The sequence below is a fragment of the Arvicanthis niloticus genome, chromosome X, assembly GCF_011762505.2.
Source record: "Arvicanthis niloticus isolate mArvNil1 chromosome X, mArvNil1.pat.X, whole genome shotgun sequence".
In the NCBI taxonomy this organism is placed as follows: domain Eukaryota; kingdom Metazoa; phylum Chordata; class Mammalia; order Rodentia; family Muridae; genus Arvicanthis; species Arvicanthis niloticus.
The window spans coordinates 45,140,672-45,212,760 of record NC_047679.1 but is presented as its reverse complement, the minus strand read 5'-3'; the positions used below and the strand labels follow the sequence as shown (position 1 = coordinate 45,212,760).

Genomic DNA, 72,089 nt, shown 5'->3' with positions numbered 1-72,089 from the left:
ATCAGTGCAATTTAGAAAGCATTTTATTTTGTGAAGGTGTGCTTTTCTGGCAGTCAACATCACATTAACAGAAAGTGCTGCAAACTACAGAGATTGCAAAAGTAATAGCAGGGAAGATACAGATATTTGAGAAACTCCTGTTTTCTGAGCAATTGAATATATTGACAAGTGCTTTCTAGCCTGTCTATCTTCTCTACTTCTCTGAATTTTGAAGTAATTGTAAATGTCAGAGTCCTAGACTCTGCTGGATTTGAGACCATATTATCTGTCTTGTGAGTAAGAAGCATGAAGCCACATTATAAAACAAGTTTAAAGTAGAAACAGAATAGATGGATTTTAAAATTTTAAAAGCAAGTGTATCAGAGTTCAGAGAGAATATCCTAAAAATAGCATCTTATCCTGCATGCTGGGAACTTAAAGTGCATTTATATAGCATTAATTTTCCCCTCGACATAGCAAGATGTTCCATGTTTTTTGGTAAAACATAAAATACCACATTTGAGGAGAAAGGAGAGTAAAACATGACTGATGTTAGATTTATTATCGATAATGAGAACATAATTTGGACTATACTAAAATATCAGGGCATTTTAAGTTACAGTCCAAACACAGTTTTAAGATCCAGACCCCATAAATTAGGGATGCAGTGCTGAAGATTTTGTTTTTTACTCATAATAAAAATGTCAGTATCATCATCCACTTCAACAAGTTGGTAAGAGTCCTGTGTCTTTATTTGTGGAAAGCTTAGGGCAGTAAGTGATACATACATGTGCGGGTAGGGTGGCTGAAAGTTCCTTCAGGCAGGAAATTAGGCATGAGGGCTGCAGCTACAGCTGCTCATTAAAGGCCTTCTCCATGGTTCCTCAAGGTGCAGCCCCAAGGCCATGAGAAAGTCCTTGGGTTTCCAAAACAGCTTTATTGGCATGAAGGATGATGGTTGAATCTGGATGTGCACCCCTGTGAAACTCAAGGCAGACCTGAGTTAAATAGGGAGGGAGAGAAGGGGGAGGGGCTGGGGAAGAATGCTTAATTGGCTCTGCCCTCTGGCCTTCAGGCATCTCATTAGTATGTAAATCTCTCTAGGGTCAGAGGATTGTAGTCATGCTCTCTGCTTGTGCTCTTTGGGTGAGGCTGCACTGCCCTGAATGTGACTGAACTGTGCAGGTCAATGGAGTTCCACATCACCTGTTAGGAGCCTGGATTTTGGGAGAGCGGCTGAATAGATACCCATCCTTTACAGGCAATGAACACCTATTGGGTCTTCTGGCTTTCCAGCCAGTGCTTCCACCAAAACCAAGACCCTGTTCATGACCCTACATACATGTGCCAATTACATAAAAATAATAATGTGAGAAAAACTTATTAATAAAGAATAAACTGACAAAATAAGAGAATTTATGTTGTATAATGCTAGTTACTGACATGCGATTCTACACAATGAATAAAAATAGTTTTATTTTTCTATCTCAGAGATTATACCACCTTATTGTACACCTTTGAACAATACATTGAAATGACAGTGACTAAGCTATGTTATCTTTATTAAGAATTATCATGATGTACTCCATAAATTTGTATAGTTCCAATATTAATTGAATAAGAAATTTGAAAGAAATTATGATTAAACTTCCTCTAAAATAATGATTTGATCCTGGTAGGTACACTATTAGAGAGGTCCACTAATTCTTTAATGTTACTGCAGAAATTGGTGGGGAAATCTCTAATTGCTATTGGCACAGGTGAGTGCTATTAGTACCAAATTATGCATGGCAGCAGCAATTTCCTAAAAGACCAGTGATTTCTTAGTGGCTAAAAAGCTTTAGCATGACTTCAGTGACTAAGTCATTAACAGAGAAATGATTTAGACACAGGGATAATCTAACAGAATGGTTAACTATGAAATAATAATGTTGCTAAGAAAGGTTCTTGAAATTTATTTTAAAACACACGAAAAGAATTCTTGTTGGAAAAAGAGACAGCAATGACCAGAAATAAAGCTAACTATACATTTCCTTATGTTTCCATCATCTTCATATTAAATTAAGTGTTAATAGTTTAAAAAGCATAGCATACCTAGATGCTATAATATTAATTTTTCAAGTCTTATCATCATCTTTTGTCAGTGTCACTCAGTTTTCAAAATAGACCAACACCAGATGTATTTTAGGAGGCTATGGAAGGGATAATAGTGAACAGTTTTATTCTGATTAGGACTGTATTTATTGATCAAACAATTTAAATGAATTAAAAATATATGGTCACTGTCTTAAAGAGCCTTTTAAAAGTATTTTTGTTTTTTATTGTTTTAGTAGCCAGTGACATGGTTTAGTAGGTAAAAGTATCTGCCACTCAATGCTAGCAGCCTGAGTTTCATCCCTGGAATCCATGTTAAAAGCTGGTATAATGGCATATATTTGCACTTTTATTACTCCTGCCGTGAGATGGAAGTTTAGAAACAAGAACCATCCCAAAGCTTCCAGACTACTTAGCCTAAGTAACCAGCAGAAATAACAAGAAAGAACCTGTTTCAAAAAAATAACAAAGTCAGAAAAAGACTGCTAAATATTTTCAATTGACTTTTCCATTGCTACCTTGGAATATAGATTTGTGCATGAACAGACACAAACACACAAATAAAATAAATGCATATATTGTTAAATAATTATAAATATAATATACTGACCACATTTGGTTTACAATAACATTTTCAATTCAACCACTTTCAATTGAAATGTCACAATTTATCTATTTTCTATGATAGAAAACATCTATTTACTATCAGAAGTAATGTGATAACATTATGTTGACATCTTTTAAGAAATACTAACACATCCTAAAAGCATTAAGTATATGGTGTAGTGTGTTTGCACAATTATGTGTATTTGTATGCATTTCCACCAACATGACATAAGTCTCTTAAATTAATCCCCAGTGTTCCCTAGGTATTGTCTTATTTTTTACCACAGGCAACCACTATCTGTCATAAGACATTAGTATTCTACAGAACTGTGTGTGAATGAAATCATATACTATACAGTCTTTTGTGCTTCACCTTTACATTTACCATCATATTGTTTTAGATTCACACATGCTATTGTATGTTATTAATATGCCATCCCTTTTTAATTACTACTAAGCAATGGTCAACTATATGGTCAGCCAATCTCTTTGTTTACTCACCGCATGCTGGATTTTTTCTTCTATTTTAAAATGAATAATGCTACGTTTAAAAAGTTTCAATAACAGATTATATACCCATATACTGGTCAACCACTTTATCTTCAGTATGTCTGAAGATGTTCAGATTATCAATTGAACAGGTAGGCTAAATAAAGATACTGCCCTCAATAATGTAGGAGGTAATGATTCAATTATTTAAAGGCCCACATGGAACAAAAAGCCTCCTGAGTATGAGAGGGTACTCTGGTTATCTTACTGTTTGAAACAGGCCTTGTCTGGAATTCATTCTAGGACTGAAGTATCTGCTAGCCTTTCAAACTTCTGGCTTTCCAGGGGAAAAGTATTACACTAGTAGACTTCCTAGTTTTCAAGCCATTCAGTTCAATTTGAAACTATTCTGGTTCCTCTATACCTCTAGTTTACCATTTACAGATCTCGGTACTTCTTGGTCTCAGTAATCTCATGAGCTAATGTCTCGTTTATATGTGCATATAAACACAAACACAACTTACACACATAATACGTACATGCATTGCTTTTGTTTATATGGAGAATTATCAGTAATGCAAGGTCTATGAACTTAAAAAAATCATTTAGGTAGATAGTTAAGAGTAGAATTCTGAGTCCTAAATGCTTATTTAGTACTGTACTTAAGTGTAAACAACTTCAGGAAAGGTAGGTGCTTATATTCAAATTAATCTGTTTTCTTTACTGTAGAGACATGAAGGGATGATTTGTTCTCCCCGGTAGAGCCCTGGGTTTGAGATAGCTGGAGACCCAACAGGTGACCATGGCCTGTGAGGGACATGGCCTATGAGGGACAGCACTTATCTCCCCACGCCCCTGGATTTCAGACTCCTCCATCTGGCCCACATCCCCATTAACCTGCGCCTTGCAGACATGTTTGGCTCAGTAGCTCCTCCCAGAGAAGTTTTGAGTCACCATCTACAGCTACAGGTAGAGAGCATGACTAACATGCCTCTGCTTTGAGATACCTAAAGGGGGGTTAAGCTAAATTAAGTTATTCCTTCCCAGTCCCTCCTCTTTTTCCCTTCCCTATTTAAGCCAGATCCCCTCTGGCTTGGATGGGGTGGGGGTGATGGTGCACACACCATCTACATTCGCCATGGGCAATAAACTTCTGAAACCCATGAACTCTCTCGTGTCTATTGTGGACCACCATAGAGTGACCAGCATGAAAGACTTCCCCGTGACCCAGCCTCCTGTCCACAGCTGTGATGGAGGACTTCCCTGCGCTCCAGCCCCTGGAGCGCTGACCCTCCTCCTGTTTTGGGACCTGTGGGTGCCAGCATGGAAACACCCTGGGACTCCACAGACACCCAGCTGGTCCTTGTGCGAGCCTGGGGACCCAGCCACAGGCCCACTGCCACTGCAGTTTGACCAACACTTTAGTGGATGTGAATTTGTACCAGTATTTTATTCCTTTGAAATTTCATACATGTATAAAATGTATCATGATTATACTTTCCCCACACTAACCCCTCCAACTCCCCCCAGAACCACTAATATACATGTTCATCCAAGCTAATATCTTCCTTTTAGAATGTATTTGTCTGCATGCATGTATGTATTTTTTAATGCACTGAGTACAATTGGTACAGCATATATGCACATGGACATGATGGACCATCCATTGGAGGCACACCCCTAAAGAAAAGTGATTACCCTTCTTCCAGAAGATATCAAGTGCCAAGAGTTTCTCTGCTGGAAGAAAATGGCCCTGGAGCCAATCCTAAAAGTCATAGTCATATACTTATTAAAATCTGTTCAGGCAGCCATAGTTGCTTTGAGCTCACATTTTCAAGAGCCATGTCATGTCCAGAAGGCAGCATGTGTCAGCAGTCCTCTCCCACCCTTATCCTCTATTTCTTACATTAATTCTCCCTTGTAGTACTATTTTAACTTGAATTGCTCTTATGGATAGCAGTTTTGAGCACAATTTCAGGTAACACCTTGTTACACAAAGTTTTATTTTAAAGAAAACACATGTTAATAAATACAAAATATATAAATGAAATAGATACTGAAATAATTTTGTTAAGGATAACCTCAAATTTTCCTCTCATTTAAGCTTTTTGTGTAATATGTTTCCCTAATAACAGGCTTTTGTCAAATCACATGATTTGCAAAGGTTTTCTACCAGTTTATGCCTGGATATTTCATTTTTAGCCAGGTTTATCAAAGAATAAAAGTGTAGTTTGTTAAAAAAAAAAAAAGAGTTTAGTGTGTGCTTTTTAATTTAATAGTCTGTTTTTCATTCTGTTTCAAAAACTTTATCCTGTCTAACATGACAATAATTTTTTTTATCATTTTTCTTATATTTTACAGTATTATGTTGCATTTACGTCTACAGTTAATTTATAAACTCTCTCTCTCTCTCTCTCTCTCTCTCTCTCTCTCTCTCTCTCTGTGTGTGTGTGTGTGTACATAGAAAAGCAGGAGAAATTAAAAGCCAGCTATTTTTTTTTTTATTTTTCAGCATGAGGTACTCATGCTTTAGCATGTCTAAAGAAAAAATATCTAAGTATGTAATATCAATATATGATCTTAACGATAAACCTCAGAATGAAAATGTTTTAACTCTTAAGTTTAGAAATAAATGGAAATCTAAGCATTTAATATGTACACATAAGTATATCCAGGATACTTTTTTAAATATAATAATTTAAATAAAACTAAAACATAAATTTAATCATAGAAACATGCACACATGAGTATAAACTTATGTTTAAGACAAGTAACTTATGGACAAAATGAATTCAACAAAATGAATTCAACTGGACACTTAAAGTCCAGTGGGAGAGGGCCAAAACAATGAATACAATAGTATTTTAGGGGATTTATTTTGTTAGCTTTGTTTGGGCATTTTTAACCTTACTGATCTTGTTCTTGATGGTTTCTGAGTTTATGCTTCTATGGTCTGTTTGTGTATGTGTGTATGTGTGTGTGTGTGTGTGTGTGTGTGCACACGCACATGTGTGTGTCTGTGTCTGGGTGTTGTATGGGGCATGTGTTTCTTATCCTGTTTATTATTAATTTTGGTCTGGTTTGTTTGTGTGTTTGCTTGTTTTCTAAGGAAAGAGTTGACTGAGTCAGGAAGTAGAAAGGATCTTGGAAGAGATGAAGTAGAGGCAAGTGATCAAAATACACTGTCAATAAAAATAATCATTTTCAATAAAAACTTCAATGAAAATCATTAGATTATATAGGAGAGAAAAAGGACTGGACACAAAATAAAGATCAATCAAAATCACTGAGATAATTTGAAAAAATAATTAAAGACTTGTTTTATGCAGACCAATAAAAATGAAAATAAATGGATAATTTTCAAGAAAAGAAAAAAAACCTATGGAAAGAATTTCAAAAAGAGAAATTTGAAGTACCTCTTTTTATTTCTAAATAATTGAAAAGATTTGCAGATAAATAGTATCTTTCCTCTGAATAACACCATTTTCTTTGTTCGACATTTTATGTCTTATTGGGATTTTATTTTCATATTTGTTGCTTTTCTTGTTTCTTTTTCAAGAGAGAACAAATATAAAGTTGTTTGAGTATGGAGGTGTGGAAGATCGTGATGAAATTGTGGGAATCACAGAATATGATTAACATGTATTGTATAAAAATTTTAAGTAAGAATTAATAAACCAACACCAATAATTTAGAAATAAAGAGATAACTAAATGGTTAAGAGCACTTGTTGGTCTTCTAGATGATCTAAATTCAGTTCTCAACACTCAAGTCTGGCAGCTTACAATTACTTGCAACTCCAATTCCAAGAAATTTAATGCTCCTTTCTGACCTAATCTCATATACATATATACAGACACAGGCAGACATACAAGTACATATATATATATATATACACACATTTTATTTTAAAAAAACAAGCAATGATATTGTTCTGCTAAAGGAATGTAGCAATAAAATAATTCATAATGTCATTCTGCTATATTCACAAATCAGTTTTCTGCTCAGAGAAACTTTCTAAATGCAGTAGATGGGAACAAATACAGAATATCACAACTGGAAAATGTTCAAAGAGTGAAAGAGCATGGAATACTCAGTCTAAATGAGATGCTTCCATCAAATCCCTCAGCACTCATAACTCTGTGGCAGAAGAGGCAGAAAGATAGTAAGAGACAGTGGGGATGCAGGACACTAAGGAAACAAATCCTTCTAGATACAGCAAAGGCTGACAGCTCAGGGTCCCAGTGCTGAGAGGGGACATAAACAAAACCCCTATCCTTAACCTAGGAGCTATCTTCAATTTATAAATATGTACAAAGGATACTTTCATTTCTTTACAGAATCTCACTCAGAATACAAACCACAAAGTATAGTCCCTATGCCCAGCAGTAGATGGCCAATACACAGTCAAATCATACTATTTTTGTAGGTTTTCTTGTGTCATAGTGCTTGGTTTGTGCAGAGTTTTTTAGACTTACAGATGTTTTGCTTATATATTATTGACTCTGGTTTTGTGTTTATATGAAATTAGTTTGTGTGTGAATGTGTATTTGCCATATTTATGTGTTTCTTGTGTTTTTTCTTTGGCTTTTGTTCATATGCTTGTTTTCTCTTGCAGTTTGCTTTTATTTTATCTTTATTATTTTTCTTTAGATTTTGCTTGTTTTCTAATGCAGGAAGAGAGTGCTTCTGGTAGGGGCCCAGGAACTGAGCAGACCCCGGATGGTAGCTCTGCCCCCAATCATACAGAACCCAGAGGAAGCAGAGCTCCCAGATGTTCTAACTTAGGCAGTATCTTAGGTAAGTAGACTGCAACATCCACCCCAAACAGGGAGTAACTGGGACCCACAAGGACCCAGGAAGTCACTCCAGGCCTGGAACACTGGTTCCTTCCAGTCTGGGCAAGAGCACTTAGCAGATCTTAGGTGGCGGGTCTGTTCCCAATCTTTAAGAACCCAGAGGAAGCAGGGCTTCCAGAGCTCTAACCTGGGCAATATCCTGTGTGCACCTGAGCACTGAGCAGATTTTGGGCCCCAGCTCTTACCCCAGTAGTTACACCCATCCCACACACATCTGATACAACCAAGATAATAGGAAACACAGGCTCCAGTCAGAGACAGGGCAGGTAGCACTAAGGAGATAGAGATGGCAAAGGCAAGTGCAAGAACATAAGCATCAGCAACCCAGGGTACCTAGCATCATTAGAACCTAGTTCTCCCACAAAAGAAAGTCCTGAATTCCCCATATTACTAGGAAAGCAAGATTCAGATTTAAAATCCCTTCTAATGATGATGATAGAGGACTTTAAGAAGGACATAAATAACACTCTCAAAGAATTTGAGGAGAACACAGGTAAACAGGTAGAAGACCTTAAAAAGGAAGCACAAAAATCCCTTAAAGTATTATAAGAGAACACAACCAAACAGGTGAAGGAATTGAACAAAAACATCCAGGACATAAAAATAGAAGTAGAAACAATCAAGGAATCACAAAGGGAGATTACCCTGGAGATAGAAAACCTAGGAAAGAAATTATGAGTCATAGACACAAACATCACCAACAGAATACAAGAGATAGAAGAGAGAATCTCAGGTGCAGAAGATACCATAGAAAATATTGACACAACTGTAAAAGAAAATGCAAAATGTAAAAGTTCTTAACACAAAATATCCAGGAAATCCAGGACACAATGAGGAGACCAAACCTAAAAATAATAGGTATAGATGAGAGTGAAGATTCTCAACTTAAAGGGCCAATAAATATCTTCAACAAAATTATAGAAGAAAACTTCCCCCATCTAAAGAAAGAGATGCCCATAAACATACAAGAAGCCTATAGAACACCAAGTAGAATAGACCAGAAAAGAAATACCTCCTGTCACATAATAATCAAAACACCAAGTGCACAAAACAAAAAAGATTTTTAAATGCTGCAGTAAGGGAGAAAGGCCAAGAAACATATAAAGGCAGACCTATCAGAATTACACCAGGCTTCTCACCAGATACTATAGAAGCAAGAAGATGCTGGACAGATGTCATACAGACCCTAAGAGAACACAAATGCCAGCCCAGGCTACTATACCCAGCAAAAGTCTCAATTACCATAGATGGAGAAACCAAGATATTCCACAACAAAACCAAATTTACACAATATCTTTCCACAAATCCAGCATTACAGAGGATAATAGGAGGAAAGCTCCGATACAAGGAGGGAAATTATACCCTAGAAAGAGCAAGAAAGTAACCCTCTTCCAACAAATCCAAAAGAAGATAGCCACACAAAGATAACTTCACCTCTAATAACAAAAATAACAAGAAGAAACAATCACTGTTCCTTAATATCTCTTAACATCAATGGACTCAATTCCCAAATTAAAAGACATAGGCTAATGGACTGGATACATAAACAGGACCCAGCATTTTGCTGCATACAGGAAACCTACCTCAGTGCAAAGACAGACTCTACCTTAGAGTAAAAGGTTGAAAAACAATTTTTTATGCAAATGGTCCTGAGAAACAAGCTGGGGTAGCCATTCTAAAATCTCCAGCCTGAGAACAAAAAGTCCGGGACTCATGGCTCCATCTGTATAGGTAGTTGAAGGTGGCCTTGCCAGGCATCAGTGGAAGTGGACAGCCTTGGTACCTGAAAGTTTGGATTTCCCCTAGTGTTGGGGAATTGCAAGAGCAGGGAGCCAGTAATGAGAAAACATTGAGAAAACACCCTCATAGTAATTGGAGGAGTGAGGATGGGGCAAGGGGTTAGGCATCAGTGGAAGTAGAGGGCCTTGGTGCCTGAAAGTTTGGATTTCCTAATGTTGGTAAATTTAAGAGCAGGAAGGTGAAAATGGGAGTATGGTGGGAGCACACCCTCATAGAAACTCCCAGAATTATATGGATTAGACATGATACTGGCAGGCCGCCAGAAGACTAGATTCCAGGATTCAAACAAACAATTATCTTGATACTAAAATCTGTTTTGAGAATTGTATATTGTAGAATACACAGCCTTGGTGTATCTACACATCAGGCAATCTGAGCAGACCTGCTCAAACCTCTGATGTCCTGAAATTCCAGCTGGATGCAGTAAAGACACAGTGTCAGAGGCTTATCAATTTACTCTTCACCCAACCCCTCTTCTAATATTTCAACACCCATAGTCAGCTTGAACAAGTTAATGAAGTGTCAGTGTCCCTATTCCCTGGGCTTGGGGACTGAGGTGATTAATATTGGGCTGTCTTTCTAGGTAAAAGTAGTGGGTTTGGTGGAACAGGGAGGATTATCTAGGATTTATTGTATAGCCATAACCTACTGGTAGAAATATTTATAATTGTTATTAAGAAGAATTTATAATTTCTTCAATGGTACAAAATTTACTTTGATTTCAAATTTATGGTTTTCATTGGTACAAGCTTCTTATTAAAATAAAAGTGAGATTTATATTGTTACTATCATAGGGATTGTGCCTGTATAACACATTTAGGAATACAAGGCTTAGACCCAGTCCTTCTTTAACTTTTTTTTCCTTATTTGAGATGGTTAGACTGTGAGTTAAGAGCCTATAGCAAATTCATGGCTTTGAGTTTATTGTTAGGGTGTTTTCTATATTTTCATTAGAAATAGCTGAGAGGAGTGAACAGACAACAGTCTAAATTGTCTTACATGGATAGTTGGTTTTCAAAACATTAGAAATCCACAGAATTGATGTTACAAACATTTCTGTATTAATGTTCATTTTGATTAGAGACCTGTCTGCTCCTGACAGCTTCCTGTCTTGGATTCTAAGAAGAAATTGAGCATCTTTGGAGTTATTCCAATTGTGGTGAGACAGCCACTAGGCAAGAATTGCCTCTTTCCATCTACAGACAAATTACTGTCCAGAAAAAGACAAACTTGCAGAATAGTCGACTGATTATATCTGCCAATCAGAGTAATCAGCCCTTAATAATTCTGCATCACTAGGTCTGTCAGATGATCCTAGACCAGAAGGCTGAAGATCAGATGCTCCAATGTTCTGTAATATAGGGACTGTCCAGGTGTTCAGCGGTCTCTATAAATTTGTTATGTTTTAGAAGCTATGCTTTGTGCTTCCCATAATTTCAGTTAACTCAGTCATTCTGGATTTCTGATGGGGTTGAAGACCTATAGTCTCATAGCCAATCCTTGCTATTTACTTTGAGAGAAAAGATCTGAGTGGATGGTTTTCAGCTGACATTCATTCTAAAGCCAAGAAAAAAGACAGGTTCAGAACTATGTCTTCTAGTTAGGAGAGATGATAGAGGTTCTGCTTAGTCAACAAAATGATGGACTGGGTATTAGGTCTATCATGCACCTTACTGACATAAATTGGTATAGTTATTCTCTAACTGTATTTTGAGAGAAAAGTTTTATTTTAATAGAAAGTGTGATATGTAGGAGGAGCTAAGGTGGGAGGAGTACAGAGAGGAAGAGGGGGAGTAAGGAGAGGAGGAGGAGAATGTGAGGAGGAGGAGAATGAGAGGAGGAGCTAGGTGATGAGAGAGAAAAGAGAGAGGGAGGCCAGACATGGAAGCAGATGTTCACATGTCTCTGCCAGTCAAAGATAGTTGATATATCTAGTTTGGGTATTAGGTTACACTTCTGATTGATACTGAGCATTACCAAACTTATAAAGCCTTTGGTTAACATTAAAGAGATTGTATAAAAGCAAAAAGGTAAAGGGAGGATGGGATAGGGGTTTTCTAGGGAGGGGAAATGGGGATAGGGGATTGCATCTGAAATGTAAATAAAATATCCAATAAAAAATAAATTTAAAAAATAAAATAAAAAAATATTCTCAGTAACTGTATCTGGAGGATTTTATAGAAGAAGGAACTGGAGCAAAGATGCTTCTCTTTGAAATCTCTCTCTCTCTGTCTCTCTCTCTCTCTCTCTCTCTCTCTCTATATATATATATATATATATATATATATATATATATATATTATATTATTTTTTAATATATATATATCTTAAAAAAGCTAACATTATGTCAGGGGTACATTTTTAGGTAAAATATACTATAAAAGTCAGACAATTTGCTGCTTAGTAAACAACTCTTAATTTGTCAATAGGGGAGAGAACTTAGTCACATCTTGTCAAATATACAGATACAGACTTTGGGAGGTACCTTGAGTCTGAGTAAAATCTTTGTGTTTTATTTTTTTAAGAAGGGAAAGGAAAAGGGAAAGGAAAGGAAAGGAAAGGAAAGGAAAGGAAAGGAAAGGAAAGGAAAGGAAAGGAAAGGAAAGGAAAGGAAAGGAGATGTCCCTGCTGGATCATATTATCTTTAAAAAAAAAACTCTCAGTTGATTTCTCAAAATCCTATTTGGAGACAACAGAACAGGATTGTAATCCCTATGTCAACCCACATTTAGTGCTTGCTTTTTCTGGATGACAGAAGCCATGTATCAAGAGTTTCAGTATGTTAGTGAACTTCTGGTAGAGACAATTCACTGTTTTTCTTTGGCTGCAATTGTGCCTTGGGGAGCCACAACCCAAGATGCTTCAATCCAGGCTTGCTTCACGATACATAGTGCCTTCTCACATTCTCATATTCCTCCTATATACTCTATTCCTCATTTATCTAGCTTGATATGAGTGGGCATTGAGAGACCCTCAATACCTATAGCTTGAGATTATTACTTTCTTGGGGATAGTTCACTCTTGGAAAACTTTCCTGCAGATCAACGAGAAAATGAATGTTCTTGAGATAAAGATGTTTAGGTGAATTATGGGATTCCTGATTTAATTTTGGTAATTTCAGGAAGTTAGTTTGATTTAAATAATTTTTGGAAGTTAGGGTAGTTAATAGAGACTTTAAAACTAGGATCAAGGATAGAATGTGTCAGTTCCTTATAGAATACCAAGAGGTGCAACAAAGAGAAAAGGAGTATAGTGAGCTTTCATGAGTGTCAAGCACATAATTGTAGTAGCAAGAAAAATAGGCTTGAGACAAGTTAATGATTAAAAAAGAAGTCAATCTAGGTTAAGCTTGACTACTTGGAACTTGTGATCTAGGAATGTGGCCATAAGTTTTGGTGTGCACCATGAAAAGGCAGGTTTATGAATAAAGAGTAAATAAGAACAACCAACAGATCAATTACCCAATTTAGGTGAATAACACTTCAAAACAAGAATATATCATATTCAAAATAAGATATAAAAAGATGATCTGTTTTTTAGGAAATAAAAATTGTTGTCATCCAGGGTCAGGAGAAACTTATTACTGCAGAGTTGGCTTGTTTAAATATTGTTAATCAATGACAAAAGTATCATTGCATTGGGGTTACATGAGTTTGTGGAGAGGAAGACAGATAGGAGATAGTTATAAGTGTCAACATAATAATTCTGTTGTAATTTCCTATTATATAATGATTTTAATCTGTTTCTGAAGGATATATTTTGTGGTGATTTTTTTTAGAGGATACATAACATGGTTATGAGGTCATTTTCTTCTTAGAAAACTTTGACTTAGAGTGTATAGAAGGGATAATGGAAAAACTAAATTTGTTAGAACCAGCAAAAAAATAAAATAAATTTAAGACATAGAATATCAGGTACAATTTAGAATTAACCAAAACAATTAGAGAGGGTATATGATAAAAGAAGTATTTAAGGGCCTGGGGAAATGGCCCTTAAATAGTCTGGGCATTGTTTAGTGTTCCAGAGGAACTGGGTTTAGTTCTCAGTACCTCTATGAGGCAACTGAAAATGGTGTGTAGGTCTTTTTCTGAGGAATCTGATATCATCTTCTGTCTTCCACATGTATGTCCACATACATGGCACACTTGCACATAAACATGCATAAAACTTAAAAACTGGTGAGGATAGGGAAAAAGGGAATACTCATTGCAAATGAATAGAACTAGAAAATATCATCCTAAGTGAGGTAACTCAGACTCAAAAGAATATGCATGGCATGTACTCACTAATAAGTGGATATTAGCCAAAAATACAGAATACCCAAGATACAATCCACAGAACTCAAGAAGGTTAACAAGCCTAAGGGGCCAAGTGAGGATGCCTCAATCCCACTTGAGAGGGAGAACAAGGCAATCATGGGGGTCAGAGGGAGGGAGGGACCTGGATGGAACAGGGGACAGGGAAAGGAAAAGGGGGAAATGATCAGGTATTGAGGGAGAGAGCAGGACTGATTCCCCAAGGGCCTCCTACCTCAGGAGGTAGGAGATGGGGGCACCCTCTAGAATGTACCAAAAACCTGGGAAGGGAGAGTCTCTCAGGACTCAAAGAAAGGGACCTTAGATGAAACGTCCTATAGTTGGGAGAGGGAACTTGTAGAGTACACCTCCAGTGATTAAAACAGGGCACTAAGTGAGGGATGGAGCTGCTTTCCCACAATTAAACACTCTATATTGTTCTTGTCTAAAAGAAGTGTAGGGACAAAAATGAAGAAGACCCTAAGGGAAAGGAGGTCTAGTGACAGGTCCAAATTGGGATTCAGCTCAAGGAAAGGCTCCAACCTTGACATTAGTACTAATGCTGTGGTGTGCTTACAGACAGGAGCCTGGCATGGCTGCCCTCAAAGAAGCCCAACAAGCATCTGAAAGAGTCAGATGTAGACACTTATACCTAACCAATAGACAGAAGCTGGGGATCCCTGTGGTTGAATTAGGGAAAGGCTGGAAAAAGCTGAGGAGGTGGGTGACCCCACAGGAAGACAAGCAGTCTCAACTAACCTGGATCCCCAAGATCTCTTAGACACTGAACCACCAACCAGGAAGCATGGACCAGCTGATATGAGGCCCCAACTCATACAGCAGAGGACCACCTTGTCTGGGTTCAGTCAGAGAAGATACACCTAATTCTCAAGAGACTTGAGGCCCCAGTGAGTGGAGAGGTCTGGTGAGGTGGGGATTGGGGGTGGGCACATCCTCTTGGAGACAGAGGAAAAAGCTATGGGATGAGGAACAGTCAGAGGATAGACCTGGAGTGGGACAATGACTGGATTGCAAAAAAAATATTATAGAATAATAATAAAAAATTTTAAAAAGAGAAATGGTTCCACTGTATATAGTCACTACTGGTTTCAAACTCTTAATCCTGCCTTAGCCTATTGCATGATAGGATGTCCTGTATGCACTACCATTCTTGTTTAAAGTCCTTTTAAAATTTCATTGTGATTGGATAGTTGGAAGTTACTTAGAGGGAGGAAAATATATTTTTTGGATTCCTAATAGTATACTCCAGGGTAAATTCAAGTTGCTTTATACTATTTTTTTTCCAATGGCTATGGATGTTTTGTCTGTATGTATATCTGGTACACACAGAGAAGATGGTGTCAGGTCCCCCATGAAATGGAGTTACAAATGTTTGTAAGCTACAATGTGCATGCCAGGAAAAAAAACCCAGTCATCTGCAAGAGAAGCCATAATTTTAGCTGCTAAGTCATCTGCCCAGAAGCTTTTAAAAGAACAAAATTGCTTATGTTCAGAAGTAAAGCTGAGTGTGTTTATTAAGTTGTTAGCCAGTAGTATTTTCCAACAAAATTTTGAAGTTGAGAAGCCTCAAAGAAAAGACCAATGGATGTTTCTAATTTTTTTAACCACATGAAATCATAAGATTGATGAGAGCTAATGAAATTACTTTATAGTTTAGTACATTACTCTTAATGGATGAAAAGACAATAGAAGTTAAGAGTAGAATCATTGCTACCAGATGCTATGTAGAGAATTGAGGTAGAAAAGTTAGAGAAAGACCAATGACAGGGAACTAACTGACAGAAATAGCAAGTTCTTTTGGTATGCTACTCCACAGTAGTATGGAAATACCCTGTAATAATATACTATATATTGCAAAAAGCTGAAAGAAAGAAATTTGAAAGTTTTCTCTATGAAGAAGTGAAAATATTTATGGAGATAGTTATGTTTATCCTGATACAGACATCAGTATTGTGTGTGGAGACAACACATGGTATCCCATTAATATATTCACTTTTCTGTGTCAGTTAAATTATTATACTAAAAAATAAACTATAAGACTAGTAGAAATATGTATATATATATATACATATATATGTATATATATGTATATATATACATATATATACATATATTTGTTTGCCTACTTATTGAGTATACTTAATTCTCTAGTCCTGACATTGAATGAATATATAATATAATATAATATAATATAATATAATAATAAATGATTTTCATATTTTTCACTTATAATTTTAATAAGGGTTGGTCCACTTTAAAATTTTAGTGAAAGTGTGTAAATGGAAGTAGGAGAGATATAAGAGAGGTAAAAGTAATAAGAATGTATTATATACATGTATAAAATTGTCAAATAAGAAATTTAATAAAAAGCATATAAGTACACAATAGAGATTTGTCTTAGTTAGGGTTACTATTGCTGTGATGAAACACCATGACCAAGAAGCAATTTAGAAAGAAAAGGGTTTATTTGGCTTACACTTCCACATTATTGTTGATCAGTGAAGAAATTAGCCCAATAACCCAAACATGGCAGGAACCTGGAAGCAACTGCTGATGCAGAGACCCTGGAGAGGTGCTTGCTCCTCCTGGCTAGTTCAGTCTTCTTTCTTATAGAACTGAAGACTACCAGCCTAGGGATGGCATTATCCCCTAATGGGATAGGCCCTCTCACATTTATCACTAATTAAGAGAATGTCTTAAGGCCAGAGGCATTTTCTGTTGAGTCTCCCATCTCTCTGGTAACTCTAGCTTATGTCAAGTTGACATAATTCTAGCCAATACAAGATTTATTTTTCATATTCATAAGACAAAGATTTTAAGAAAATGTAATTGGCAACCATTATAGAGTTTCTATTGCTTAAATAAAACACACTATTACCAAAAGGAACTTGGAGCAGAACAGATCCTACACATCCCAGGTCACACTCAACTGAGGAAAGCCAACACCAGAACCTGGAGGCAGAAATTTAAGCAGAGTCCATGAAGCAATATTGCTTAAAGGCTTGCTCACCTCCTGGCTTGCTGAACCTGCTTTATTACACACCTAGAATCACCTGCTCAGAATGGGCACTGCTAACAGGGAACTGAGCCCTCTAATATCAATCATTAATATTTAAATTCCCCACAATCTTTCTCAAGGGCAAATTTCATGAGGACATATTCTTAATTGAGCTTCCCTCTTTCAAGACAACTCTATTTTTTATCAACTTGTCAAAAATCTAACCATGATATTAAGCTATTACCAAAAAAAAAAAAAAAAACAAAACATTTTCATACATTGCTAGTAAAACATAATGCAGTTTTAATGAAGGAAAAGGTGATTTTATATGCTCTTATACATATGCAGTTGCCTTTTGATCCTATTTTCCTGCTTTGACAGAAATTCACAAGCATTCTGAATGAAATATGAACTGGTATACTACTCATTGAAACAATGTAATAATAAACAATCAAAACCAAACTAAGTGAATGTCAAGAGGAAATTGATTAACTCAGGCTACATCTATACAGTGGAATGCTATGCATTTATAAGGAAAATGTGGCCTTTGTGTGCCAAGAAAAAATTTTTTCAATAACACTTTAAAATAAATAAATATGACAAGACATCATATTATATGTTATCATTTTTCTAAAAACATAAAGTAAATTGCAGCAAATATATTTTTGAGTTTATATGTATTTGCATAAATATGGAAGGTTAAAATATATAATATAATTTTTTATCAAAACATTGTTGAGTGTAGTGGATAGGGATGAGAAGGTAACAAAAATGTAGTTGACATGTTTTTAAATGGTCTATATATATATATATATTCAAAAAGACAATGCTAGAAAGTATGACATTATGTTCCTGGTTTCCATGTTTCAAATATTATTTAAGTAATAATTTAAATTTATCTGTTCATTTTTTTGTAATATAGTTATCTATACAGTTAAAAAAGGTTTTTTGGATGAATTTGGCACAAAACCATTAGATATTTTTCAAATATAATACAAAAATTTAAGTAAAAATTCTAACTATATTTTTAAGAATGAATATCCATTGCTTACTTCCCCTACTATTAAAAACTATGGTAAACTACTTGCAAAATGTTTTTGAACCATTTCTGCTATGAAGAACAAAGAAAAACATTATTGGTACTCTAGCAGTAATTACAATGTAATTTCGTCAGCTAGCTATTTGCTAATTTTAATGGAACATATTAAATTTGTAAGGCAAAAGAAAAGCAAATGAGATGGGATCTCACTATGTAGCTCATGGCTATCCTGGAACTCTTTGCATAGGTTAAACTGGCTTCTAATTCAGAGATTTACCTGCCTCTGATGGTATTACAAGTGTGCACCACCCAACACAGAAGGAATAAAAAGCTAATAAGATTCATTTTGTCAGCTGTTTAAACACAAAAGATAGTTTTTCATTTATACTGAAATAATTTTTAAAATAAAGAAAATATATTCATGTTTATTGACAACTTAATAGATTGTTGTCTGATTTTTAATTAAATGTAGTCAACTGACTTTCTTCTTCTAGGTATATTTTAAAGACCATCTACATATACTTTAAAATGACATTGGAATAAAATGGGGCTGAACATATTGCTCAGTAGTTAAGTCCTCTTACTACACTTGCATGGACCAGAGTTTAGTTTTAAGCACCATTATGATGATGCAGCCACTTTTAACTCCAGTTCCTGGAATCCCACAGCTTTTCATATCTTGACAGGCACCAGCAGGAACATGGCACACAAACCTAAACTCAGTTGCAAACATATTCACATAAAACTAATATAAATAAATATTATAAACAAACAAACAAATAAATAATAGAATAAGAGGTAAACAAATAAAACAAGTAAAAAAACTCCTTGAGTGACTTCACCCATGTTATCTTGTTTTTTTGAGAAAAAATAACAGTAACTTCCTCATTTAAACATGCACTTCTAAGTAATTATTAAGGGAAAGAAAATATTAATATGTTTCATGTTTCATATCAAATATTGCATTCTGATCCATACTTACATATCTTATATGTAAATTTATTTATAAATGAATATATGTAAGTAAATAAAAGCCAGAACCTGTGTTAAGTGTGAAATATTTGAAATATAATATTCTTTCAATGTGTCATCTATCTTTAAAAATAATAAACAGAATTAATTCATATTATATTAATATTTTTATTATATTATGTATCTTATATTTACATTCTTTGATTACATACCCTCTTCAATATGACACCAGCTTGGTAATATATTCCAATAAAGGCAATGGTCAGCATTTATTTTTCTATGCCCTATGGGGAATCCATCTGTTCTGCCTGGCCCCACAAGACAATTTCTCAAGAACATCAAAATATTCATTTTCCTGTATCCTTTAACTTCTTACTCCTAATTGAGATTTGGAAGGCAACTTTAACAATTCTTTCTTCAGATGAATTCATAGCCCTATGATTACTCCAAAAGGTATGTAGACTCTTTACATGACCCTAGCTGACATGAATTATGTATCTAGTATGTGCCAGTCATTATATATGCATTATTTTATATATTTTAAGGGCATATAAATTCATCTGGTGGTTGTGGTACATGCTTTTTATTTCTCGCACTCAGGAGGCAAAAGCAGAAGCAGGAATATCTCTGTGATTTTGAAGTCAGAATGGTCCCAGAATGTGAGGTGCAGGATAGAAGAGTTACATATAGAAACCCTGTCTAAAATAATAATGATACGAGTACTACTATTACTGATTAATAATAATAATAATAATAATAATAATGATAATAATAAACACTTCAATGTAGCTATAACATTTTAATAAGGCTTTAAATTTTATCAATTTTTGTATACAAAACTAAATATTCTTCATGTGGTCAGGTGAGATGGTGCAATGAGTGACTGCTGCCAAGTCTGATGACATGAGTTTAATCCTATGGTCTTAGGTGATGAAAGGAGAGAATGAGTCTTACAAATTTTCCTATGACTTCCACACATGTGCAATGACACATACACGTATTGTTTATACTCCTTAATCTTCATACCACTTAGTAAATTCTCTATGATATCATTTTTGCCAGGATTTACAAGAACGAAACTAGGTCTCTGTTTTTCACCATGTTTAAAATTCTCACTCAGAACAAAAATAAGTTAAATATCAATCAAAGACTTTAATGTAAAACCTGAAACTTGAATTTTTAGAGAAACAGTTTAAATGTATATATATATATATATATAAGCAAGACATTAATAACTTCAAGAAATAATAGTGAGAACTGACAAATATAAAAAGAAAATATTGTGTTAACAGCAAAGAAAAGAAGAGAACACCTACAATGTTGAAAAAAATTTTGCCATCTATACATTTGATGTACGACTACTATGAAAATATATCAAAATTTCAAAAGAATACCAACCTAACAACCCAATCCATAAACAGAAATTTCTCAAACATGAAATATAAATACTTAAATAAAGTATGAACTATATTGAATATTTTTATACAGTAAATAAATACAAATTAAATCTACATTGAGATTTCATCTGACTCAAATTAGACTGGTTATCCTAAAGAAAATAAATAGCAACAAGTGAGAATGAAGAGAAAGATATTCCATGAAGAGTGTTGATATGAAAGTAAATTATACCATCCATTGTGAAAATAAATCTAGAGGACTCCCAATATCTAAAAGTAGAACTACTATATGAAGTGTCAGTAATATTTCTGGGTATATACCAGAAGAAATTTGAGCCAACAAATTAATACAGTATTCAAGATATGCAACCAATGGTGATTTTTACAAACAGAGAAACAGATACAAAAAATATGGTATTTATTTATTTATAGACAATGGAGTATTATACACTCATGTAAAAGTAACTTTTATTTTTCAGATATAATTATGGTCTCAGAGGCTTGCTGCAAAATAAGCTCACCATTTCTAGCTCTTTCTGAACTCTGACTCGCTAGTTCCACATAGCTGTTCTGACCTAAGCACTTCTCCAAGCTGACTGATTCAAACTTGCATCTCTCAGCTTCTGACGGAATTACTCTGCTTGGAAAAACTGCCTCTGAATTCCAGGAACTGAATTGTACTGACTGCATGAACTGAATGGAACTGAATGGAAGTGCATGAACTCACCTAAACAGAATCGTACTCAACTGAACTGCACTGAACTCAACTGAACTTCACTGCATTTCCTGAACTCAACTGACTAACCTCATTTGACTTTCCTCCACTTAGATGTCATTGTTTGGGATTAAAGATGTATACTAAAAGTGTGTCTCTATTCTAGACAGAAGGATTAAAGATATGTATTTAGAGTGTGTCTGTGTTCCAGTCTAATCACACAGAAGGTCTTTGGATGTGATCCCTTGCCAGAGCAGCCATGTTGCTGGATTAAAATTCCTCTACATATTCATAAAGAAGGATGAAATCATGTCATCTGCATTGGTGTGTACTCAAATTATGCATGCTTCTCTTATTTGTATATCCTAAAATTTAAATAAATCAATCAATCATATATGGCTTTATATGTGTATGATATACATATATATGTGTATGTTATGATACACACATCTACTCACACACACATATATAAATAAATTATATATATATATGTGTGTGTATATATATACATATATATACACACACATATATATATATTGTGTATGTGGCAAAAGAAAGGCTGGAGAACTTGTGAGAAAGAACAGAAGAGGAAGAAAGGGGAGGGCATAAAGGCATGATATACAATGCATGACATACTTGAAATAAGTTATCTTTATGAAATCTAGCATTGTGTATAGTGAAAATATACCAACAAAAACCTGAAAATAAATTGCAATATAACTCAAACACCATATTCCTTATCCATATTCACTGCTTTATAATTTGACTTTGTATATTTTCTCCCTTCAGTGTATTAGGACCTAAGTAATTTTTTGGTAGGTGATTTATTTTCTTTTATGTATGTGAGTGTTTCACCTATGTATCTGTAAGTACACTACTTGTGTGCTTGATGCCCACAGAAGCCAGAAGAGTTCTGATGTCACAGATGAATACAAGTCACCATGTGGATGCTGGGAACCAACCACCATCCACTTCAAAAGCAAATGCTCCTAACTGCTGTGCTCCAATACCAGGATATATGTTGTGTTTTCCAAACTATTGTTTCCAAGGCATTTTTAAAATACTGCCTGGTGTTTAGCAAACATTTGATAAAAACTCTGTTTTGTAAAGTTTTAAAATATGAAGAATATTTCTACTTATGTTTAAAAGGTAAAATAATTTTTGGAAGTAGATATTGAAGAAATAGTTTGTAAAATGAAAACTTAAATATAAAATAGGTCTAATATAAAGCTCTGTGCTGATAGATAACCATAATATGCTTCAGGTTTAGCAAGATTAAAATGAAGAATGTACAGATTTTTAAGACTTTGTACTGGAGACATGAAAGATATACCTTTATAAGTTATAATTTATAATTTATATTCAAAGCAATTCAGCTACTTATAGGGTTTTATTAGTATTAACAAACATATTAAGGTCTTTTAATTATGTCTAATCATGAAATAGAATAGTTTTATAACCTCAGAAGAATTCCCTTAAACACATTTATATTTAATCATCTTCAAAGATTCTACACCTAGGACAACTAATGACTTGAGTTTCAAAGAAAATTTCCCATAACTATCTTGTGGAATCCTTAGCCCTAAATGAGACATCTTTGTCACACCTCTTTTTTCCAAGTCTCTGGAATCATTGCAGAAGAGGGAAGAGAAATAATGTCAAATGCAACACATGACTATAAGAGAACAGTGTTTTCTGATCATAGCAGGGTATTTACAAATGTGAAAATATATGTAGTTTTTGTTTAGGTGAATATATTGTTGAGATTTCATGGTATAGCTTCCTTATCATATATAGAGATACTATTTCACAGCAGATTTCCTGATGATCTGGCTCTTTGTAATGGAGCTACCTTAAAAGTTACAAAATATTATTCATGGTGATTTTCATTTTAGTGAATGATATTTGTTGGTGATACTGGGTTATTTTAGGCATAACTGGTGGCCATCCAAATGTTGTTCTTGGTGAAAAAGTAAAGTTTGACACCATAAACAATAAGAGCTTCATAAAAACAAACAAGACATGAAAATGGAACAATGCCTTATGTTCAGAGACTGGAATAATTAATATTGTTTAAATATCCATTTCAATGTGTGCATTCAGCAGGGTTCATTTTTAAATCCTCATACTGTTTTGTATACAAAAAGAAAATGTAGTTCCTAAATATGTATGGAAGCACAGACACACAAACAGCCAAAGAATTTAAAACTAAAACCAAACCAAAATTTGAATAAGGTACTTAGTATTTGGTATATGTGCTATGCTATGTGGTATCGAATTTTATAATACTCATGGTACAACATTTTGATTGTTATTTTGAGTTAACATAATATTTTACAAATGTTATGAAATGTAAGCCTGAAATTAATATACAGGAAGAGCCCTGTTTTGGCTTATTTCTGCTGTAGTAGATTGCTACAAATTTAGTGACCTTGAACAACAAATTTATCTCACAATTAAACTTACAGGGCCAAACACAAATGGCTGATAAGAACTTAAATAAATGTTCAATATCCTTAGTCATTAAGGAAATGGATTCCATAATTACTTTGAGATTTCTTCTTATACCAGTCAGAAGAGCTAAGATAAATAAAGCAAATGACAGCTCATGTGGGATAGGGAAGACTCATTCATTAAGGAAGGAATTGGGATCTTATACAACCACTATGGAAATCAGTGTGATGGGGATTTGGAAGCTGGAAATAAACCTACTTGAAGATCAATCTATATTATTCTTGAGTATCTAGCCAGATGACACTACATTCTGCTACATAGGCACTTGTTCACCCATATTTATAGGTGTTCTATTCATAATAGCCAGAAATCAAAAGCAGCCAAAATGCTCATTCAGGGATTGAATGATAAAGAAAGTGTATATTTACAGCATGGAAGATAATTTATCTGGGACAAAAACACATCATGGCATTTGCAGGTAAATGGATGGAGTTATCTAGAAAGAGTCATTGTGAATGAGATAAACTATAGTGATAATTCTGGAAGTTTGGTTTCTTTAAAATAAGAGAGAGAAATATAAGAATATGTTTTTATTTTAGTTTCAGGTATGGGGATATGGGGCACCTGTGCTTGCCTCGTGCTCTAGCAGAGGTGTAGTTTGCCAGCTACAGATAGATTCTGCAATTGTGTGACATTTGGAATTCTTGGAACTTTATAGAATGTATATAAATTTTAGAGCCCCAATAGGGGTTTGGTGGTAGTTGATCATTCAGGGATGGGGGGTTGCAGTTTGTTAGTAGTCAGGCTCAAAGAATAAACAAGTAGAAGGAAATTAGATTCACAGGTCTCTATTTGTTTCTCTCCCTTCTAGCTTTTCTCTAGTGATAGGAGTGAAACTGGGGTGATAAATAGTGGGAAAAAGAAGAACCTGACAAAGTAACTAAGTTGAGCTACAGTAACTCAGATCCCAAAGAAAAATATGGTATGTATCTGCTTGTATGTAGATGTTAGTTAGCTCTTACTTCTTTAATAAGCAAGCTACAATTCATATAGCCATGGAAATTAGGTATAGAGTAACAGACTGAAGGATCCCTCTAGGAAGGAGAAATGTAAAGTTATATAGATAATTATGGAGAGATGGAAGGGCAGAAACTAGAATGGGAGGATTAAGTAAAAATGAGGAAGGAAGAAGGAGATGAGGGAAAAATATGGGGAGAGACAACTAAAACTAAGGGCCATTTGAGGGGCCATATGGAAATCTAGCACAGTAGGAACATCATATATATATATATATATATATATATATATATATATATATGTGTGTGTGTGTGTGTGTGTGTGTGTGTGTGTGTGTGTGTAAATTTTGAATGCAATCACCTAATAATTGGGGAGACAAACTCACAACAAGGTAACTCTCTCCATGAAATGAAACCCTCCTGTGTCAGGGATAGTTTACATTTCATAGAATTTTTGGCTGAGAGAGCCAGGTGGAAACTCCCAAACAACCCAGTCTATTGTAGCTGCTATAGGTTATTCTCCACAAACTGATGGTAAGGCCCTATTGCTGAAAGAGCACTGACACGACTCTCATTGAGCTGGTGCCTACTTAGAGCCTTTACTCCTACTAACTAATTTTCACAGTAGTGGAAGTTACTCTGAAGGCTACAAGAGGAGAAAGGTAAACATCAACCCAGCTACAAATGCTTTGATCTTCAATTGTGACCTGTCTGCAAAAATTGCAAGTACAATAGAAAAGCAAAAGTGGGAGTAATCCACCACTATCTGATTGGAATTAATGCCCATTCCATGAGATGTAACTCATACCCAACACTACCTGGTTCTACAAAAACTGGAGCCTAGGTAGGCCATGGCCCTAGGGGAAAGCAAATACTATTTTTCAGTTAAATTTAGTTCAGGGAGGGAAATGGTTTTCAATCTGTGGGCCAAGACCCTTTGGATTTGCATATAAGGTTTATATTACAATTCACAATAGTATCAAAATTGAAGTATTAAGTAGTAACAAAATAATTTTATGGCTGGGGTGTCACCACAACATGAATAACAACAGGATTAAAGGGTCATAGCATTAGGAAAGTTAGGAACCACTGCACTAAAGAACATAGCAATAAAACAGCTCTTAATGACATTTTTTGCTAGGTTAGGTGTCTTGTTCAGATCAACAGATGGACAAAGTGCAGAGTGTAAGAGTCCTTGGAACACTCAGAACTAACTAAAGTGTCTTCATCAAATCCCTCTCTGTAGGGATCAGAGAACTCTGCCAAAGAGGTGACAAAAAGGGTATAAAAGCTGGCGGAAATAAAAGGCACCAAAGTAAACAGTGTTTTCTAGACAAAACAGAACTGGCACATAAATGATCTCATAGAGACTGTAGTAAGAGGCATCCCACCTAACCAAGTATAAGCCAAGCAGTGTGCCAGCACTGAGAAAGGAAGTAGACACAAACATACATGGCTATCCTAGAAGCTGTGTCCAACCTTTTGATGAGAAAGTATCAGCTTTTTTCCAAAGAAGGCTCAGTGGGTATGTAAATCATACTTAAGGGCCTGTCTGTGCAACAGGAGATGGCCAACATAAGATAAACACAACAGTTATTTATTGTTATTGTTACAATTAATATTAATAATATTATTATAAATTATTGTCTCCTAATGCTTTTTCTGGACCTGCCTTCCTTCTTTCTTTCCTTTCTTCTTTCCTTTCTTTCCTTTTCTTCCTTCATTCCTTTCTTTTCCCTGCTACAGGTCTTTTGCTTATACATTATGCTTTCCAATTTTGTGTCTTTATGGGATTTCTATGTGTTCAAATATGAATGTTTTTGCATTTATATGTTTCTTGTGATTTCTCTTTTGCTCCTTCTTTCTCTTCATTTGTTTTGTGCTATTCAGTTGTGATTTTATTTTATTTATATTTGTTATTTTACATAATTTTTGTTTGATGGTGAAACAGAACAAAGGCTGTGGATTTGGGTTGAGAGGTGGGACCTAGGAGTTTGAGGAGGAAAAAACATAATCAGAATGTATTGTATTAAAAAAAAATGAACTGTTGATGTACCCAACTGAACATGGACTTGTCACAAATTGAGACAATATGGAGAAGATCTGAAATTACACCTTCTACAATGAGCTGCATTTGGCAACTTAGGAGCACATTGTGTGGCTCACTGAGTCCCTATGAATCCCAAGGCCAACTGTGAAAAGATAACTCAGATTAAGTTTGCATGTTCAGCACTCCAGCCACATACATAGGCTGTATTGTCTCTGTATGCCTCCAGTCATACCACTGGCATTATGATGAACTCTGGAGATGGAGTCACCTACACTGTACCCATCTATGAGGCATCCCTTCCTCATGGCATCTTGCACCTGGCACTGGATGGCTGGGAACTGACAAATTATCTCCTGAGGATCCTGACCACATGGCTTCAGCTTTACCATTACAGCAGAGAGGAAAATCATGTGTGACTTCAAAGAGAATCTGTGATATATATATTTGAGCAAGAGATAGCCATTGTTGCTTCTTCTTTCTCCTTGGAGGAAAGCTATGGGCTGACCTGATCGTCAGGTTATCCCTACTGGTAATTAGCTGTTTCACTGTCCCCAAGTCTCTTTTTCAGGCCTGCATCCTGTGTATATAATCCTGTGTGTCTATGAAGCTACTTTGAATACCATCATGAAATGGGGCAGTAACATCTGCAAAGACCCTATGCCAACATAGTGCTTTTCTTAGCAACATCATATACCCAGGCATTGCTGACTGGATGCAGAAGAACATCACTGCTCTGGCTCCCAGCACAACAAAGATCACTCTTCCTGACTGCAAGTACTCTGTGTGGATTGGTGGCTCCATTTTGGTGTCACTGTGCACCTTCTATAAGATGTGGATCGGTAAACAGGAGTGTGAGTCTAACCCTTCCATGGTGTACTGCAAATGCTTCTAGACAGAATGTTACTCAATTGTGTTTACACCCTTTCACTGACAAATTGTAACTTGTAAAGAAAATCAGAAAATCAGAAAATAAGGAAAACAAAAACTGAGACAACATTGGTATGGCTTTATGTGTTTTTGTTTGTTTTGGATTTTGTTTTTGTTTTGTTGCTTTTGACTCAGGATCTAACAACTGGAAAGGTGAAGGTGACAGGAGTTGATTGGAGCAAACACTGCCCAAAGTTCAGCAATGTGGTTTGAGACTTTGATTGTACATTTTTTAAAATAGTCATTCCAAGTGCCCATGAAATACATGGCTACAGGAAGTCCCCCACACTCTCAAAAGTATCCCAGACTTCAGATACACACCTCATCACCTAAGTCCAAGTTTGAAGGAGACAGCATTGCTTTTGTGTAAATGACGCATATTATGCTCATATCTAAAGGTCCCCACAGACCACCAGAGACCACCAAGAATCCAACCATAATGCAAAGGAATGAGTCTTTAGCTTGAACCATCCAATTTCTCTAGCATACTGAAAAGTATTAGTACTTTACTAATAGAACTAGAAATATAGGCCAGGAACCATCTAAGAATTCTTATTAAATATTTAAAACATTAAGACATTAAAAGCTAGCCTTGCCTGTTTTATCATGGTTGCAGGGCTGCATGCATGCCCCACCAACTTGATGTAAGAAGCCTTTGGACTCCCTGTGAGTGGGCTGAAGATACTGAGATGGTAAGGACTTGCCTGCACACACTGTCTTGAAACCAGTTTAAGTGCATGCCTTACAAACAAAGAAAATCTTTTTTCAGTGAAAAGAAAACAAAAAAGAAAAACAGCTTTTCCTTTCTAGACTCCATTATTCTTTCATGCCTTCCACTGTCACATTTCTTTGACTCTGCCTTTCCCATTTTCTTTGCTGCTGGCTTGTAATGATTACATCCAGGCCTATCTTGATAACTCAATGATATTCTACTATGAAGAACTTTAATGACATTTACAATATCCATTCTTCTATTAAACTCTATACTCTTATTTTCCATAGATTAAGACAGGGACATTTTAGGGTTTGAGGTGGTGCTTCTTTAGTTTATTTTATTTTGGGTTGGTGTGAAAATGAGTTTTATGGTTATACATTTTAACTTCTATGTTGGATAGTAGTACATGGAAATTTTATGGGTATTTAACAGATATTTATAAGTTTCAGGTGATTTCTAACTATGTTCTTTAACATGAATGAACAGTCTAATGAAAATGTCTCTATCTGTGTTTCAAAAGAATCAAATTTGCCCTTACAGAATTCTCTGGATTTTCAGATATTTCCAGGTAAATGTTTTCTTTTCAGTTTACTAGCTACATAAATAATTTCTTTTAGGATTTCTCAGTAGTTTCCTCAGTTTTTCATAATTTTTCAAACCTTTTTGGTGTGTGTGTGTGTGTGTGTGTGTATGTGTGTGTACTATATGTAGAGGCCCAAGTACACATTCAGTTTTTCTGATGCTGTCCATCTTACTTTTAAGACAGGACTTCTCAATTTCTTGGAATTCATTGATTAGGCTAGATGCCTAGCAAGCCACATTTTACTTATTACCTTATACAGCCTTAGAAGTGATATTATTATTCATTTAATTTTTAAAAACTCTAATGAATGCATAAAATCCAAAACCTCCCTTTATTGTAAGATTAATTGAATGAATAATTAATAATCTGTGAAGGGCCAAGAAAAATATAATTTTCAAAAGTTTTACTTTCATAAGTGTCCAAATATGTATCTCACAAAATTGTGCAGGAAAGAAAAAAAATGCAGTATGTATCAAAAGCTGAAACAAAAAAAAAACTTTTTTAAAAATTTGAAGTAAAAAAAGTAGAGTTAAGGGGCTCCCTTTATCCTTTATGTCAGGTGGTAGTCAGTTTTTGGGTACATATTGATACATTTTGGCATAATTAAAACCAAAACAAATAGAGCAATTCTAATGAAATGACTGCTATTTTCTATCTATGCAGATGGTTCTCTTTTTAACTTTAAAATGATTCACATCCCCTTGGGAGGGGACAGTAATTAATCCTGTTGAGTACAGTGAAAACAAAATATAAAGGCATTATGCTAAATAGACAAGTATTTGATAAAATAACAACTTTAACCAGATGGAAAAATCTACAGCAATAAAGGACATGAAAACTAATTTCTATTTAGTGTTTAAAGTATTCTTTCCTGTCTGTTGGGAGAACTTTCTTGAAAATGGGAAGGCAGATTGTTTTGTTACCTTTTGAACTCATTTAAAGATGTTCACAACATCTTTGAGTCAAATGATATCTATGTAATGAACTGTGAATTATTAAAATCTCTGCTTGCTGATATTCACTAACTGTAACAGCAGCTTGTAAGAAGATAGTGATAGAAAATTCTATAACCAGCTTCAAAACTCATGTTTTTTCTTTTAAATAAGCTGTCAAGTCTAGTTAGTGCTGTATACATGTGCATGGGTGAGGGGGCACTAACTGGAGCATGGGAGTCTTAAAGTTGGCCATATTTTAAATAAAGCAAGATTCTCTTTCCATCAGCAGCTATAAGCTGCTAACAGCTTCTTAGTAAGTGGAAGGGACATGAGAACATTTACCATCTTTGTTGAAATTCTAGTTGGCTTGAATATATGCAGGTCTTGCTAAGGTAACCATGTTTCCTATAAATTTATGAGTACAAAAGGAATGCTATACCAAGAAGATAATGCTTCACAATGCCCACCCTTTATATTTTCTATTATGTGTACATGTGAATAATTAGATCAAAAGATTCCTTCATCCAACTTTAATAAAAGTATTGCAGTTTCTACATTTTGGATGAAATCTATGAGTATATAAAAGTGAATCTGAATACAAAATAGCATCCACTGAACTGCAGCCAAATTAATCCCAATTGGTTGGCGTAAAGCTGCACTTACTAATAGAACCAGAAATATAGGCCAGGAACCATCTAAGAATTCTTATTAAATATTTAAAACACTAAGACATTAAAAATAAACACTAAGACATCAAAAGTACTAAAAACAAACACTAAAATATTAAACATTAAAAACAAATATTAGAATATAGTATGATCTTGGCTTAATTAGGAAAGACATATATAATAACTTTAAAGCCTAAAGTGCCAAGAAAGGCTCAATTTTCACAAGCAACAGAAATTCATCATAATCTAAATGAACACAGAAACCTCCTCCTTCAACTTTCACAACATTTTCTCCTTTCCATAAACTAAGATCACATACTATAGATATATAGTAAACAAGGTGTTGTCCACCCTTTCCTCAAAGAACCCTTTCTAATATCCAGATAACACTACTTTCAGTTCATCAAAAATATTTCATGACTACAGTTTTTATTTAATTCTCTGTGTTATCACTGCCATCAGATACATGATTAAACCATCATTTACATGTTCTACTCTAATATCTATCTGGCTCATTTCTTCCTCCTCCTCCTCCTCCTCCTCCTCCTCCTCCTCCTCCTCCTCCTCCTCCTCCTTCTTCTTCTTCTTCTTCTTCTTCAACAAATCTTGGTGCCAAAAGCTATAGTTGAAGGAAGTGAATCAAATGGGTACCTGAGGGGACTAGAGAAATATCTTAGTGGGTAAGAGTTCCTGTTGGGCAAACATGATGACCTGAATTTGGATCCCAGGACCTATGTAAATGATGCATCTACATATGAATTAAAACCAGGGTAGTAGAAGGCAGAGACAGCAGATGTTTATTGATCACCATCCATGTTTCAGATTTAGTAAAAGACTCTGTTTCAAAGGAGTAAGGGAGAACATGATAAGAAGGGCACTGTAAATCCTCTTCTGATCTTCGTGTACATATAAGCATGCCCAAACATCTATAGGCATATATGCCACACACATAAAACACACACACATACACACACAAACACACATATACACAAAGTTTAAAATTAATACTCAAATATGTATAATAGCTCAATGATAGCACACTTGCATAACATAAATAACGCTCTGAGTTAAAACCCTACATTGAAGAAAACCACTAGTAATTGCTTTAAAACAACTTACTTTTGAATGGGGGAGAAAGACACACACATACACATACACACACACACACACACACACACACACACACACAGATACCACAAGCATGCACTTGTACACACACAAATAAACAACAAATACCCTCACCAGGATTTTAAATGCTTCTGTATGGCAAACTTTCCACATTGATGTGTTAAATTGTTCATATTTAACTAGTTTCCAAACATCTAGTCTTGCATTTTTTCAAGTTATTTTCTACCTCACAAGCACAATTTTTAAAATAATAATGTGACCAGATAATTCTTTACCGGAATTATTTATGCATCATTTACTGCTTCTATATTCATTTTAATTGTCAATGTATGCTTGAGAACATTGTGGTAGTAGTCTGTGAAACATGTTTCATAGATCTCAGAGCCAAAATTATTTCTCTGATATTTGCAAAATGTTATTTTTTTAAAATTTCTACTCTGTAACAATTTTGTAGTCAAATTTTCCAGCTACCAAATAACTTGTTACATAGAAACAGATTACATAAAGATGTGATTATGAGAATCTAGATGTTTTCTAATAAACCAGATAATAACACACAAAATAGTAAAAACAACTTTGATTTTTCTTATGCTGTGTACTTACTGTTTGTTCCACTCAAGCCAAAACATTCTTTTTTATATAATCTGTCCTGTGCTTTCCTGGTCATCTCTAGCTATTTTCCACATTACTGGATTTTATCTAGAAAATGAAGTAAAACAAAATAAAGATGATCTAGAAATATAAGAGTATAAAAAAAAGGCCCAGAAGAAAATCCAGATTAGGGGGCTTTCAACTGTATTCTTACACATTCCTCACCTTTATATGAAAATGTATTTGGTGGAAAATAGTATACATACTATCACTAAGCCAATACAATTATTAATAATAATTCCTGTAAACCTGTTTTAACAAGATCTCTAGTAAATAATTCACATAATTTGATTATGATCACATTTGTTTTATAATTTCTTACCTCCTTTAATTCCAAGTACAGTCTGATCTTCTTGACTTTTGGAAACATGAAATATCAATTTCCAAAGTATAAAAAACATGTTTAAATATAAGTTTTGAAAACACTTTATGAAAAATATTTATACCAATTTTAGTATGCATTCAAGCATAAATATTTTTTATTTACAAATGTGACTTATTTACATAAAATATGAGTAGATTATCCTATTGCATACGAAGTATAATAGTACTCTTCTGAAATGACTATCTCTTGGGAGGCTAAATACTTTTGGACAGATGAGTTACTCATTTTTTTCATTGATTGATAGTTTCAGAATCAAGCTGCCATATTTTATTATTATAATAATCACATAAAATATATACATTTAAACTTCCACCCTATAACTATTATTTTCTACTAGAAAAATAATTTTTAACTTATTTGAAATTTATCTAGTTATTTACTTACAATATTCTTGTACTTGAGAAGTCTGCCAAATATTTAAAATAATTCAAAGCTTGCCTAGTTTGCTATTATACAACTGGATTTTTCTTATTCCCTGTTATGACACTGTTAGAAGCCTATGTAGCAGAGGAGAATGAAGAAAATGAATGTGGTAAGTTTATTTTTCTGGTTTCATATCCTTGAGTTCATGAAGAGCTGGCCCCAGATCTGAGGTGTTTGGGAACCCCCTACTCTGCCCCACAACAGAACATTTAAGGATGGAATATCTTCCTTTTAAAAAATACTTCAAGTTGTCCAACTGCTGTATGGCAGAAATTTCCCTGTCCAATCTATTTGCAGCAGGAGGCCTGGGATTGGACAGAGAAAAGGGAGACGGTGGAGCTAAGAGTTAATGAGAGGGGGAAGCAAGAAGAGAGAAAGGAGGTGAAAATGGAGGCAAGTGTGGAGCAGCCTGGCTTCAACTAGCGACAGGTAGTTATCAAAAGGTTAGGATAATTGGGATAACTTGTCTAATCTGTGTGGGCATCTTGTGATTTGAATATTTGCTGATAAATAAATCTGACCAGTTAACTATAAGCCCAAGCTGGTGTTGGGCATAGTGCAGGAACTTTATGGTTCTGTTTTGTTGCTAGAATGTGGGACTGCCTGGGCTGAGCAAGTTGGTGGCAGAGCTGGAAGTCACTGGTCCAATTTTTTAAAACCTCCCACTACACTGATATGTGTTTCTTATCACTATCTTATATAATTTACCATACAATTACCTTAAACTCATCAACAAATGCTATAATTTTTTCTTTAAATTTCAATTCTAATCTATTTTTTTTGCCACCTGCACCATCCTCACTATAATTTAAATTCACTAATTTCTCATATGGATTAAAACAAGAATTTAATACATCTTCCCACCCTGCATTATTTTTATACCAAACAGCTACTGGAATTCATTTAAAACAACAAGGAAGATACTTTATTATGCTGCACAAAAATATTCTAAATGTTTCCCATAACACTTAGAGTAAAATAAAATTTAAAGTTCCCATGATTGTTCAACATAGATTGCTTAATTGTAACTTCTTCTAAATTACAATGGCCAAAGCAAACATCACCTCAAATGTGTACGTTTATCATTTTTTATTCTGACTATATATAATTCTTCACAATTCCATTTTGAAGTTCTAGAAACATATTATTCAACTCTTTCAGAAAATACATGTTCAGAACATCCTACTAGAAATATCCTATATACATACCCTAGATACACGGCAGTCTATTTTTCTTAATAGTCATCTGTGTTACTTAAGTGGTATACCAATTCTAGTCTATATAATGATTTGTCTTTTGTCTTTTTTTTCTTCATGGTATGAACAATCTCTGAATGACTGGCATTCCAGATTTTCTGTTTTCATGTTCATATAAGAATCAGAACTTTGTTAGTGGAACAGTTTCTCTATTTTAATTAATTTTTAGGTTTAAAGGATAATGAATTTTGTGTACATGAATATGCTCTATGCTTGTATTTATGTTTTTTATGTGTATTCCTAGTGCCCAACAAGATGAGCAAGGCTGTTGGATGCCCTGGAACTGGAATTAGTTATGAGGTGCCCTATAGGTACTGTAAGACTCTAGCGAGCACAGTGTTAGTTTACTGGAGACCCCCTGAGAGAATCATGCAGAGATGAGAGATCACTGCAAAATGCAAGAGGAATTTTTAACGTTCCAGCATGCTGGGGCCATCTTGTAACCCAAAAGGAGAGGTGACCTTGCGCAGGTTGTTCAGCGAACATTTATATAGTCTTTAGAGGTAGAGGTAGAGGCCATTAGGCACAATGTGATTGGCAAAACAGTGATCTTTTAAACTGATTTGTCTTTAAGGATTGAGGCCGCAAGGACCTCCCTTGTCTCTGTGTGGCCAGTGGTCCATAGTCCATGTGCTCTGGACCCTCTACCTGCCTCAGGTCAGTCTCCACACCATGTGGTCAGATGAATGTTATTTAGCCTCTGCCTTCTAGAGGGGAGGAGTGCCTAAGTATTCTATGACCTTTTTTCCCCAGGGGAGGATGGATCTGGTGGAATTTTCCTCTTCAGTACTAAGTACTGAATCCAAGTCCTCTACACAAACAAGAAGTGCTCTTAACTGCCAACCCATCTCTATAGCCTCCAGTTTCTCTTTTAAAACCTACTAGGCAGTCTAATCATGGTGACAAATACTTTTAATGCCAGCACTCACAAAGACAGAACCAGATGGATCTATTAAGTTCAAGGCCAAACTGGTTTATATAGTGTACCCTAGGCCAGCCATAATGATACAGTGATATCCTATCTCCAAAAACACAAACAAACAAACAACCATGTTATATACCTATAGAATTGGCAATAAGGCAGGCAAGATGGATCAATAGGTAATGGCATTTGTCCAATAAGCACAATGACCCAAGTTTGATATCCAGGACCCACATGGTAATAGGAGATAATTGACTCTTTCAAGTTGTCTTCTGATTGCCACATGTGCACTTTTATACAAATATGTACATGTGCTTATGTGAAAACACCTAAGTAACTGAAATTTTGTAAAGGAATAAATAAATGCACGCCTAGCCTAAAGAAAAAATAATAAAAAGTAATAAAACTTATCTATAGCAATAACAAGCTACAAATATGTAAAGAATTTCCTTAAATACCCTTTTTCCTAGTGTGATGGTTTGAATAAGAATGTCCCCTATAGGATCATATATTTGAATGCCTAGATACTTGGGAGTAGTGCTGTTGTAAAGGATTAAAAGGATTAGGAAGTAAGGCTTTGTTGGAGGAATTGTGTCACTGGGGGTGGGCTTTGAGGTTTCAATTGCCCATGCCAAACTCAGAGTATCATTCTCAGTCTATGAATCAGGATATAGCTCTCAGGTACTACTCCAGCACCTGCTTGCAAGTTGCCATGCTCCCTTCAGTGATGATAATAGACTAGACCTCTGAAAAGAGAGCAGTCCCCAGTAAAATGCTTTCTTTGTTAATACTTGCCTTGTTCCTTGTCTTAGTTAGGGTTTTACTGCTGTTAACAGACACCATGACCAAGGCAAATTTTATAAAGGACAACATTTAATTGGGGCTGGCTTACAGGTTCAGAGGTTCAGTCCAGTATCATCAAGGAAGGAACATGGCAGAATGTAGGCAAGCATGATACAGGAGATACTGAAAGTTCTACATCTTCATCCGAAGGCTGCTAGAGGAAGACTGACTAACTTCCAGGTAGCTAGAGTAATGCCATACCCACAGTGACACACTTACTTTAACAAGGCAACACTTTCACATATTGCCACTCCATGGACCAAGCATATACAAACCATCACAGTCCTGGTGTCTCTCCATAGCCACAGTACAATGGCTAAGATAGAAATTGATACCAGGGATTGGGGTATCACTGTGACAAGCCTGACCATCCTATTTGTTGGAAGAATATGGAACACTTTGGACTTTGGAATATAAAAACAGTTGCATATTTTAAGTAGGGCTTCCTGAGCTGAGCCATCCTAGTAGAAGCATGAAAAAGAGTGTTGAGGGTGTTTTGAACAGTAGGGGCCCAGCTTAAGAAATTTCAAACAGGAAGAATGTTAGTAAATAGCCAAAAGACCATGCTTGTGATATATTGGCAAAGAATGTCGCTGATATATGCCTTTGTCCTAAAATTTTGTCTCAAGCTAAACTGAAGCGTTTAGCATTAATGGTATTGCCTGAGGAGATTTAAAAACTGTCTGGTGATGGCTATGTTGCGTGGTTATTAGTGGTCACTCATATACAAATCTATAAAGAAATGGAGAAAGCAAGGAAAAATATGAAATGTATAGTTTTATGAGGAAAAGAACACTGAGAAGCATTATGTCAGAAATAAGTCCAGTGCTCAAGAAAATAAAAAAAGTCTGAAGAAAAACTGATGTTAAACATAATAAAGGGAGTGGTGACCTCAAGATAATACTCCACCCAGCTAAGCTTCCAATTTGTGAAAAGAAATTAAAGGAAGCTTAAGCAGTAAAGGAAACATCGACAATAGAAAACTTAGGCAAATGTATTTGAAGGAGGGGGACAAAGTCTAGCTTCAGGAAGCAGCAGAACTTAGCAGTTTCAGCCTAGAGCTGTTGTTGGCTTAGGGTCAAGAATACAAGAAAGGGTTGTACAATCTCTCTTTGTGGCTGAGGAAAGCTGCTGAAGCCAGACCTGTGTTAGGGGTGTCTCTGCATGGAGGCCCAGAGAGGCCAATGAGTGAAGTTGTGGAAGACTGCAAGATGGAGGAGATTCCAGCGTCCTCTGATACCTGCCAAGGAGAGCTGCTAACAGGGAGTCATAGAACGAGCTCATGAGAGAGAACTATGTTTTAGACAATGAATCCAGAAGTCAGAGAAATGAAGATCACTTTGACATCAGAAATGCAGAGTTTGGAGGGTTTTGTTCTTGTTTTGGTCCAATATTTCCGTACAATGTTGCTTTTTCTATCTTTTGGAATGGTAATGTATATCCTGTGGCACTGTAAGTTGGAAGTATGCAATGTATTTTCTATTTTTATGTTACTGAGTTAAAAAACTGCCTTGACTCTCAGAAGAGACATTAAAGTATGAACTTTTAGTAGCATTGAGACTGTGAATGACTATGGGAACTTTTAAAGTTGTATTAAATGCATTTTGTATTATAATATGGATCTACACCTTTGGAGGCCAGGGAGTGGAATGTGGAAGTTTTAATAAGAATGATCTCTATAGCCTCATATATTTGAATGCTTTGTCACCAGAAAGTGGCATTATTTGAAAGGATTAATGGGATTTCAGAAGATGTGGCATTGTCAGAGGAAGTGTGTCACTGAAAGTAAGCTTTGATGTCTCAAAAGTCCATGCCTAGCTCAGAGTCTTTCTCTCAGTCTAGGTAAAAACATAAATAAGTAGCTCATATCTACTGCTCCAGTACTACTCAGCATGCCACCATATTTCCTGACATTATGATAACATAGTAAACCTCTGAAACTGTGAGCAAGCCCCTAACTAAATGCTTTCTTTGTTAAGAATTGCCTTGGTCATGGTGTCATTTCACAGCAATAAAACTGTGACTAAGATATCCAATTTTCAAAAATCTATAAAATAATTTTTGTTCTGACTTATGAGACACCTGTTTCCTTGTCTTTCAAAACAGTTATATTAGAGATAAAAACTATATAGACATGCATAAAAGTCAAGTGATTAGACATACTTCTCCCTCTATTTTTCCCTCAACACTGTGCTTTAAGTTTCATCCATGTTTATACATTTAATTTTTTTATTGGATATTTTATTTACATTTCAGATGAGATCCCCATTTCCCTCCCCCTACCCAGGAACCCCCTATCCCATCCCCCTCCTCCTGCTTCTATGAGGATGTGCCCCCAACCACCTGCCCACTCCCACCTCCCCACCCACAAATTCCCCAACACTGGGGCATCCAGCCTTCACAGACCCTGGGAGCTCTGGTTGGTTGGTATTGTTGTTCTCCCCATGGGTTTGCAAACCCCTTCAGCTCCTTCAGTCTTCTTTCTCACTCCTCCATTGGGAACCCCATAATCAGTTCAGTGGTTAGCTCTAAGCATCCACCTCTTATACAGTTTAAAATTTTTTAAAGAAAATGTCTCATATATTCCAGGCTGGCCTTGCAATTCTTATGTAGACAACACTGCACTTGAAATACTGATAATCCTGCCTCTAAATCCTAAGTACTGAGATAGCAGGTGTGAGCCACCATTCCAACTTGATGCAGTCAATTTTAGCTCATTCATTCTCATTTTTATATACTATTCATTGTAGGAATATATGTTAATCTATTCACCACATTAATCATGAAGTGCTTCTGTTGGAGTTCATGCAACTGTGCTATTTTAAAAAGTTGCTATGAGTGTTCTTTTATGTATTTTTTCCATTATCATTAACTTAGAACTTTTCTCCTTTGAAGACTTTATATTACTGCTTTTATCAAATTTCATTGTTACACTCACTTTCAGAGATCCTTATTTTTCTTATTATGGCATTATTTCTGCCAGCAATTGCTATAATACTTAGAAACAGCAGCTGGAGAGATGTTTCAGTGAGGGAATTGCTTGCTTTGCAAGCATGAAGACCTTAGTGTGGATCTCTATAACACTGGTAAAGAGTTGGACATGGCAGTGGGGATTTGTAAGCCCACTTCTGAGAATCAAAGCCTGGTAGAATCCAGGGGCTCACTGGACATCAAATATAGTCATAAGGTGAGTTTCAGGTTAACTGAAAGTTTCTTTCTTGCAAAAAGGTGACAAGAAAATAGTGTAAAATATCTAACATCCCTCTCTAGTTTCCAAAAGCATGTACGCACATGGAATCACACCAATATGCACATGAATGTATGCTTGTGTGCATGTACGCACACATTCACCTGCATATACATCACATCAATCACTCCTCCACACACAAAAGAAAATATAGTCTCATCATCCTAATGGAAATTATTCAAATCTGAAGGTAACTAACATAGTATCATCAATGAATTTTCTTTATGCAGCTCTTCTACTTTCCTAAAATACTCCACAAAGACTGATTTACATTCTGAAGGCTATAGAAAACATTATGGCAGTTCTATAATATTATTTTTCTTCATAAAATTAGGTTGGTGCTCCATAAGTGCCTTAAATTGAATGGGCTCTAAAAATATGTGCATAGTTTTTCTGATAGAAAATGGCAGAGAACATATTTCTCTCTTAAACTGGTAGATCAGTTATTCATGTCCATGTACTCTTTGAATTCACCAGCTGATTTTAACTTTGATTATATAGAGGGGACTAAATTCTGCTCACTACAGGATCTTGTAGGAAGTACAGGAGACTTGAGTTAATCTCAAATTTTAGATAACAATGAAAATTTCTGTGGGAAAGTTTGTCTAATGTAGAATTTTACATTTGTTCATACTAAAAAGTGTTTGTTTGAAAATCAATTAGCTATATTGTTGTGTGGCTCACCCCTATACAATTTTTGCCAGATAAATGTTTTCATTTTCAAAGTTTTCTCAAAATATTTGAATTGTTCAAATTTATTATATGTCACAAAATCACTAGTTATAGTTTTCTTAGTTAGCATTTCATTGCACCTACTTTTATTTTTATTTCACATTGAACATTTACTTCAGACAAAGTACTGGGAGATTTTTGAAATAATTGTACATAAAGAGAACCCACTTGTTTTCTAATAGTTCTCCACTAAGTCTATTTCCAAAAGTGTACCAAGTTAACAATATTCCAAAGAACGTTGTGTGTCTGGAAAGACAGTGCAGCTTGTAAAAGTGCTTGTATTCAATCCTGATGATACCAGACGAATCCCCAAAACTCACACAAGAACTGGACTCCCTCATACTCCTGACAAATAAATTAAAAAACAAAAGAGAGAAGAAGAATGTGGAAAACAAAACCTAGAATACGCAGTATATATAGCAGCCTCATCTCTGTAGAAGCAGATGTCTTAAAGTGCTGAGGGCAGGAGAGGGAAGGGAAAAGAATAAAAGGAAAGAGAAGGGAAGACAATAGAAGAGAATAAACGAAGAGACAAGAAAAGAAAAAAAAAGAAAAGAAAAGAAAAGAAAAGAAAGGAAAAGAGAAAGAAAAAGAAACAAAAACAACAAGTTGCCCTGAGATAAGCGAAGAGGTGAGAAACAAAGCTTTCTGAACCTCATCAGCTACTGTAATGTACATCACTTCAGCACGCTGTTTCCGGTTCGCCATTTTGCTTTTGTATTTAACGGTCTCCCATTTCGCAAGTCTCTCATTTTACCTGAGAAGACCGTGCTGAGTGCTTGCTGCTCCTTGACTCGTGCTTTTCCACTGTGGTTTCTAGAAGAGATCAAGAAGAGAAAGGAAAAGAAACGGCGAAATAAAAGCAGTAAGTTGCCCTAAGTTACCTAGAGAGGTAAAAAACAGCTACGGTAATGTACATCATGCCAGCATAGTGTTTCAGGTCCACCATTTTGCTTTTGTATTTAACGGCCTCCCATTTTGCTGGTCTCTCATTTTGCATGTGACGACCGTAAGGAGTACTTGTTGCCGCTCCTTGCCTATTTCTTCTCCAGTCTGTTGTGTAGAAGAGAAGAGAACTAAAGAAAAGAATAAAAGTAACAAAACAAGTTGCCCTGAGATACGTGCAGAGGTGAGAAACAAAGCTTTCTGAACTCCATCGGCTACTGTAATGTACATTACATCAGCACGCTGTTTCCGGTTCGCCATTTTGCTTTTGTATTTAACGGTCTCCCATTTTGTAGGTCTCTCATTTTACCTGCGACTATACAGAGTGCTTGCTCCTCCTTGGCTCATGCTTTTCCACTGTGGTTTCTAGAAGAGAAGACATCAAGGAAAGAAGAGAAACAAAAAGAAAAGGAGAAATAAAACAGTAAGTTGCCCTAAGTTACCGGAGAGGTGAGAAGCGGCTACTGTGGGGTGTACATCACTTCAGCACGCTGTTTCCAGTCCTCCATTTTGCTTTTGTATTTAACAGTCTCCCATTTTGCAGGTCTCTCATTTTACCTGCGATGACCATGTACAGTGCTTGCTGCTCCTTGCTTCTTGCTTCTCCTGTCATCTAGAAGAAAAGGAAAGAAAACAAAACAAAAACAGTAAGTTGCCCTAAGTTACCCGGAAAGGTGAAAAATTTCTACTGTAATGTACATTATGTCAGAACACTGTTTCAGGTCCATGATTTTGCTTTTGTATTTAATGGCCTCCCATTTTATAGGTCTCTCATTCTGCGTTCAACAACAGTACAGAGTGCTTGCTGCTCCTTGCCTCTTGCTTCTCCTGTCTGTCATCTAGAAAAGAAGAAAACAGAAAGAAAAAGAGAAACAAAAACAATAAGTTGCCCTAAGTTACCTGGAGAGGTGAGATATGAATCTTTTTGTACCTCATCAGCTACTGTAATGTCCATCACCCCAGCATGCTGTTTCAGGTCCACCATTTTGCTTTTGTTTTTAATGGTCTCTCATTTTACAGGTCTCTCATTTTTAAGTGGGACAATTGTGCAGAGTGCTTGCGGATCCTAGACTCTCACTTCTTCAGTCTGTCATCTGTCAGTTTGGTGAAACTGCAGGCTTTAAGTCTGAGTGGTTAGAGATTTCTACAGTTCAAGATGTCATCTCAAGAGACCTACACAAACATCACAGAAACCTCTGAGAACGTAAGCATGCTCAGCTGCTTGGGTGAGACTTCTGGTGCTCTAGTGGATACAGAGACAATTTTTGACATCAAAATGATGAATCCTGAAGTGAGTCTGACACAAAGCAGTGATGTTACTGACACTGAAGACAGCAGTTTTTCCAGTTCTCAAAGTACTGATGAAAATTCTAGTGACAGTTACCAAGGTTATGAGGGTGATATTGATGTTGACAATGATGATGATGATGATGATGATGATGATGACTCCAGTCTTCCCAGCCTGGAGGACTCTGACAATTTTATCAGCAGTGTGGAAAGGTCATCCAGCCCTCAAGAGTTGGATGAAGGTGAGGTGGAAGAGCAGAGTGTGGGAAGGCTTTTTCATCACTATGAGCTGGAGGCTGGTGAGGCTGCGGAAAGGCAGGGAGGGAGAAGCCTGTTCCACCATTATGAGTTGGAAGAAGGTGAGGTTGTGAAAGCACCGAGAGTACAAAGTATGCTCCTCCACTATGAGTTGGAGGGTGAAGTTGTAGAAGCACAGGGAGAGCAAGTTCTTTTCGGTCGTTATGAGTTGAAGGAAGGTAAGATTATGGAAGCACATGCAGGGCAAAGTCTGGTCCAGTATTGTGAGTTGGAAGAAGGTGAGGTTGTGGAAGCACCGAGAGTACAAAGTATGTTCCTCCACTATGAGTTGGAGGGTGGAGAAGTTGTAGAAGCACAGGGAGAGCAAGGTCTTTTCGGCCGTTATGAGTTGAAGGAAGGTGAGATTATGGAAGCACATGCAGGGCAAAGCCTGGTCCAGTATTCTGAGTTGGAGGAAGGTGAGGTTGTGGAAGCACAGGGAGTGCACAGCCTGGTTCAGCATTGTGAGTTGGAAGAAGATGAGGTTGTGGAAGTACAAGGAGTTCAAAGCTTTGTCCAGCACCATGAGTTGGAGGAAGGTAAGGTTGTGGACGTACAGGGAGTTCAAAGCTTTGTCCAGCACCATGAGTTGGAGGAAGGTGAGGTTGTGGAGCATGGAGTTGTAAGCTTGCCCCCATGCCACCACCATGTTTTGGGGGCTTGTGAGATTGGGGAAGAACAGGGACTAGAAAGCACGTTCCACCACCGTGTGTTGGAGGAAGGTGTGGTTGTGGATGATGAGGAAGTGGGCTCTGAGGTACATGAACAGACCAGTGAGGACAGCAGTGAACAATATGACATTGAAGATGATAGTTCAATAGATGAATGGATAGCCTTAGAGACATCCCCTCTCCCAAGACCTCGATGGAATATCCTTAGTGCTCTTAGGGATAGGCAGCTAGGTTCAAGAGGTCGTTTTGTGACTGAAGCCTGTGGTGCAAGATTATTTGTGCAGCGTTTATCCCTACAGTATGTTTTTGAAGGCCATGCTGGATGTGTCAACACTGTTCATTTTAACCAACATGGCACCCTGCTGGCTAGTGGCAGTGATGATCTAAAAGTGATTGTGTGGGACTGGCTTCATCAGCGACCAGTACTGAATTTTGAGAGTGGTCACAAAAATAATGTCTTACAGGCTAAATTCCTTCCTAACTGTAATGATGCTATTATGGCTATGTGTGGCCGTGATGGGCAGGTACGAGTTGCACAGCTATCTGCTATGGCAGGCACCCATATGACTAAGCGTTTGGTGAAACATGGGGGAGCATCTCATAAGCTGGGTTTAGACCCATATTCCCCTGTTAGGTTCTTAACGTCAGGTGAAGATGCAGTTGTCTTTAGTATTGACCTCAGACAAGCCTGTCCAGCTTCAAAGTTGGTGGTAACCAAAGATGGTGATAAGAAAGTGGGACTGTATACAATCTTTGTGAATCCTGCCAATGTCTACCAGTTTGCTGTAGGTGGGCAAGATCAGTTTGTGAGGATTTATGACCAAAGGAAAATTGATGAGAATATCAACAATGGAGTTCTCAAAAAATTCTGCCCTCATCACCTTCTTAGCTGTGATTACAGAGCATACATCACCTCTCTGATGTATAGTTATGATGGCACAGAGATCCTAGCTAGCTACAATGATGAAGATATTTATATCTTCAACTCTAGTGACAGTGATGGAGCTCAATATGCTAAGAGATATAAAGGACACAGAAATAATGCCACAGTAAAAGGTGTAAATTTCTATGGCCCAAGAAGTGAATTTGTGATGAGTGGTAGTGATTGTGGGCACATCTTCATCTGGGAAAAATCATCCTGCCAGATCGTTCAGTTCTTAGAGGCAGATGAAGGAGGAACAATAAACTGTATTGATCCCCATCCTTACCTACCTGTGTTGGCATCCAGTGGGCTAGACCATGAAGTCAAGATCTGGTCACCCATAGCTGAAACTTCCAAGAATCTTGCTGGCTTAAGGAAAGTGATTAAAATTAATAAGCTGAAACGTGATAATTTTCCCTTACACCACACTTCCTTGTTTGACAACCACATGCTTTGGTACCTCATGAGTCATCTGACACCTTCAAATCACCAACACAATTGGAGTGGTATCAGAATTAATGTTGGAGGCAGAAATTTCAGTTACTCTTCCAGCAGCTCTAATGAGGAAGAAAACTAAGAAGAGTAACAGTGCCAAACATCTTAAGGGATGTCCTGAGATACCACCTGAAGCAGAATACCACTTCATAGGACTTTAAATATCACTTTGTTGAGTAGAAGGTTCCCCCCTTTTTTTGCATGATTTATAATGAAAGTATTTTTATTTTCTCTCCACCTTTTCTCTCCATCTTTTGATTACTTGCTTTTGTTATTCCTTGTTACCTTGTATACTACATGATTATAGAAATATAACAGGCTTACTTTGTGTTCTTAAAGATAACCTATGGAATGCCTAAATTTGGTGAAAAAAAATTAATACTGTAAGATCTTATTTCTGTTTCTCAAAAATTGTTGGATTAAAAAGTATTCAGTAACTTGTTTCTGAATATTAAGGTTGTTTGTCGTAAAATTTTAACAAATGTTTGTGTTCTAAAATAAAGTAAAATAAAACAAACCATGGTGTTTTCCTTTTAATGTGGACCCTTGGTTACACACATGTAGGGTTATGTGTCCCACATCTTCTCTGCCACAGGGCTCAGCCACTAGGGGAGGCAGGACTCAGGAAGTTGACCAAGCTTACCCCATGCTATTGCCAAGCAGGTTTGAGGCCATAGAGAAGCCCTGGGACAGCACTTCAGAGGTGGGAAAGCAAGAGTCTGAGGTGCAGAACAGTTGAAGCTGGCTCAAGGTCCCCTGGGGCTGTGACAAGGCCTGGGTGGTGGGGTTCCAAGGCTCTTGGACACCCAGTAGCCTCTGGAAGTTGTGAAATTGCTGAGAATGGAGTCTGGATCAGCCAGCTAGATCTGGCCTGGGGGTGTGGGTGGGGGGCTCCAGCAGGTCCAGGGCTTGATGGCAGCAGGAATTCTCCATGGCTCCCCACAGTGGATCTTGATGAAAAGAATTACAAAATGTCAATGGTTTTAAGACATTTATTGTCATGGCAGAAAGTTGATTTGCAAAACCATATCACACTTCTCAAGTTGGGCCTGAGAGTAAATAACTTTTGCAGGGAGGAATGTCTGGGAAGGAGAGTTTATTGGCTAAGCCCTCCAGGCCTTTAGGTACCTCATTAAAATGGAGATCTGTATTGAGCCTACATGACCACAGGTCACATCCTCTACCTGTGGAGGGGATTGGGGTGTTGCCATTACTTGACTGATGCCTACAAATCTATGGATGGGGATATGGCTAGTGACAGGGGCCTGGTAACCGGAACAGGCAAAGTTCCTACCATCTCTTCAGGGTCTCTGGAGCTTTTAGCCTTAGCTCAACCAGGGATCATGCTACCTTTCATGGTCCACCCTCCCCCCCCACACACACATATACCACACACTTTCTTCTTTGGCTTTCTGCTACAGAAATAGACAAGAGGATAACATAGTTTTGTTCCTAATCAGATAATTATATAATTCCCTTGGTTTATTCCCATTTTCTGAATATACATTAATAATATGGAATTAATTAAGCATATTAAAGCTGGAAAGAAATTAGACTCAATCACTATGTTGTATAACCTGCTATTGCAATGTTTTTGAAATGTCATTGTTGAGAAATACCATTTTTACCTTCCAAAAAATCCTCCTTGGTTAATATTTTTCTATGTTTCTCACTAAATTTGAATAATTTTTTTATGTTGGAACTACAACAACTGCAATAACAAATGGTTTGTATTTTTATAAAATCACTTGATATAAAACTATTAGCAAAATTATTTTGATGGCTGGAGGTATGGCTTAGTGGTTAAATACAGGGATGGCTTTTCAAAAGAAATCAAGTTTAGTCCTAGCATGAACATCACAGTTCTCAACTGGCTGTAACTCCATGTCCATAACATCTCAAAATATCTCTGGCCTCCAAAGACATTAGGCATGTTACTTAGTGCACAGGCACATTTGCAGGCAAAACATAAAAATAATTTTAAAAGAAATCAATATTATTTTTGGTATCTAAACAGTATTTAAAACTGCAACATAGTTTAAAAGAGATTAGTTGTTTTACTTTTGTCTTATGTATTGTAAATTTTGGGTAGCGAGTGACCAAATTTATATATATATATATATATATATATATATATATATATATGCATATATATACATATATATATATATGCATATATATATATATATATATATATATATATATGCTTATGGTAAGAAAATGCAAAAAAATCAACTTCCCCTAAACGTCCATGAATTATAACACATCCTTCTTTTCAGATTATCATTCAAATGAAGAATGTAATTAAACATCCCAACAGTGGCTTTACTTTTTCCTGAAATGGGTGTTGTGTTTCCTTCCTTGGGAGCATGTAGAAACATTTTCACAATAAGATAGACTTTAGAGTGGGAGTTATCTTTTTCTCTGTTCACTGAGATTCAGAGTTAGGGATAAATACCTGGGGACTTCAAAGCCTGAGGAAGCCCTTACATGTTGGTTTTTAAGAAAGGGTCAGCAGAGATCCCAAAAAAACTTTGCTTGCAGAATCCAGTGACTCTGAAGTTGGCACTGTGGTTTAAAATAAGGCATAGAGTCTCAGAAATGGCTCAGTGGGTAAAGCACTGGCCATGCAAGCAAAATCACTGGAGTCTACATACTTAGAACCTATATAAAATATGGGTGCATTTGACAGGTAGCCAGTATAATCCTGAGTATGAGAAGTGAGACAAAAACTTCGAGCAAGCTAGCTAGCTAGACTAGTGCAAACAGTGATTTCTGGGTTTAGTAAGAGACCCTGTTTCTCCATAGAAAGTAGAAAGCTGTTTAGCTTGCCTGATACAAACACTGGTTCTTTACATACAAGAGCCTGTAAATGTATTTGTACACATGTACAATTTATATGTAAAAATGAGAGGACATAAAGAGAAGAGAGTTATTAGCTAAGATCCTGAGTTTGGAGCATCCTTTAAAAGTGGGTAGTATGTGTACTAGCAATATTAACACAGCATTGGCGATTTTTAGTGATTGCCAAAACAATAAAAACTGACTAATTTGGTAACTCCTTTCCTACGTGCAGTTTGTAAAAAGGACCCTCTATATAGACGTTTTACTGTATTAAGTCAGTTAACCTAAAATCTTTCAGAGTTTCCTGAATTGATCTCAGATAGTTTTGTCATGATAGGTATTTGGCAAAACTATTTGAAAGATAAAGTGGTGGCTTACATTTTATTTCAGACAGTAAGGGCAGATATGCCAGACAATATAGCACACAGTTCATACACATTTTTGTTCATATGTGGGTTTACCCTTGTTTGTTTTGGGTATAATATCAGTCCACAAGTATTCCAGATCTCCTGCATATTTTCCCTTGTATTCTTTAGCTTTGTGAAAAGAAGTGCCTTTTTCTGCAGGATACTCAGACCATACATTTTGGATCTGGGTTTGTGGAGGCAATGAGAAATCAGCACCTATTTCAGTCCTTTCTTACTGTTCAGAGATAAAGCCACCTATATTTGCTTCTGAATTTTTACACCCATTGCTTCTTACATAATGTGTTCTTTTTACTTCAGTTTCTAATATCTGAAGCAAGCAAACAATACAAGAAAACAAATGTGTTAGGACATCTTAGTTAGGGCCTGGAGGGATTACTTAGAGCATTACAGCCCATGCACTTGCAGAGGATCTGAGTTCAATTCCACTACCCACAGGGTAGCTCACAACTATCCAGAATTCTAGTTCTATGAATCAGATGCTTTATTCTAGCCTCTGTGGGCACCAGGCACATGTGCACAGACATCATATACATACATGTAGGTAAAACAATACATATAAAATTAATTAATTAAAAATATTTTAAGTACTTAGCCAATACCTATAGCCAAGTAATGTTTAAATACTACTTTAAACACTTGGCTAAACATGTTTTACCCACAATGTTACTGTTATTGTGATAGAACTTGAGCTGTGCAACCTCCTCTGCCCTATAAGCATGTGAGATAAATTTTGATGTTAGTGGGATTAGTAATATTTAGTATTTCAGGGTATTAATTGGTGATAAAAAAGAAATTTAAGTAAATATATAAATGTATACATAATGTGTCAGATAGAAATATAATGTGTGTTATCTATCTATTGATGTATTTCTCATCCATAGAAGGAAAAGTAATAGTTAAACTGAGAAAAATACAAGGCAAAAACCTGTTACTTTACTCCTTAGTCGAGTGCTCTCTTCTATGGACTACATACTGAGATCATGGAAAGGCTGGATATATTGCAAGCTCCTGTTGCAAAATAAAACAAAAGAACAAGAGGGCTCTGTTGGTAAGAGCTCTTGGATTTGCAAACAGTAAAACTAGAACTCATATCTTTAGTACCAAGCTGGGTAAGCGTACACATAACTGCAATCACAAGATTAGGAGGTGGACATAGCCTTGGGAGGCAGATTCCCTGGAGCCTATTAGGAAGCTGCAGCAAGCTTCAGGTTCAGTGAGAGAATTGGTATCAAGAAAATGCAGTGGAGAGCAGTAGAGGAAGACAGCTGGTGCTCCTTGACCTTCACGTGTGCACATATGTATATACCATACACACGAAAGGATAATAAATTACTTAAAAAATTGTAAAGGTAATGTAGTAGTTAAAATTGTAGACAATTTTTATATTTGTATACATTGGTCCTGTTAGTGTATAGTAAAGATATGCAGACTAAAGTTATGTCTTGTGAGAAAGTGAGGAAAACTACTTCAATTTAATAATCAAATGAAACTCTGCTTTTGCTTTAGGTTTTCAGAACATTAATTCCAATTTGAAATATCTACAGGGGAGTTTTTAGAGATTCTGGTGACCTTCATGTGGTAGTCTTCTAATTATGTACAGAATCTAGTTGCATAAGGTTGTAACAGATGCCAAACTGTGCTTTAAAAAAAAAGACATCTGCAGGCAGCATTTCCTTAAAAGGACAGGTATGGAAAAGACTAGAGAATGAAAAAAATTATGATGAAGAATAATTGCTAATGAGCAGGCCATTAATATCTAAATATACTGAGATCATGGGACCTAAATATTTAAAACTCTCCAAGCACTGCTAACTGAGGATCTGGTACTCAAATGCTTGAGCCTATGGGGGACATTCAATAAGCATACCATAGTGTTTATCTGTTAGTATGTGGTCCAATATAAGAATATTGTTGAAAGCTGGTAGATCTTTGTCCACTGAAGTTGATGGTGAGCTCTATTATACCAGAACTTTACTGTCACAGGGACCTTCAAATTCTTTGGGGTGCAGCAAGGCCTATTTCAATAATATATTCCCTAACCACATCCTCCCATCCCCATTGAAAAATAGGTGTGTATATGGTGTTAGAGCAGCTGTAAAGTCCCATTTGTTGCAGAAATTAGAACTTTGAGAAGCCTAGTACCACCCTGGGAGTTGGAAGACTTGGGCTTATTTGACCAGCAGCCTAGATTAACTCTGGTTCTAAAAAGCTTGATCCCAACCCACATATAAACACATTTATAGGATGTTGAGCTTGTTTGTTTGTTTGTTTGTTTAACCTTTTCTGTAATTTGTGGTTTAGAATTTTAGCCTACATAACTGGGGACCACAAGTAAGAGTTTTAAAGCAAGCATGTTTACAGAAGTGATACTGATAATGTTACAACACTACTTTGCAAGTGTCTATTTCTTAAGAAAAGAGGAAGTTTGGCTGATTCATTAAATAAGCAAGATTACAGAAACAGAACATACCACATATTGTTTTAAGCACAAGTGCAGTAAAAACATTAACTCATTTTTATGCTCCTTATTATAGGTACAGCTCCAACAATGGCTATGCTACCCAAGTCTAGGGTTCCTGGAGTTTAAATTTCTCACCCAATTCCCACAGAAATAATACTAATATGAACTTGAGAGTAGTTCATGTGTACCTCAGTCCCATTCCAAGTGTCTGAAACTCACATCTGTCTCAGCAGACACAGAAATCAGACTCATGCAATTGTAATCTGTCTGAACTAGTACAGATCATGTGTCCCAGACCTTGATTTTGTTTTCACAGTAAGCATCATGGGACTTTACTCCACATCAGGGTTCTCCATGACAATCCTAAAATGTATTGCAAGTCTCAGGATTGAACTCATTTTTTTCTTATTACTCATGTCTTCTTTCTCAAAAGTGGTCTGTTTAGAATTGTGGGAGAAGGGAATTAGGGAACCCTTTTCTTTTTGAATTCAACTATTCTTTTAATTTTTATAGTAAAATAAGCAAAATAGTCTGTCATCTAATTTCTATCGCTCTTGTGAAGGTATTTTGGGGTATGAATAGGTATTTTACCTGCTGTATCATTGGGAAGAATTTATGGAGGAATGTAGTCAATATTATGTTATATATCCTCTTCTTAATGGAAATACTGCTGATCTGTAACAATTGAAGTAGGGGGCAGAGGGTTCTTTTCCTTATTTTAATACAGTTTTGCCTTATCTACCAAAATAGGTATATGCACTTGTGAGTATGTGTGTGTGTGTGTGCGTGTGTGTGTATTTAATCTTGTCAGAGTATCATTTATTACTCAAGATTATTGGATTACTTATTTACAGGGGTTTCTATACTTCTGCTTTAATTTCTATACATGTTACAATTAATTGATCTAGGGGTGTTTTTTAACAGTATATTTTTGATTTTTAAATTTTGTTTTAAATTTTTATTTCATATGCAATGTTGTTTTTCCTGCATGTATATCTATGTGCGTGTGTCAGATCCCCAGGAGTTATAGTTTTGATCTGCCATGTATGGTCGAAATTGAACCTGCTTCCTTGGAAGAGCAGCTAGGGCTCTCAAACACTGTGCTATCTCTCCGGGCTTAGGTGGGTTTGTTTGTTTCTTTATTTTAATTTTTCTTAAAGAGAATATTTGTTATTTATATGTTCCTAAACTGTTGGAAATTTGTAAAATGTGAGAAGGAATATTTATCCAGGATTCTTCACTTTGGGTGTTGGAGAAAAGTATTGTTGACAAATATGAACTATTTCTCAATGCTTAACTAGATATATTCACATAATTGTTTCTGTTTAAAGGCAAATGTTTCTGAACCAGTAATCTATGACTGTATACATCACATGTAAATCTACAACTTTGAGGATTAATATAGCAATTTATATTTTAAATTTTCATTGAGTCAGTAATTTATACAATTTAACTGTGTTCTGTAATTTAGAAGATCTTATTTTAAAGTTTTTATTGTTTCTTGAAAGCCTCTTACATCTATATTTCATATCTTGTTTATACCCTTTTTCTTCCCATTCCTACCTTATAATCCTTCCTGGGTCCTTCTGAACACATCTTTTTTGAAATCTTGTTTCATTTTGTTTATACTACCAAGTCCAATTAGTGGTGCTCATGTGCACCGGTGTGTGGGGTCATCCACTGAAGAGTGGTCAATATAACTTTGGTCCCTGATTAAAAAGTGACTTTCATTTCACTAGTAGTCATCAAGTGCCAATAGTTCCCAAGCTAGAATGGGGTCTTGTAAGCCCTCCCCATTGAAACTTAAAATTTTAACTGGCTTGGGCAGTTGATCTTGGGCAACTTCTATGTGTGCATATGTACAAGTTTTTACTTACTTACTTACTTAATTAATTAATTAATTTGTATATTTTTAAAAAGGTTCTTACTATATACTCCTAGTTGACATTATAATTTGCTATGCAAATCAGGCTGGCCTTTTACTCACAGAACACCACCTGCCTCTGCCTAACAGGTGCCATAATTTCTTGTTAAATATTTATTTATAAAATATTTTAAATTATGTGTATGTATCAGTGCAGGGATATGTGCATAGGTATATAGATTCCAAAGTAGGCCATCTGTGTCAGACACCTCTGGAACTGCAGTTACAGGTGATTGTGATTTATAAGACTAGGATACTGGAAATTGAACTTCATTCCTCTATATCATGTATATTTTAAGCATTCTACTCTTTCTCTCTCTCCAGCTTCTTTTAGAATGTCTTCTGTGACTGAAATCAAGTTTTAGCTGGAGATGTAGCTCAAGGTTCAAGTGGATAAGAGCAGCTTCTTGAATTACATCATGCCAGATTTTAATTCCTTATTAGCTATTAGTTACAGACAAAAGTTTCATTTCAAGCTGTCCACTCCAAAGTGCAGTTTACAATATAGTAACTGAATTACCTCAGAGCAAACATGAATAAAAGGCAAAAATGGATGCAGAGATTTTTTGTCACCTTGTCTCCAAGGCTATCACTTCTACCCTGTTCTGTGCACTGAAAAGAAATCAGTAAACATAAGAGTTTCAAAGACAAAGATGTCAAAATAAGAGTCTCATTTAGCTCTCTATTAGAGGCTGTAGCTACAGGATAATAGCATGTTTTAATCCACTTCAGAAGTATTTTGAAGTGTCAGTGAGATGACTGAGGGTATAAGAGCCTGCCACTAAGCCTGACCAGCTGAATTCTATTCCTGGAACCTATGTGGTGAATGGAGACAACTCACTCATACAAGTTTTTCTTTGAGCTTCACACTTGCACAAAAGTATGTTTTCTGAGGCAGTATAAAGAGATAGAAAGCAGAAAGCTTGACCTTAAATAGATGGGACTATAATTATTAGTGCACACAGGGAGGAACAGCCTCTCTTCCATGTGAAATTGAGAGGTCTACCAAGGAAAAAAGCTGGTTGTGACTATCACATATTCATAGGGGTGGACTGTTGGACTTGAACATGAGGACATTTCTGTAGCCACAGCTCATGTTTCCTCCCTTAAATTGTTTGTTCAAGAGGAGAGAGACTATATTGGGAGACAAGATGTTCCTATAGACATTTCTTTCTATGCTGACCAATAAAGCTGAGGTAAGTCATTTGTACTATCCATATGAATGCTGTTTTACCACCAAGTCATGCTATCATTCCCATCCCAGATAGGTATAAAAAGAAGTGGGGAGGGGGTAAAAAATAGAGAGCGTGGTATTAAAAAATGTGGAAGAGGGACACTGATTCTTTCTTAACTGCTTCAAGCTGAGAAGGGTTGTTGTCTGAGGGGATTACTTCTATGTTTGTTGATGAGAGAGTCCTTGGGTCATTTAGTAGAAGGGGTTTTACTTTATAGACTGCAATGAATCATGGGATTGTTGTCTTGTCTTTGTTGTTTGGAAAAAAAGTTTTGAAAGATAATTTTTAGAGGCTTATAAACTGATAATTTGGTTACAGAGTGAAACAGAGATTTCCCAAGAATGTGCAGGGGTCAGAGTTTAGAATTGAGACAGTCAGAGTGAGCTAGTGAGAGGAAGTAGATATAGAGTTGATTCAGGTTGCTAGTGACTAATCCCACTGCCAGGAGTATTGCACCAAAGTGAACTATCAGAAGTAACAGAGAGCTACAGAGCATCAAAGGAAGGGAACAGGAGAAATTAGAGGATTAATATAATGAATTGTGTCTGGCCTTTTGTAAAAGAGATGAAGGTCCCCTGCAGCCAGAGTTCCTCTACAGCACCTAAAACATCTTTTTTGAAGATGTATCAGAAACAGATGTTTCTTTTGTAGGGAAAGAGCCATTGAGAGAGCTTACAAGGAACATTTTGCTTGGGTATAGGTGGAAGTTCAGTAAGTAAAACATTTAAAAGATGGAGGGAAAACATAATTAAGGAAATAGCAAGGAAGAAAGAAGTAATCACGAGGGAGATCCAAACTTGGACCAAAAGAATATACATAGGAGGAGGCTTATGGCTGAATATTTCTCTCTTCCCATGTCTTTGGGCCTCATCTCAAACCAGTTGGGATTTCTTGGTGTGGGAGCAGCACTTTTTAAGGCAGAAGACAAATCTCATGCTTAAGCAGTAGTCAATTCTAGCCTTTTTAAATTTTGTAGTACCTCAACAGCAAAATAATTAAGTTGTTTTTGAAGCATGTTAAGCTTGTTTGAAATTCTCTAAGGTTTTTTGAAAGCTGGTGAGAAAGCGAGGTTAATTGATACACAGAAATCTTCAGTCCAGCCTTGTCAGTTCTAAGTTCTAAAAACAATATTTAATTTGATTGAAAAATTTAAATACCATGAAATAAACCAAAGTAGCACTTATTGGAAATAGTTTATAAACATTTTAGCTATTCTCAAGCACATGGTGTCTTTTTGCTTACATGTTTTGATTTTTTTTTCCTTCTCCATACCACAGAGTATTTGGAGGAAATATTTAGATACACATGTTTGAATTGGGGAGGTCAAATTCCATTCTTATAGTCAGCTTTTCAGTGAAATAAAACAATATGTGACAATCTTCTTATATTATCCATATCCCCAAATATTTGAATCTGGAAGACTGAGCCTAGTTACCTATATATCCATATCTAGTGGCAGACAATTTGAAAAGCATAACACATATTTTTCTCTTATACAAGGCAACAAGTTACCAATAATATAAATACCTATAACTAAGAGAGTATTAAAACAGAAAACTTTAAAAATACAAGTAAAAATGTCCAAGATTCCTGGGGCAGGAAAAAAAAAAGATCAAGGTAGATCATAAGCATAAGGCAAAAGAGTCCCAAGAACAGAAAGTTTTCTATCTCAGTTAGAGAAGTATGCTTGGAAACCTAACAGAAATGACAGACATTTAGGCTATGCAGTGGGTTGCTTGTGGGAGCTGTGTGGCAGGTGCCAATAGCCATCGAGAAGTTAAAAATTAACACGTGATCTTGAGATGGTTCTGCCATAGATTGTAAATCTATGATGGTTTTTCTTGTTTAGGCAAGGTCAATAAGATTACATTTTAGGAAAGATTCCTGCTATTGATATGGTTTTCCTGTTGTTATTAAATATGTACCACAATCACTAGGTATTAGCCTATCTCTTTTGAGCAGATATGTGCATAGCAAGGATGATGTCTTGTAGTGTTGCTATATAGACAAATAGATGATTCCTTAATTCTTAATGATGATTCTATAAAAATTTTTAAAATTGTATTAGTAATTATTAAGATATTTTATAATAGAACTGATATTAAGTCCTTTCTGATATCAAAACTGCAATGAAAGTTCTCCAAGTCTTCATATGCCAGGAGTTAATTGCTTCTGAGATAAGAAGTAGGCATCTACAACTTAGAGCACATTTCAAAATGTTGCAAAACAATTAACCAAATTTTATAAAATGGAGCTAAGGCTTTGCTACAGGTATAAGGACAGAAGATAAAATATTGACTGAGTTTATTTATACCAAACTTCAATAACACCTTAGTCACAAAAATTATGGTTTTTAACTTATAATGAACCTGTAGAGCTAGTGACATTTAATGGGTATATATCCAGATTATTATTCTTAATGGATATGCATGTAAACATTCTCTGTTGTAAACTTCTTATCAATTTATGATTTGAATTTATGTTTAAACTTCTAACAAATTTTTGTAAATGAGAAATGCTTGGTAAAAGCATGTGATATATTCTCATAGAAAAGCTACAAAATACTAGGAAATATTATATTGCAAAGCATTGCGAGTAAATGCACTGAGAGTAAGGGCATTGTTGTTGTTGTTACATCAAAGCAGGAGGATAAAGGAAGAGGAGAAAGGAGAGAGATCTTTTTAGAGAGAACTTTTTGGAGAACTTTTACAAGACCTTTTTGAAAACTGAAGAACTTAGAAATAAATGCTAAAATTACTTTTCAATTTTCTTAATTGCTTCTTCTTCTTTTTTTTTTTTTTTGTTTTTTTTTTTTTGTTTTTTTTTGTTTTTTTTTTGAGACAGGGTTCCTCTATATAGTTCTGACTGTCCTTGAACTCACTCTGTAGAACAGGCTGGACTCAAAATCAGAAATCTGCCTGCTTCTGCCTCCCAAGTGCTGGGATTTAAGGAGTTTGCCACCACTGCCCTGCTTAAATCCTGCAACTTCAATGAGCAGACTGGGAGTTAGAGCCTAGTAGTTCCTTTATAGATAAAACAAAGGCTACTTTACTTAATGCCCCTCTGTTTATTATGAGGTGCTAAATGCCAGACTGCAGTTTCCTGGCCTCAGAGTAACTCAGACAGGCATGTCAGCTACCTCAGCAAAGTGACTTAGACTTGACAGGTAAACATTTTATTATTAAACAGCAACCCTAAATATCTCTCAAAACCAAGTGTTACCCCCTCAGAAGGTTCTTCCAATTCAGCTATTTTCAAGAGTGGATCAGAAAGAAGAAGTACTGTGGCTGGCTCCCAGCAGGCAGGGATCAGTTTGAGGTAATCTGAGAGTTATATAGGAGAGGAACTTTGAGAGGATTCTCCATTACACTTTATGAAGTTATCCAAACCAACTTAGATATTAAAATTAAAAGTTTCTAATTAAGGGCAGATGTGGCCATTCTCAAATGTATATTGAGGCCAAATTTGGACCAATAGCTGAACCAATGTGACCAGTCTGAGGTCTCTTAAAAGGAGCTTTCTTATTAAATTACTCTGCAGACAGGCTAAGGGTGTATGATTTGGAACCTATGGCACATTCTATGTGGAATCAAAATAAAAAAGAGGTCAAATCCTCTAACCCATGTGTATCTATCATGTTTTGTATTGACCAAACATACCTGAAAGTAGAAGGGGCTTCTCCAAACTTGATACCCTCCAGGAGTCAAGAGACCACGGAACCAGTGGAAAGATCCTGGAACACTTGCGTGAGTGAGTCTCATCCAGCCCAGTAGAGATTTTCTGAAAATCTCTACTTATCAAAGCTCCTAGAATCTTTGACTGAGCTGTCTCAAAACAAGAGAGAAGGAGCTCCTGAGAGACCCTGAGACATAATTGGGACCCCTTTGAGTTAGGTTCCACAAGTTACCTTTTCCTGAAATATTGGCTGTGTTGGATGTATAATCTTGTCAAATAGAAAATTGGTCTCTTATCTGAAAGTCAGTTTGTGTCAGAACAAAACAGAGGAGAGTGAGAGATTAGAAGGGTCAGGATGCTGAGTGAAATAAGTAGCTGCTGCATGAGAGATACAGATGGTCCTCCCAGGCCTACTTGTCCCAGGGATGGTAAGTGGATTAGAAAAGGGAAAGTTCCTGTAGAACACTTGCACACCAATAAGCTCAGATTTTCTTCCAAAGTATCAGCACCACATGTGTTAAGAGAGATGACAAAAAGAGACAGGAGTCTCAACAGATAAGGCTGTGTATGCCCACATGAAAGGGCATCTTCTGACTCACTTGGGAAAATGAGGGATCTGACAAGGGAAAAATTGACTGTGATACATTATAGAGAAGAGTGAGGGGCTTGAGAATGAGGAAATAATTATAACCTTAGTCTGAATTGTTTTCTCCTCTTGAAAGAGTTTGGGAGACAGGCTGTCTCAACGGGCATTTTTCCCTATGCTGACAGATAATACTGAGCAAAATCATTTGTAATCTCACCAAAATCTTGTTTTATCACCAGAGTAATCTATCAGTGTTCATAAGAACAGTTGTAACAAGCAAATAAACAAACAAATAACAAGTGTTGAAAGTATCCTAGGAGTTGGAAATGTAGTTCAAATTTTAAGGTCCCCAAATTTTGGTACTAGCCATAATATTGCATACAACATGTATAGTAGTATATGCATGTAATCCTATCACTTGGTAGATGAATGCAAGGGCATCAAAATCTCAAGATTATCCTCAGCCTCATATGGAGTTTAGTATCAGCCTCTAATATATGAGACAGTTTCTCAAATATATGTTGAATTTTGTTTTATTCTCAGTTACTTATTGCATTTCAATATCTGCTATAATGATAGCATATAAGCAGTAAATAAGAAAAAGTATACAGCAAGTAAATGATTAAGAATGAAACCTATACTCCTCCAACCCGCATGCAGCACAGCGCACGCGCACATGCACCTGCACGCTCACTGGTGCTTCCACTGTTGGGTCTCCACTGGAGTGAGGACTTGCTGTGTGGAGCAGCTGCTTCCACAGCTGCTCAGGAGGCGAGCATGTTTGCAACTTGAGCCATTAAAGTGAAGATGGCCACCACCTCGTGCCCTGAGTGTGACCAACAGATTCCTGTTGCTTGTAAATCATGTCCCTGTGGTTACATATTTATTAGCAGAAAACTACTAAATGCAAAACATTCAGCGAAATCAACACTGTCTACTGAAAACAAGCATGAGGCCAAGAGGAGGCAAACAGAGAGAGTTAGGCGATAGAAGATAAATTCTACAGTAAAGAAAGATTTAGAAAACAGAAAGAGATCTCAAAATAACAGCCATTCAGATCATATCAGACAAGGAAGAGGAAGACCGAAAAGTACATCTGCCAAAAAACATGAGGAAGAGAGAAAAAAACAGGAAAAGGAAATTGACATCTATGCTAACCTATGATGAGAAGGCTTTTGTGATTTCGGTTGTTTTGGCAGAAATAAATAGAAAAATTATCAATCAAAAAAATCTAGGAAAAATGAAACCTATAGCTGATGACATGTCTCAGTGGCTAAAGACCTCTCTGACAAGCCTTGAGGACCTCACTTGTATTCCTGGGACCCGTATGGAAGAAGGAGACTATAACTTCGGAAAGTTGTACTGTAACTTCCACAAACATGTTCTGTGCCTTTTGTAATAAATAAATGAAAATAAAAGTAATTTTAATCTAACAGATATCTTTAGATATCACCACTTAGCCCATTGTAAAATAAAATGATTATCAGTGTACTCCATTGCCCTCCAGTACTCAAATTGTTTCCAAATAGAGATGAGCCAAGAGGCACAGAGTAAAATGGCAGGAGACTCCCACCCATAGAAATATAAAAATTCACCTGAGTAATTTTTTGCTGTTATTATTTACTTTTTTTTTACATATGTTTATTTTTATATTGGTGTTTGAGTGTTTGAGTGTTTTTCATGTATGTATATAGACTATGTTCATCTTGGAACTGAAGCTATGGATGGTTGTGAGCCGCAATGTGGGTGCTGAGAACTGAACTCGGATTAGCCATTTTTCCATCCTCCCCTATGAATATTTCTTACTCAGAGGTAGAGAATAAGAAAAGGGATGTCAGATGTTTAGCTAAATAAATGGCAAACAAACAAACCCACCCCTTCTCTCTGAAACTATAGCTAACCTGTATATAATGAGTTTCCATTCAGTTACATTTGATCAAATAACAACAAAGATTTGGCCAAATCATATATTCTACTTTCAGACCTAACCCATAGAAACATTCCAGCTGCATTTTTACTTTTCCGTATTATTTTTAAGTTATCTTAAACTGTGACCAGGTCTTATGAATAGAACAGGGCCTTCTACATCAGGACTCTTTTGATTCTTTAACATAATGTACAATAATTGTTGACTTATTTCCTCTTTCTAAATTAACTATTGAATAAATTCGTGGCACATCTAATTGTAATCTTTCACATTTCTTAATTTTTCTATTATTATTTCTAACACAGCAACTTTAAAAAAAAAAACATTTTCTTTTTTTTCCTAAAAGTAGAGTGACTTAATATATTTTAGTTTAGGTTCTCAACCTTCTTAACTCTGGAACACTGTAGCAAAGTTCCTCAAGTTATAGTGACTCCCAACCATAAAATTATTTTTGTTGCTACTTCATAACTATAAATTTGCTACTGTTGTGAATTATACTGTATATATCTAAAGTACAGGATATCTGATATGTGACCCCTGGGAAAGTGTTGTTAAAATCCCAAAGAATTGTGACCCATAGGTTGAGAACTGCTGCTTTAGATTTTGGAATTTTCTGATTTAAAAAAGTCAATTTCTTACTTGATAGGAAAACTATGTATGTGTTTAGGGATCATTTACCTTTGTTATGCTGAAAGAAAATCTTAGATTCTGTGCATTTGGTACCTGATATTTAAACCAAAACCTTCATTAATTGATATTTTATCAGCTTGTAATCTTCATTTCTCAAGTGAGTATAATATCATGACCAATATTCAGGCCTAATCTGAGAAAAGTAATTCTGTTAAGTGATCAAATCTGAAAAATAAAACAAGACTCAGAAAAGTCTTATCTAAAGAAAACACTTGTGTCACCTTATTTCTTTAATTAATTATTGCAATACATAAAATTATTATACATATCTATCGTTCCAGCTTCACAACAGGTTAAAGCAGGATGATTGTAAATTCACAATAATATCAAGAGCAAATTGTACATCCTAGAATACATCTCAGCATAAAAAAACAGCTCAGAAGAGGGCTTTAAATACAGCACAGTGGTAAAACACTTGTCTACCATATGAAAGGCAGTACATTAGATCTACAGAACTGAAAAGAAAGAGAAGGATAGATGGAGCTGAAAGGAGAGGAGGAAAAAATAACTTAAATCTCATTATAATAGCCCCTGTGGTCTAATTATGGGCTGCAGGATTTTCATATATTTAATGAAAATGCAATTTCAGATTATTAACTTTTAAACATTTTACATTTTCCTAGGAAAATGTCTATGGCTAGTCATTCCAGTAATGGCCATATAACATACAGGAAAGAATTTATCCCTATCCTTAGTTACAAAAGTGGGCTATACAGAAATCTATGCTAGATACAAAGAAAAATATATGATCTCACTAGGAATTTTTCTAAAAAATGAAGAAAAGACCATCAAAATTTAACTATGGAAGCCAGAGTATCAGTTAAGTCTTACAAAAAAGGACTGTTTTCATTTTCATTCACTGACAGCAAATAGTGCATGAGATGAACAGTGAAGCAGATCATAGCAGTAATACTACACCTCAGTATAGAATATTATTCTATGATAAATTTCTAAAAGGTGTTTCCCAGCAAAATAATAGAAGAAGGATTCAAATTTTTGTAAGGCCTATGCATGCATTTTAGTTTTAACTCTGGTAAAGAAATTAAGAAAGCATTGGTTTTGCCACATATTAGCAACTACTGAAACTTGAAAATTATGTATTGAAACTTTTCTAACAATATAAAGTTAATCTCTTCTTTTGTATCTGCCTAAAATTTTTATGAGATCTAAACATATTGATTCATTGTTTTTTTAATTGGTAAAAGGAATATCAAAAAGTGAGAAAAATCAACACATATGTCTAGTCATTCCCACATATGAAAGTATTCCCTCTAAGAGTTTATTCAGGGAGGGACAGGAAGAACAAATTAAGGAAAGGAAGGGACACATATGTACTCACACACTCAAACACTATCTATCTATCTATCTATCTTTATCTAATCTATATATCCTTTGTACATATATATGTATGTATCTATCCATCTCTACCAAATATACATATATATAATCATATCTGTCTATCATCTATCTCTATTTAATCTATATATCATGTTTGTATATATCTCTATCATATATATATACACATATATATGTATATCTCATATCTATCATCTAACTATCTCTATCTAACCTATATATCATTTGCATGTATCTATCTATCTATCTATCTATCTATCTATCTATTTATCTATCTATCTATTTATCTATCTATATATCATATCTATTAGCTATCTCTATCTAATCTGTATGTTATATGTATGTGTATATGTATCCATCTTTCTTTATCAAATATATATGTATAATATCTATTTATCTATCTACCTAATATCTATCTATATATAGAGATATCTGGTACATAGAGCTTATCTATGCAAGATATATTTTATTTATATTATATTTTGTCTTATACCAACTGAAGATTGTCCTTCTTGCTGACTCACCTGAGGTATTCCCAGGACTTAGATGTTTGTTTAAATTCATGCATAGAAAAATTTTACAGAGTTAAAAGTGATTAAACTTAGTCAGGTCATTAATGATTGGGTATTTTATGTCATATTTTATTCCAATTTTGGTCCTAGATGCTATCTGTCTTAAGCTATTGACTTCTTTCTGTATCTGAACACTCTGATATGCAGAAGATTGTTTAACACAATGGATTGTTTACTTATTTGTTGTTTGTGAGAAAAGAACATGACAAAAGCAATTTATGGAAAAGTTTATTTTGGTTTACAGTTCCAAAAGGATGAGTCCATTACAGGAGGATGGCTGTTGCAGGTATGGTGTCAGGAGCAGGAGCAGGAAGCTAAGGGTTCATATCTTCAAATGCAATTGGGAAGCTTAAACAGCAAATAGAATGAAACTGCATCATATAATAGCTTGTTCCCAGAGATATACATTCTCCAGCAGATACAAACCTCTTAGACGTCCTCAAACAGTCCACCAATTGGGTACCAAGTGTTCAAATACCTGAGTATATGGTGATCATTTCTCATGGAAACAACCACAAATTTTATCTCCAAAACACCACTCAAGGTTTACTTAAAACTAACTGAAATACCTGGTAAGTCAAAGCCAGAACAGTACTCTATGGTTTGAACTACTGTATTATTATTTTTTATTACTAAACTTAGAAATATGAAACTCCATTTTTTTAATTAAAAGAAGGCTAATTTTTCTCCTCCTAATGTGTTGCTTCCATTTTGCAATGTGCATGACAGCCTGTAAGGATTTTACAGTTTAGATGTCTAAATCTAGAAAAGAATTTATTTTCTTTGTTTTCTTATTGCTACCCTGAAGAAATGAAGGAGGTAGCCAGTAGGGAGACAGTAAGAGCAAATTAAGAGAGATAATTAGAAAAAATGTAATAATCTTGCCATTGGGTTTTCATCATATAGTTATTAATTATAAGAAGCTGTGACTGATTTATTCAAGATTTTCATGAAAGAATTAGATTAAATCTATGTAATTGATTTTTTCAATTACATTTTGATCTCTTACATTAATCTGAGTAATAACTTGCTGACTGAATCTTTTTAAGTTACAATTAAAGCAGAATATTATTTGATTTCACAATGAAGAACATAAAGGTTATACTATGCAATTTTGCTCCAACCATTTCATACATTGCATCACTACATTTAAATGTGTGTATGTATTTTATAAGTATTTAACTGTAATGAGTAATGTATAAAAATATATTTTTTTATTAATTGTAAATCTACTACCTGACAAATAATGCTTTAGTGAACATAATGCAGTGGTTAAGAAAGTGAAACCTCTGCTGTAATAAAATTAGATTTTATATGGGAAGATGATAGTACAAAAGCATATATAAAAACAATAACAAGAAGATGTGAACATGATAAAAAGTAAAGCAAGTGAGAACTTATAAATAATGACATTTCTCATCAAAGGCTTTTATCAAGAGCTCTGAAAAATAAAGTTAGTCATTTGAATACAGGAAGTTTCCTTACAGAGGCTTTACAAAGAAAATAGCAGTTCTGGAGTTGGAGTAAAGGCAAGGAGTGAGAGAAAGGAGTCTTGGAGGGAGTGCTGAAGCCAGACTAGGAGGCTTTATAAAGTGATACAGGCTCTGTTAAGAGCTTTGTGTAACCAGACATACTGATGGACTTCTGATACTTTTGCTTTTAATTTTTGATTTTGTTGTTTAGCTTCATATCTTTTAATCAATCTCATGTTTTTTCATAAACACTGCACAGAGTAGTTTTCTTTTATGACTGGCAGCTTAAATTCAAAGCTTAGATATTGTAGTGATAAGTAGCCAAATTTACATTCTAAACTTCAGAAAAGTAGAAGGAAATATAAAACATGTAATCACATTTATTATATGAGCAGTTTGTGGCACATGAATTTGGAAATTATAAATTATTCAACTACATAAGTGACTACAAATTAAATTCTCACTGGGAATAACAAGTAGAATATCAGGTAGTATTTTACATGATTAAAGCATGTCCAAAAAAAGTGAATTATATCATTAGTTACTCCTGACTGATCAATGAAAATTACTTTTATATAACCACTAACAAATGTTAAAGTATTTGTTTCCTAAGAAATTAATCAGAGAGATCTTTAAAATTTCCTCTTTAAATAAAAGATTGACATAACCTTAAGTTATGAGGACCTACATATTTGATCCTCAGAACTAAAGTAAAAATACTGGCATTCTTGATGCAGTGAGGTTAATCTGTGACAGTGTCTGGAAATATGATGAAGGCTTTATGTTTGTTTTTTAAGAGGAGATAGTGTGTTTCTGCACTGCATATTCCTGAGCAGTATCCAGTTGCAGAGTCCTGAAGTATATTTTCAGGATTGTGGGATGATGAAGCACTGCCCTTACACCAGGATAACTCATCAGTTTGCACGTTTTCAGAAGTAAGTTAAGTAGATTCCCATTACTTTGTCTTTATACCAGAGAGTCAGAGAATCTTTTCTAGCACAGCAAGAATGCAGTAAGCATAATCAAGTTCAAAAACAAGAGCAGCAAAATCCAGTTTGATGTTACTACTGATTACTAAAGCCTTTATGGCTCCTTGTCCTTAGTGAGACCTATTTCCACCTTCTCTAAGCCTTGGCCTACATGATCTACCCTCAGCACTCTCAGAACCTCTTCCCTATTGACCATCTATTATAGAAAGGGGGTTTATATTTTTAAGAACTAACCTGTGGCTCTCTCATGTCCATAGAGAGTCTAGTGGCATTATATAATACTAAATGCTAGTTTACAATTGCAAGCCTGAAAGCTATCTTCTAATTTCACCAGTGCAAGTCAATTGTTAGTCATTGCTACTATATAGCTGATGGGTAGAAATCACTGTAAGTTTTCCTGAACAAGGTAAGCTTCCATGCCACTTTCACTAGATCCCTCATGTGAGTTGACTGGTCCCAGGTCATGCAGTTCTGTTTACTGCAACAGGTCTTGTTTTGATAGCCAGCCATTGTCAGTCTTAGGCCTTTTAAGGGCACAGACATCCCTCATTGCCACAGTGTTAGAGGCTAGTAGCAGCTACCATTACCTTTATTGTCTGAAACTGTAATTGTCACCATCACCCCAACTGCTCCCCTGGCTGTTGCCCCTGCTCAAGTCTTTTAAACCATTTCCCAGCAGCTCAATTTTGAATAAAAGAATAATTCTCTCTCTCTCTCTCTCTCTCTCTCTCTCTCTCTCTCTCTCTCTCTCTCTCTCTCTCTTGGTTTTTTTGAGACAAGGTTTTTCTGTGTAGCCCTGGCTGTCCTGGACACACTCTGTAGACCAGGCTGGCCTCAAACTCAGAAATCCACCTGCCTCTGCCTCCCAAGTGCTGGGATTAAAGGCGTGTGCCACCACCACCGGGCAGAATAATCATTTTTCAAACATTATATTTTATGTTATTTAATTTTGAATTATGTCAGGTATCCTACTGGTTTTATAGATCAGTTATGTGTCATACCTGTTTCTGGAAATATTGTTTTACTTCTGTAAGCCAATTTAAAATTTAACTGCCTCTCTCTGTATAGACATTCAAGGAAATTTCTAAGTATTCCTGAAATCATCACTATATTAAACAATCAATAAAGTTATAGGTTAGTTATAAATTATAATATTTTTTATAGAAATGAAACACATTTTTTAATGTTTGGATGTTTTTTGGTAGCAAAACACATGTAATTGTGAACAACAAATGAACAATAATTTTTCTTTCACTGTAATTAATGTAAATTTGAAAATTTAAGTTCTGTATATATTATCTACATCATACTGCTAAATTTGTCTTTATCAATATCATAAGCTCTGGAAATTACACAGTAAATAGAAAAGTTAGCTGACTAATGGATTATAATGTTTAGTTGGTATCACTTAAGAGAAGTGTTCTAAGCAGTAAAAGCATGGAGGCAAATTATCATTAATACTTGACTTCTTTTTCATGCTTTCTGCCCTACAGCACATAGACAAGGACAAGGAAAAAAGCTATGTGAAATCCTAGTTCTGTCAATACCTATAATCAAAACATATTCTTGTTTGGCCTACTAGGATATTTTCACTCGAGATAAGTCAACAGATTATAAAATATTTTCTTTTTTACATTTTTATTGGATATTATATTTACATTTCAGATTTTATCCCCTTACCCTCTTCTTCCCACCACCCAGGACCCCCCAAACGATCCCCCTTTTCCAGTTTCTATGAGGATGTACCACCACTTAACACCCACTCCCACCTCTCCACCCTCAAATCCCCCCCACTTGGTGTTCAGCATTCATGGGACCAAGGATCTCCTCTCCCACCTATGCCTAACAAGGCCATTGTCCTCTACATGTAGAGATGGAGTCATGGGTCCCTCCCTATGTGCTCCCAGGCTGATATCCATATCAGCATCTACTTTTGGTGACTGCAAATGGGATGGATACCCAGGTGGAATGTTTTCCAGACAGCCCCTCCTTCAGTTTCTGTCCCATGCTTTATCTCCATATTTGCTCCCTTGAGTACTTTGTTACTCCTTGTAAGTAGGACCGAGGCATCTGCACTTGGTCATCCTTCTTCATGAACTTCATGTGGTCTGTGAGTTGAATCTTGGCTATTTCAAGCTTTTCGGCTAATATCCGCTTATCAGTGAGTAGGTACCATGTGTGTTCTTTTGTGATTGGGTTATCTCACTCAAGATGATATTTTCTAGTTCCATTCATTTACCTAAGAATTTGAACTCAGGACCTCTGGAAGAGCAGTCAGTGCTCTTAACCACTGAGCCATCTCTCCAGCCCTGAGAATTCTTTGTTTAACTCTATACCCTATTGTTTAACAGGGTTATTTGGTTGTCTGGAGTCTTATTTCTTGAGTTCTTTGTATATATTGGATATTAGCACTGTATTGGATGTCAGATTGGTAATGATCTTGTCCCAATCTGTTGGTTGCTGTTTTGTCCTATTGACTGTATGAGGTCCCATTTGTCAATTCTTAATCTTAGAGCATAAACCATTGGTGTTCTGTTCAGAAAAATTTCCCCTGTGCCTAGGTATTTGAGGGTCTTCCCAACCTTCTCTTCTATTAGTTTCAGTGTATTTCGTTTTATGTGAAGGTCCATTATCCACTTGGACCTGAGCCTTGTACAAGGGGATAAAAATGGATTGATTTGCATTCTTCAACATCAGGAGCAGATAAACCATCTAAACAGTCCCGTAACCCCTAAAGAAATAGATAGAGTCATTAAAAGTCTCCCAACTAAAAAAAGTCCAGGACCAGATGGTTTTAGGCAGAATTTTATCATACATTCAAGTAAGACCTAATACCAATTCTCTTCAAACTATCCCACAGAATAGAAACAGAAGGAACAATACCCAATTCTTTCTATGAAGCTACAATTACACTCCTACCTAAACCTCACAAAGACCCAACAAATAAAGAGCACTCAGACCAATCTCTCTTATAAATATTGATACCAAAATACTCAATAAAATTCTTGCAAACTGAATCCAAGAACACATCAAAACAATCATCCACCATGATCAAGTACGCTTTATCCCAGGAATGCAGGGATGGTTCAATATTAGGAAATCTATCAATATAATCTACTATCTAAACAACCTCAAAATAAAAAAAAAAAACACATGATCATCTCACTAGATGCTGAGAAAGCATTTGACAAAATTCAACATCTCTTTATGTTAAAAGTCTTGGAAAGATCAGGAACTCAAGGCCCATACCTAAACATAGTAAAAGCAATATACAGGAAGCCAATAGCCAGCATCAAACTAAATGGAGAGAAATTTGAAGCAATCCCACTAAGATCAGGGACTAGACAAGGCTGCCCACTCTCACCCTACCTTTTCAATATAGTACTGGAAGTCCAAGCCAGAACAATTAGACAACAAAAGGAAGTCAAAAGGATACAAATAGGAAAGCAAGAAGTCAAAATTTCACTATTTGCAGATGCTATGATAGTATACATACACATACGTGACCCTAAAACTTCCACAAGATAACTCCTAAACCTGATAAATAACTTTAGCTACGTGGATGGATATAAAATCAACTCAAGCAAATCAGTAGCCTTCCACTACTCAAGGGATAAACAGGCTGAGAAAGAAATTAGGGAAATGACACCATTCACAATAGTCACAAATAATGTAAAATATCTTGGAGTGAATCTAACCAAGCAAGTGAAAGATCTGTATGACAAGAACTTCAAATCTCTGAAGAAAGAAATTGAAGAAGATCTCAGAAGATGGAAAGATCTCCCATAAAATATTTTCTATGTAATGAGCAAACAGGTTTTGAAACAAATGGTCAAATGATAAACATCTTCTATAAATAACATCTACATTGGCACCACTTTTCTTTAGTTCAAATATTGGCTCTGCTAATAAATTGCTGCCTAATTCTCATCTGTAAAACAGAGTGATGATAATATACCCTCTATAGTTTTCTGTATGAAATGACTTACTAATGGGAGTGAAGCACTTAGAATTTCAGCTGGCAATTATAACATGTTCTTTAATTATCCTGTAGTACTATTATGTAGTCTTATTTGCTTACCTGTTCATAACTTCATAATTAAAAGAGAATTACATGTGGATTGTGATATGCACATAAAAATTATAGAATCAAAGTAGATAAAAAGGAAATTAAAACAAAATAAATATCTTTAGGCTTTTGGAATATTTCACAATATTCACTGAATATTATCTATAATTATAAGAGAATTAGATATGGATTTTGATATGCACATAAAAATTATAGAATCAAAATAGATAAAAAGGAAATTAAAACAAAATAAACATCTTTAAGGTTTTCACAATATTCACTGATTATTCTCATCATCTAACACCAAAAGTAGATGCTGGATTTTGTTATGTTTACTTATAAAAGCTAAACTTAGTTTATATCAATCTGATAAAAACACGGAAATTAAATTTGACAAAAGGTCATTCTTAAGTGGTTGCATATCTTCTCTTCTATACATCATTCAATTGTGTAGTATGTCACAATACTTTATCCAATGATCTTGAATTTTCTCTATCGTTCTTACTTATTCTAACTTCAAGTGGCGAAAATCACTTTAATAAATGCCTAATTAGTACAAATGACAGTTTTGTATTTCTAAAGATTTTTAAGAACAAAAATGTGAAATTCTTATTTTGTCTATCAAAATATCAGATAAATGTAGATGATTCATTTAATGAACTAAATACAAAAATGCTCCTTTACTAAAGAATAGTGGCATTATTATCTGCCATGATGGAAAGAAATATGATCATATCAACTATTTCCTAAAACTAAAACTTGATATTTCTGCTCCTCCTGATAAAATCTGTGGTGCAACATGTCTCCTTTATAAAACATCTTTAGTACACTGGGCTGGGACTTCTCAATTGAATGTAAGCAATTTAATCCTGGCCAAGAAACTTTTCTTTTCTTCTCTTTTCTTTCTTTTCTTTTCTTCCTTTCATTCTTTCTTTCTTTCCTTCACTATCCTTTTTATTTAACAAAAATAGACTTTGTGCCTAATGTACCTAAGCAACAACCTAATTTACCTTTAACAACCTGAAGCATTTTACTCAACTGTTTTAATATTATATGTGGTATAACGTATTACAGATGTTCATCTCATAGATAACTTTGACTGCATTTCTAGGAAGGCCATTCAATATTTGTGGAAAGTACAGTTTTAGAAAGGTTATGCTTATGAATGCCTATACAATAAACAATAAGTGCACATTGCCAAAACTGTGTTTATAACTTTAACATTTGCTAATGTGATTATCCTTAATGTTACTAAATGGCTCTTGATTATATTGTTGAAGACAGGGTCTTGCTCTTTAGCTCAATGTAGCCTCAAACTCATGTTCCTTCTTACTCAGCATTTCTATCCCTGGTATTACAGGAATAAATCATATGTGAGCTTTACTGAGACTGAATATTTTTCCATATTGGTCATCATGGTAAATGAGTATAGAAGGAATCTAACTCCCATGAAATAATTTCTCAGAAGCTATTTTGTAAAAGTAAAATTGCATTATGCAATATAAAAATCTTTAACATTGAAGGATGACTTAGAAGATAACATTTGCTTGTGCTGCCTTACAACTGTTCCTTAATAACTTCAAAATCTTTGGTAATTTTGATACAAATATATTTTGTATGTACTTGCTCTACATTTTAATTTTTTTAATTTAACAATTTACTATCCTGTGGTGCTTTGTTATGTTCACAATTAGGAACTGTGCATTTGTCAATTATTCCTCAAGAAAGCTGGAGAAAACAAAGAAACAAATGAAGATGGAGTCCATCATTAGATAACAATTAATGAGAATAAAAGCTCTTGAAAATGTCCATCTGTCCTTACCATCATGTTAATTTATCCAAGGCAAGAGGATATTACATGACAATTAAAGTGTTTTTTACATATAAAAATAGTCATGTATAGTACATAAAAAATGACTATTTAATAGATTTCTAAATTTTCTAACCATGTTTAATTAATATTACTTCCTTACCTTATAGATATTTTATATTTCACACAAAACCTCCTTTATTGTTCTGGTACACAATCATTCATTTTTTTCAAGTCACACTATTGCCACATGCTTTCACTGAAATTATTTTGATATATTATTAGTAAATTCAAACCTTATTAAACTGTGTTAGATTATTAGAAATTATAGACATACATTAAAAATAAGATGGCATAGAAGAGACTAAAATAAAAGAGTAAAAATGACTTATTTCCTCCATCAAGCACACACAAGGAATGTAGAATCATATGCAGTTAACAGATTTTGAATTTATTTCTCATGGTAATTATAAGTTTATCAACAGGTTGCTTAACAAGTGCAATATGAAGAGTCGATATGTTTTGCTCTCATCTATTGGTTTATCTTAAAATTTTAAAGATGTTCTTGAACTTTCCAACTTTTATAAGTTATATCTAGGAAGCAACTCTCTGTTATTAAAAGAGGAAATGGAGATTACCATGATTCCTCCTTTGTTTTCTTTTTTATAGTTTTTTTCAGTTTCTACTGATGCTTATGGTTTGATATTTGTAACATTTTATAGCAGATTTCAATTGCAAATTTTGGTTAACAGTGGGATTTTGTATCTACTTCCCCTTCTCTGTGTTAAGATTTTAGTATGATTTAAACATATGCAAGTCTTGTGTGTGCTCTTACAGTCTCTGAGAGCTCATATGAGTATCAGTTCTATTGTGTATGGAAGTGTCTTTGGAATTATCCACCACTTCTGGCTCTTAGAATCTTTCTTTCTGTCTCTACATAGCCTCTTGCCCTCATATGGTTTCCTTCCTAGTTTTACAGCCTAAACTCAAACTTATATTACATACAGAGACAACCTATATAGGAGAAAAAACATGCAATTTTTAATATTTGTATCTGGGTTATTTTCCTTAATAAAGTACTTTCAATATCCTTCTATTATATTGCATATTTCACAATTTTATTGTTCTTTGCAGCTGAATAAAAGTTCATTTGAAAGTATGACATTTTCCTAATCCATTCATCTGTTTATAAATGCATAGGCTAGTTTCATTTCTTTGCTCTTGTGAATAACATA

General features: G+C 35.4%; 1 protein-coding gene and 2 pseudogenes across 1 annotated transcript; all 3 read left to right on the top strand.

Moving 5' to 3' along the window:
• Window positions 1-26,784: 26,784 nt before the first annotated feature.
• Window positions 26,785-27,676, top strand: LOC117694929 (actin-3-like; annotated as a pseudogene).
• Window positions 27,677-42,300: 14,624 nt separating this feature from the next.
• LOC117694928 (DDB1- and CUL4-associated factor 8-like) lies at window positions 42,301-44,898 on the top strand. Its single transcript, XM_076918744.1, has 3 exons — window positions 42,301-42,790; window positions 42,968-43,267; window positions 43,328-44,898. The coding sequence occupies exons 1-3, from the start codon at window positions 42,301-42,303 to the stop codon at window positions 44,896-44,898; spliced, it is 2,361 nt and encodes a 786-aa protein (XP_076774859.1).
• Window positions 44,899-58,746: 13,848 nt separating this feature from the next.
• Window positions 58,747-59,368, top strand: LOC117694927 (UPF0547 protein C16orf87 homolog pseudogene; annotated as a pseudogene).
• The last annotated feature ends 12,721 nt before the right edge of the window (window positions 59,369-72,089 follow it).

Coding starts and splice junctions, on each gene's coding strand:
- LOC117694928 (XM_076918744.1), top strand. CDS start 42,301: ATGTCATCTCAAGAGACCTACACAAACATCACAGAAACCTCTGAGAAC. Junction 42,791..42,967: donor CCATTATGAGTTGGAAGAAG/GTGAGGTTGTGA, acceptor AGTTGGAAGAAG/GTGAGGTTGTGGAAGCACCG. Junction 43,268..43,327: donor GCACCATGAGTTGGAGGAAG/GTAAGGTTGTGG, acceptor AGTTGGAGGAAG/GTGAGGTTGTGGAGCATGGA.